This window comes from Mustela nigripes, chromosome 8 (genome assembly GCF_022355385.1).
Source record: "Mustela nigripes isolate SB6536 chromosome 8, MUSNIG.SB6536, whole genome shotgun sequence".
Lineage (NCBI taxonomy): Eukaryota > Metazoa > Chordata > Mammalia > Carnivora > Mustelidae > Mustela > Mustela nigripes.
In genome coordinates this window covers 76,324,254-76,393,026 of record NC_081564.1, presented here as the reverse complement: position 1 = coordinate 76,393,026, position 68,773 = coordinate 76,324,254, and the positions used below count along the sequence as shown (strand labels likewise).

The following is a 68,773-nucleotide window of genomic DNA, read 5'->3' as shown; positions in this document are numbered from 1 at the left end:
CGATGTCCCTCAGTGGAACAGACTTAAAAGTCCTGATTTTGTGCGCGGTTGCTCCGCCGCTGGCCGGGAGCCGGCCCCTCCCCCTGGGGTCTATCTTCCCGTTGCTTTGGATTCACTTCTCCGCTGGTCCTACCTTTCAGAAAGTGGTTGATTTTCTGTTTCCAGAATTGCTGTTCTTCTTCTCTTCAATCTGCCGATGGATTTGCAGGTGTTTGCAATCTTTAGATAAGCTATCTAGCTGATCTCCTCCTAGCTGATGTAGTCTCAGCCTGCTACTTCTCCAGCATCTTGACTCAGTTATCCATTGGTATCAGAAGAGGTTCATGCAGATCGATTTTATTTTATAGGCTAAAATTTAATACTATCATTATTTATTTTGTTGTTCAGATTCCCTCAGCTTTGGCCCTGGGGAGGCCCTTTAAGCAAGTTACTGTGTTTCTGTGCCCTTTCTACAGAATCCCTGCTTCCTTTTATTGGAGAATGATATTTAGACATCAAGATCTGGGTACTAGGTGTATCCAGTGCTACTGGGTTATTATTTTTCTAGACCTCAGCAGACAGAGCTAAGAATACAAGTATGTATCCTGCTGTCTCCCCACTGTCTGCTTGGTTTTTTAACCTGTTGTCTGGGGAGCAACTGCGCCGGGGAAAACCTCCAAGTGTCTTGGGCACATCTTTGTGCCTCCTTCTCTAGAAGCTTGACTCCTTTGATAGGGACATTAAGCCTTGACAATCCTGAACTCCAGCTTCTGCGTGTTAGCTCAGCATGATCACTCCAAACTCTGATGACTCCTTAGCTTCCCCGACCTGTTCCAAGTGTCATGGAATGCTGCTCGGACGGAAGTGGAATCCTAATTTTACTCTCACATCAGGGAGATTCCTCAAGCCTTGGTGGCTCTGGAATGCCTCCAAAGAAATGTTTGGTTGTATTTTACCCACAGATTTTAAATTTTTTTTTTTTTTGGCTAGGTGCACAGGAGTGTAAGTCTGGTATAAACTACCACATAGTAGCTTAAAGTGGTGGTATTTTTCTTTAACCTTTTAAAATAGAGGTTAAACAGTCATACAAAAAAATGCACACAGTGTAAGCATGTAGTTCAAGGAATTACTACAAATAGAACACAAGTTTCTATCTGTCCTCCATATCAAGAAATAGATCTTGTGACATTTTAACAGTTTGTTCTTGGATACTTTAAATGAAATGCCTAAGCAACATACAGCATTCGTGTAGGAAAAACAAAAATAAAAGATTAAAAAAGCAAATCGTAGGTGCGCCTGGGTGGCTCAGTCGGTTAAAACATTGGCCTCTGGGCTCAGGTCACGAGCCCAGGGTCCTGGGATGGAGCCCATGTCAGGCTCCTGCATCTACCTCTCCTTCTGCCGCTCCCCCTGCTTGTGTTCTCTCTCTCTCTCAAATAAATAAAATATTTAAAAGTAAATAATTAATTAATAACTAACAAGTCATAGCCCTTTGTGGGGAGAGGTCAACTGAGGCTGAGATGTCAAGTGTTGTCGCTTAAGGTCATTATCCTTGGCTGTACTAGAGACATCAGAGAAATTTAGGCAACATGACATACAGTGAACATGTTTAGTATGAATTAAACTGGATCCTTTGTTGAGTGGGTGTCCACCTCCATGCCACCAATGAATTTCACAAAGTTTCTCTAAACACCACAGCCATTGTGAGGATTCTCATCAATGATGACCTTTTAATTAATTGAGAGGCAGAAAAATACTCCGAGAACAGTTCAGTTTGTTTTCTTTGTGGGACCTAACCCTAACCCTAACCTATTTAACATACACAAAAGTTTGCAAAAACAAAACAAAACAAAAAAAACCCCAAAACAAACAAACAAACAAACAAACAAAAAACCCCAAACCAGTAATGGAGTCAGAGGTTGCCATTTTTCTCATTGAGAAACTTGGAAAACAAATTGTACCTCATTTAAAGCTTTGTCCTAGGGGCAAAGCCTGGGTGGCTCAGGTGGTTAAGGGTCTGTCTTTGGTTCAGGTCATGATCTCTGGGTCTTGGGATTAACTCTCCCCCCCCCCCCACCGTGCTTGCTCTCTTTTCCTCAAATAAATGAATAAAAATCTTTAAATAAATAAAGCAAGCTTTGCCCTATGTGTGTTCATATAAAAATGGAAGTGTTGATGTTGATGCTGGTGAATGCCAGAGAAGAAAATGTGTTTCAGATGGAAGAACGGAGAGAGCTTTGAGGGTCTGACCATCTAAAAATCCAAGAAACAAAATCGAAGGCTCCCCAAACTGATCAATGAAAATGAATGAGCAAATGAAGAATAACCAAAGAATAAAATAATATATGGGCTCTAAAAACAAACCAATGATACTAACAAAGGCAGAGTCCATGGTAGCCAGAAATCTCCAGATGCTGATTGGCTTTGATCAAAACTGGATGTTAGCATGTGTTAAAATATAAACTGAGGCACAGAAAAAAAATGTTAAGGGTTTATTTCAGCAAAATTCCAATAAAATTGGGCACAGTACCAAACCGGAAGTGGCTGGGGTGCTGCGCGCACAGGACCATGGCCTCTCCACCCTACACCCCAACACCCCTGCTCAAAGAAAGTTAGCTACAGGTGGAGTGGATAGATGTAGACAATGGACATATTTGACTCAGCCCTGACTTTGATGCTTAAATATTGGACTTTCCAATACAAAGTCCGTGCATCCCCGCCTTGCCTTTAGCCGGCATCTGCGAGCCCTTCCATAAAAATATACTGATTTTGGCTATGTTTTAAGGTCACCCCAGAAAATAGGCGGGCATCTATTGTCAGGCCTGACTGGGTAACTGGTACCGAGCTGGCCCTAAGGTCATATTTAACTATAAAACGGGACAGCGCCACTCGGGGCTGTTCCCTGACCCCCAAACGAGAAAGGCAGATCCGGCCCCGATCCCCCGGAGGAGAGAACCGGGAACCTTCCCGTGGCGAGCACGTGGCTGCTGCCGTGGCACAGGCGGAGGCCACAGGGTCTCGGTGACCTGCGGGGGACAGCTGAAGTTCTGGAGCTGCCCGGAGTCCTCGGGCAGGGTGTCAGGGAAGAAGCTGCCCTGCAGAAAGGTCTGGAAGGCTGCGTGTGGATTCGCCTGCGCTCTGGCCTGCTCCAGGCAGAGGGAAGGGCCTTGCTGAGGCCCTCGGGCGTGAGAAAGGCCCGAAGGGGTTAAAAACGGCCATACAGTTACCGTGATAAAGAGGAAAAGCCAAGCCTGAAGAGACCAAACAAACCCAACTCCAGTAACTCCAGAGTCGGCCCGAAAGAACGCTTTCAAGGACGACCTGATCCCACCCCCTCTCCCCTCCGAGGCTGGGAGGAGTTCGCGGTCAGGGATGCGCACCCACGCGGGAACGCAGCATGGGACTGCGGCCGAGGTCACCCTCTCCGTGAGAGCGCAGCATCTGCTCGCCGAGCCCCAGCCTGGGGACACAGGTCGCAGGTGCACCGGGAGCCAAGCTTGCGCGGGACCCTGCCTTCGTGGGGTGCGCGCACTCAAGGTAGAGTCCTCTGTGGGACAGACGCCGAGTGCTGGCGCGGGTGTGGACCTTGCACGGTGCGGAGGATGTTAGGGTGTGGGTCGGAAAGTGTGTCTGGAAAGATTATTCCGAGGTCCCAAGGCCTTTTCCCGAATGCCTTGGTGGGAAGGCTCTGGAAGAGAATGGTCACGCTGTCCTTTTCCTTTCCGTGGAGATCACGTCTGCATCTACTCGGTGTCCGGTTTTTGCGGGCCCTGCTAAGGGACGGATTTTTGGAACTGCCTGGAGAGGACGCAGAGGATCGCTACTGCGATTAAGAGAGTCACTGCGGGGGGTGCCTGGGTGACTCAGTGGGTTAAGCCTCTGCCTTCGGCTCAGGTCATGATCTCTGGTTCCTGGGATCGAGCCCCGCATGGGGCTCTCTGCTTCCTCCTCTCTCTCTCTGTCTGCTCCTCTGTCTACTTGTGATCTCTCTCTCTCTCTCTCTGTCAAATGGATAAATAAAATCTTAAAAAAAGAAAGAAAGAAAGAAAGAAAGAGAGAAAGAAAGAAAGAGAAAGTCACTGCGGGTCGAGTTTTGTTTCAGATCAAAGGCCCTCCTAGCCGTCCTGCCTTGGAGTAACTGGAGCGAACCCTCCGAAGGGGATTTCGGACCGCGATCCGGGACTGCGAATTCCGCACCCAGTAAGGAACCAGCGGTCCAGGCGGTGGGGCCGATCCGCAGGAGCCCCGTGCGGCCTGGGACACCTCACTCGGGTCTTTTCAGCTCAAAACTGGGGTGTGTCCAGCCCAGAAGGTGCCTTCTGTCGGATGGAAGCCTGGGCACACGGACTGCGCTCGCACAGCGGGTTTGAATTTACGGGCATTTACCGTGAGCGAGTGAGGTCGGACTGGAAAGGACAGACGTGAAGGGCCAGTTCGCACAGTACAGCGGGGGATACCGTCGTGACGCCTCTTCCGGGGGACGCAGAAGGGAATAGCCGTAGTGGCCCAGGTGACCAACACTGGCTGGCGGATAAATGCAGCCAACATGTAAAGCACATTGAAATTTCCTGGGAATTACCCGGGTTGGAGCACCAGGACCATTACCGTGGGGCCAGGGAAGGGCACGGGCTCGGGATCTGCAACCTCATATCTATATGGAGGCTTTAAAATTAGAAGCTTGATATTTAGACAGTGAACTGTTGGTAACAGAGACCATTAGAGGCTGAGGAGCTTCCTGAGTCAGGTTTTCTGTCAGCATAACGTTGTCAGCTACACCAAAGTGAATTTTTTTTTAAAAGATTTTATTTATTTATTTGACAGAAACAGAGAGAGATCACAAATAGGCAGAGACGCAGGCAGAGAGAGGGGGAAGCAGGCTCCCTGCTGAGCAGAGAGCCCGATGCGGGGCTCGATCCCAGGACCCTGAGATCAGGACCTGAGCCGCAGGTAAAGGCTTAACCCACTGAGCCACCCAGGCGCCCCCCAAAGTGAATTTTTAATTCATGAAATATTTCAGTTGTAGAGATGATTTAACAAATCCCCTTTCACAGATCATGGAGATAAACAAACTTAATATTTTGTCCTTATTTGGTTAAGAATACTTAAAGAAATGTAACTGTCCGTATCTTGTTGAACTGCTGTTTGAATTGTTTTCCCTCAAGAAGGAAATTATTGTGATATTGGTGCGCATGCTTCTTGCCCACATTTTTTCCTTTTTTTAAAATTACATTTTGTATGAACTCTCACTTTCAGTTCTAGTCCCCTAGTGATTTATTGATCTAGGCCTGTGCCAGACCTCCAGTGTCTCAATTCCTCCGGTTTTGCACCAAGTTTTGTAAGTTCTTCCTTGTACTTCAGACTGACTTCGATTATTCTTGGCTCTTTATTTCTGTAAGAAATTTGATATCAGGTTGTGATGCTTTGAGAAGTACACAAAAAACACCTGTTGAGAAGTCGATCAAAATGGCTTTGAACTTAAAGATTAAGAGCATTCTATTTTAAGATACGGAGTATTCTCTTAGATATACATACTCAGCTAAGTGTGATTTAATGGCATTTTGTTTGGGATACCCACGTCAGTGTTCACAAAGAAATTTGGTATAAAATGTTATTTTATTATACTGCTTCTTTCTGGTTTTATTATAATAATTAAAATATACGTGTAGATTAGATCGAGATCGCCCTCTTTCTTATTCTATGATAAAGTAGTCTTATAAAGTCAGAATTCTCTGTTCCTTGAAGGTGTATAACCCATTCATAAAACCAGCAGGGCCTGATGTATCTCTGTTCATAGTGCAGCACAATTATTAACTCAAATCCTTAATATTTTCATTTCTTCTATTCTATTTCTTCTTGAGAAAAATATGGTAATATATCTTTTGAAATTGCTAGCATAGGTTTTTTTTCTTTGAATTTTATTATTATTTTTTTAAATCTCTGAGGAGTCTATATTTGAGGCTCTGTTTCATGCCCAGTGTTAACTTGTTCTTCAATGTTTATATTGAACATTTGGCTAGAGATTTGTTTTACTTATTTTTGTCTGGAGGATACCTTTGACAAGAGAATTTCATTTTTAAAAATAAGTATTAAATGTGTCAGCAACATAGAAGTTGAATAGTTTTAGAGGTCAAAACTGTCACATAAATATTTCTTCTATCAAATTCTGATACTAGAGTTTTGACCTTTTGATAGAGACAGATGACACACATTTCAGGTTTCTTCAATTTAGACTCATTTTTTTATGCTTTGAAAATAGAAGGATGTTTTTCTAACAGGTTCCTGTAACTGTATTTAGTTGAAATCAAAGAGTGGATTAGAGTAGTTTCTGGTCAATTCTTTCAACTGGTCAAAATGGCTCAGGAGAAAGAGATTAAAGGGACAGCTCTACCATGGAACCGCATGGAACCCTGAACAGCTCTCAGGGACCCACAACTAAGCCAAAAGAGAGACAGAGACCCCTATCAGGGGGATGGGGAAAGAGGAGGTACTGAGGTGAGAACTTGGAGAAATATATCAATTCTAAGCTACAAGTCTGGAGAAGATCTGTGAATGAAGCTATTCACATAGTGGACTGTTGGAATCAAATATATAAGGAGCCAACTAAGTTTCCGAGAGAGAGATCCTAACAAAGGAAGAGCCAACTTGGAGTGTAGACAAAGTATGACTACCTGGCAATTAAATTAGCCTTGGATCCTCTAGCATCTATACGCGGGAGGTGGGCTGAGACAAGAGAATTTGTCTCCTCATCTGCAAGGAGGTCAGATTCTGCAATTTGCAGTTCAGCTGTGGCAAGGCAAAAAAATGAAAAAAATAAAAGCCTCCAAATGGCAGAGCCGGGGATTCTTGAGAAGAGTGGGTTGGGGGTCAGAGTGATGAATCGAATGGGGGCTACTCCAAGGCTATTCCCTGTTCTCGTGGTAGAAGGTGCTCCTGACATTCTCACAGTGATATTTTAGAATTGCTATGTACTAATAAAGCTCAGTGTCTCCTTGTCCTCTTTCTGAAAGAGAAGATCCCAGTGGTTAATTCTGTCTAGTCCGTCATTGTGCATTGGGTTTGTACAGGACACTTGTCCGGTCTTTCAATTTTATTGGTCTTTGAATTAAGACATGCCAGATGTGGTTCTTGGTTACAGACCATGGCTTACCTCTCCTTCGAGGAAATATTACCACACTTTACCCAACAATCCTGAACTTTGATCTTGATCTTGGAATGAAACTGGATTTTGTAGTGGTGGTGGTTGTTTGAGTTAACTTCTTGGAGATAGGCTGAGCATATCTTGTTCAAAGAAATGAGATAGAGTCCAATGGGCTGAGTGGTCAGTTGTGGTAATAATCAATGCCATTGATCAAATACTTCCATGTCTTTGCTTTCAGGACACATGTTAGTTTTGTATTTAGCTGTCTTTTTTGAGATGTGGCACAGCCTCATAACTTGTTATGGACCACACATATGATCAGAAGTGATGTAGGACTCCTCCAGGGAGCTTTAAGAACCCAAGCGTGATTTAGCTCTTTTCTGCTACCAATGACGTTAGAGACAATTGTTCTGTCAGCCTAGGGCCGAGAATAAGACACTGGAAATCAGGCACCCTGATAATCTGCAATGGACGTGGAGCAGGAACAAGAAATAAAGTTACACTGTTATTTTTCTAAATGTTTTTAAAAGCCACTAAGGTTTTAAGGTTGTTGCTACCTATCCCGATGAATGTAACGGAGAATTTGGCAAGATATAGAGCTCTAAGAATTGAAGATATTAAACTCCAAGGATCATCACTTTCTGAGAAGAAAGTTAAGAGAGGGACACACTGACATTCTTAATAACCATGTGAATATTAATAATAACCATGTTACATATTCTTTAATACACATCCAAAATTTGAGTTTACAGAAATTAAATTACTTGCTTATTAACATATTTATGGGGACACTGCGAAGCCTCCTGCCATGGAAGATAAAATGGAAGGACAGCTCTTTAGCCTCCATGAAGGAAACTTCCATATTAAGGGTAAAGGCAAGTACTTTGAAATGAGTAAGTTAGAAATATTTACATTAAGATATTAAGTATATTTTTATTCACTTAGACACATTAATTTATATGGGCAGAATGAAAAACCCACAAAAATTGTGTTTTTTTAAGTTACACTGTTATTTTTCTAAATGCAATGAAGCTCTTGATCCAAAAGTAATCCAGGCACTGCCCCCAGAGCCCCCCCACCCAGCATTCACTCCCACCAGGCCACAGGTAACCAGCGCCCTCTAATGGATAAGATGAGTTCATGGGTAACAAGCGGCTGCTGTTGTTTCTAAGAGGAGCAATGAATGGTTTTTAAACCATTTTTTAAATGTTTTCAGTTGCAGCCAGCACCAGGTGCTATGAGCAATGATGCCGTATTTTCAGCTGGATCCTCCCAAGAGACCCCACACCATTTCTTCAGCTCTCCCTAGCCTAGACAGTTCATCCCCTTTGTAGCTGTGCTGTAGACTAGCAGGAGTCATTAGCTCCTCCTCTGTGGCTTGCTCTCCTCGGAAGGGAGAGAGAAAACAACCCTGAGGCAACCTTACCCAGTGAGCAGAGTCACAGAGAGGACCAGGAGTGTTGTCACTTTCTCATTCTGTTCCTGCACTTAAATAAATCAATCTCTTTTTATTCCTTGTAAGTAACTGGCTTTAAGTCTTCTCTGTGTAGCTGATACACATGAGGAGGTTATGAAAGAAACAAAATAGATTCTTTGTAATCCCTCTTACAGACCTAGAAGTCATTAACATGAGACCTTTAAGTATCCTTAAAATAAGTCTTGCTTTAATTCTATAGTTTTACAAAAGACAAGCTTCTTTTTGACTTAGGGAGAGACATGATCGAAATAGATTCAGCTACTTCCATTCCAGAATAAATTACTGCTTCTCTCAGTATCATAAGACTTCCTTGACCAATCAGATATTTTTCTAGTTAGAACCTATATCCAAATGCCATAGATCATAGTATTAACATATTAAATGCTTAGATGAATAAGCTCATTTGGTTAATTGGATACTTTATTTAGGCTCAAAGTAAATATTTGATCTTTCATCAAATGTTGTAGTAGAGCAAAATACTGGGTACGAAAAATGTGTAAATTCGTTCTCTTAAACAACTAGTCAATTTCTTGGTGGCTATTCTGGGGAAAGAATCCACTGAGGTCACACTTTTCTATTGAACTTTATTAGCTTATAAACCAGTGATTCAACTTTAACTGCATTTTAGAATCACTAGGAATGCTTTAAAACAACAGCAGCAACCACCACCACTATTCTGATCACAACTTCAGAAATTCTGATTTATTTATCTGGAGTAATTCCATGCATTTTTATTATTTTAAAAAGCTCCCCTTTTTAATCACATGGATTAGACCAACATGCAGGGTTCATGACGTGGAGTAAAAGAACTATAAAAACAATACAATGTTCAAACACCCAAAACACTGAATTCCAGCCAAGTAATCCTTCTCTAATAGTGCACTGTAGAAATCTGCTTAAGGATTGGGAGAATGCCAGAACAATCATGGCATGATAATGTGTGCCAAATAATCAGATAAAATCATTATATTTACAAGTTCTGATTCTGCTTCCCTGTGATACACACACTGGAAGCCTTGGAATTCAAGATATTACATGACTTATTTAGTGCCACCTCCAGGTATTGAAAGAATTAACTCCTGATTTTATGTAGTTTTATATATCCATAGTTGATGTCATATATGCCCTATACATTAAATTATTCTACACACCTCTATCATTTCTCTACTGTGAATAGGGAACGAGAAATGATACATGTTGTAGAAAAATATATAGACAATAATTCCAAATTCCACCATCCTCTGGTATTATCAAAATCCTGAAACATTTCCTATGTTCATATGAGTGCATGACACCCATTGATACACTAGGCATCAGTGTATTCCCATTATTTCCCAGGACTAGAATAGGAAATCATCCCTGACCTAGAAGATGTTGCTGTCCAGTGAGAGAGCCGGTTTGCCAAGCATATCATTTCAATGTAACATATTCAGTGTTAGTAGTCAGTTACTATATATTAATTGTGTTCTTCCATTTATGTCATTAGCACTGGTTACAAAATGGGATTCAAGAGATAGTCCCTGTCCTTGTAGAGCTAATCATCTAACTGAATAGAAGACGAATCTATTATTAAATGAGATATTATTGGGGGAAAATTTCCTGTGAGTCACCAACACCTGCAGTGGGGAGATATCTGTAAAGCTGGAGTTAGAAGTCATACATAACTCTGTAGATTGTCTCCACAGGTCAGTTGAGCAATGACTTTCTCTTCTGCTGCCAATGAGCGAGCTTCAGGAAAATTATCAAGCTAGTAAACATTGTGCACTGGGCACAAGAGTACCTTCTTCAGCTGAGGAGACTGTGGGAATCGATGTGGTCTGATGGCACCACAGCCTATTGGGATCATTGGGTCAAGGGTAAATTCACCAGGCTTTGTGATCATAAAAATTGATGGGGTGGTTAGGAAGATAGCTTGCACCAGAAGAGAACCAGACTGAGCCTACGGAGTGGTATGTTGAGCTATCATTTTTTATGAGTTACATCATCTGATCAAGCATGTAGTTTCTGAAGAGCCATAGTTAGTGGCTCTTTTACCATAGCTCATTGTCATGGCAACAAATGTAAAAGACCCACTGAGGGTTCAGGGATCAGTCATTTGAACTTAAGGAGAGAAACTTGAGCAAACGTCTCTGTTTTCCTTTGGCCAAGCAGAATCACTCAGAAGCCCAGTATTCAGGATCCTGTTCAGCTCCGATCTCTCCCAAATTCTTGTGACTCATGGTTATTTTCATACTTCAGATCATCTGTCAAAGTAGATGTTCAGATCTTCCGCCAAAGTAGGAATTTGTCATGAGGATCTAGTTGTGAAATATAGGCTTTTTCAAAGTCTACTTTTTGTGGTACACAGTTCTTTGGGTTGTGATAAAGGCATGGAGTAATGTGTCCGCCGCCATCATCATGACACAGAAGAGTTTCATCGCCAAATTCCCCCATGCTGCCTCTTTAGAGACAACCCCTCCCACAGCTTTCAGCTTCTGGGAACCACTCATCTGATTTCTCATCTCCATAATTCTGCCTTTTTTTTTTTTTTAACAACTCATATACATCTTCTTTCACTTGGCAAAATGGATTTGAGAGTCATCTGTATTGTTAACAGAATCAAGAGTTTGTTCCTCTTTCTTGCTGAGAGAGTACAAATGGGCTATGTTCCACAGTTTGTCCATCTACTGGTTGAAGGGAATTTGGGTGGTTTCTAGCTTTTTTGGTGAAATGAAGAAATAAAGCTGTTATAAATAAACATTTGTAGGATTTATAAGAATGTAAGTTTGGTTTTTTTTAATCTTAATTTTATTTTTTTCAAGTGTTCCAAGATTCATTGTTTATGCACTACACTCAGTGCTCCCTGCAATACATGCCCTCCTTAATACCCACCACCAGGCTCACCCTTATCCTCACCCTACTCCCCTCCAAAACCCTGTTTGTTTCTCAGAGTCCACAGTCTCTCATCTCCCCCTTCAATTTCCCCCAATTCACTCTTCCTTCCCTTCTCCTAATGTCCTCCATGTTATTCTTTATGCTTCACAAGTAAGTGAAACCCTTTAATTGACCTTCTCTTCTTGACTTATTTCACTCAGCATAATCTCCTCCAGTCCCACTCATGTTGATACAAAAGTTGGGTATTCATCCTTTCTGATGGCTGCATAATGTTCCATTGTATATATGGACCACATCTTCTTTATCCATTTGTCTGTTGAAGGGCATCTCGGCTCTTTCCACAGTTTGGTGACTGTGGATATTGCCACTATGAACATTGAGGTACAGGTCGCCCTTCTTCTCACTACGTCTGTATCTTTGGGATAAATACCCAGGAGTACAATTGCAGGGTCATAGGGTAGCTCTATTTTTCATTTCTTAAGGAATCTCCACACAGTTTTCCAAAGTGGCTGCACCAACTTGCATTCCCACCAACAGTGTAAGAGAGTTCCCCTTTCTCCACATCCTCTCCAACATTTGTTGTTTCCCATCCTTTTGATTTTGGACATTCTAACTGGTTTAAGGTGGTATCTCAATGTGGTTTTGATTTGAATCTCTCTGATGGCTAGTGATGATGAACACTTTTTCATGTGTCTGTTAGCCACTTGTAGGTCTTCTTTGTATAAGTGTCTGTTCATGTCATGTCTTCTGCCCATTTTTTGACAGATTGCCTGCTTTTTGGGTGTTGAGTTTGAGGAGTTCTTTCTAGATCTTGGATATCAGACCTTTGACTATAGTGTCATTTGCGAATATCTTCTCCCATTCCGTGGGTTTCCTCTGTTTTATTGACTGTTTCCTTTGCTGTACAGAAGCTTTTATAAATGGTGTTGGGAAAATTGAACAGCTACATATAGAAGAATGAAACTTGACCATTTGCTCATACCATACACAAAAATAAACTTGAAATGGATGAAAGTCTTCAACATGAGGCAGGAATCTATCAAAACCCTAGGGGAGAACATGGACAGTAACCTCTTTGACGTTGGCCACAACAACTTCTTTCAAGACACATCTCTAAAGGAAAAGGAAACAGAAACAAAAATGAACTTTTGGAACATTATCAAGAATGTAAGTTTTTATGCCAGTAAGATAAATACTTAGAAGTGGAATTTGCTGGGTCTTTTGCTGAGTCTGTGTTTCACCTTATACAAAAAAAGTCCATGTTTTCCAACATGACTGCTCTATTTTGCATTCCCAGAAAAAACTCTGAGAGTTATAGTCTGTCTACATTCTTGTCTTGCACAAGTAGGATGGCAATGCAGAGAGCAGACATATCTTGTTATGTTTCAATTCTCCTAGAGAGTCCAACATCCCTAATGTGGTGTGGGAAAAGCAGTGGATTTTTCCAAGTCCCAAAAGGTCTGTGTGTGCTGAATGGATACAAGAGTACAGAATTCTGGAGCTACCAATAGCTGAAGTCATGTCATGGTGAGGGCATTAACCTTACTTGCCAATGCAAGACAGAGGAAGCTAGATGGAATGGAATGAGCAGTAGAGTACAGCATATCAATCATTCCCCAGAGCAGCATAATACAGTATTTCTACCCCTAACTAAGACTACCCCCAGAACAAATTAAAGCAGAAGGAAAATTTGTCCTAGCCTGAGCCCGGTCTCACAATACTCAACCAGGAAGTCTCCATCTTTCATGGTCTTGGAGTTAGGAGGCGAACGGTAAGCATAAAATGAAAAGAAGAATGATAAAAAATTATACTTCTCACCTAAGAGAAAAACAAAAACATAGAAATGTTCTTCACTTTGGAAATCAAGGAAGAAGTAGAGACCAAATTTGATGAAGCTACAAAATAACTCTATATAGTTGGCATTTTCACATTTTTGTCATCCTACTTCCCAGGGGCATTTAACTTTTCAATACAGTTATTGTAGAAAAGATCTGGAACTGTTGAATTATCATAATAAGTCATCTGTTCTAAGGAAATTTTAATTTATCACACAGCTACTGAATGCTTTTGCTATAATTATACAAAAATCAATCCATAGGATTTGCGAGGGCTGAGTAATGTTGATGTTCAAAATTAACCATAAATCACTGAAATCGAGTGCACATTCTAAAGTTAACGTGGTGAATGTGGTTGTTGCACTTTTAATTATGCCAATTATTTCCTGAGATATGTGGTCTGGGAAAAAGGAATTAACATAAACTATGAATCGTGTCATACCTCTAGCTCTTGACTAAGCCAAGGATAATTTGGGTATGGCTTCATTCCCATTTCTATTTACTTTTAAATGATTTGACGAATGGGAATAAGGGTGCTGAGACTTGAAAATACTGTGTTTACTATCTGTGAAAAATTAGCCATGGCACGAAATATTCCCAAGGGACTGCAGAGGTAAAATGATCCCAGACTGGACGTCAGGGTTGCCAAGAGAAAATCTGAAATCATGGGTCAGTTCCAAGTACAAGCTCCAAATACCTTTGAGGTCTCTGTAACCAAGATTATATGGTCTGCCTGGGAATACAAGACCAACCTCCACAAATGTAACATTGATTGTTTTGATCCTAGTGTGTTTCTTGCTGTCTCAAAAATCCCTGGGGCTCACATGAAAAGATGCTCAACATCACTCATCATTAGGGAAATACAAATCAAAACTATGATGAGATACCACCTGTCAGAATGGCTAAATTAACACAACAAACAACAGGTGTTGGCGAGGATTCAGAGAAAGGGGAACACTTGCACACTGTTGGTGGGAATGCAAACTGGTGCAGCCACTCTGGAAAACAGTATGGCATTTTCTCAGAAAGTTAAAAATAAAACAACCTTATGATCCAGCAATTACACCCTAGATATTTACCCAAAGAATACAAAATTTCATATTTGAAAGTGTATGCGCATGCCGATGTTTATAGCAGCAATGTCCACAATAGTCAAACTATGGAAAGAGCCCAAATATCATTTGACTGATAAATGGATAAAGAAGATGAGTTATATTTAAGAAACAAAACAGATGAACATATGGGAAGGGGAAAAAGAAAAGAGGGAAAGGGAAGCAAACCATAAGGGACTCTCAATGATAGAGAACAGCTGAGGGTTAATGGAGGGGGATAATGGGGGATGGGCTAGATGGGTGATTGGGATTAAGGAGGGCATCTGCTGTGATGAGCATTGGGTGTTGTATGTAAGTGATGAACCCTTGAGTTCTACTCCTGAAAGCAATATTGCACTGTATGTTAACTAATTAGAATTTAAATAGAAGTTTTTAAAAATAAATAAAATGTTTTAAGTTGGTAAGTAAGAAAAAAAAATCCCTGAGTCTCTCATAAATATCTCATATATCTCTTTATATTGGTAACCTTGGGAGTAGGAGTCTCAAAAATAGCCTTTATTCTTGCTGTTGTCTCAGACAGGTGGACACTAAGCTCACAGAGCAACCGAAAGTAATCGGGAAACCCACCATGGATCAAGAATATCTCGGGGAAAGAAATTTTACCAGAATTTTAGCCCTCATACTTATTCCTTCTGGAGGAAGTTAACATTTTCTGATAAAGCCTGGTCATTTTATCAGAAAGGTGGTATTCTTGGCACCTCGGAAATAAAATCGTAGAATCAGAGTACAGTTGAAAAGTGTTTCCGTTTTGGGGATATTGTTGAATTATTTGAGATACCTCTCACTTAACTAACAGATTCCTAATCTTTATGTCTTTCCATCTAACTTCTTTCAGATCATACCTTTCTTGACACTGTGATTTGCCACATTCCTACTGAGGCTTCCAGGCCCAAGTACAGACTGTTCTGTATCATGCCTTTCACACAAGATTTTGCACATGGAATGGCAGCACAGCAAACTAGAAAGAATTTGAGTTTTGAAAGAGAATAGTGAATTTGAAACCTACCTGAAAGAAAAAACAAACAAACGAGAACACTCATAAAGCTTGTGTTTCTCATATTAATATTAACATGTATTGAAGGCTAATTATATGCCAGGCTGTTTAAAGTATATAACATATGGAAAGTAACTCATGTAATTTTTATACAACCTGTGAGGAAGTACTACTATACTTAGCAGAGAGATGGGGAAAGTGAATACAGACAGAGCAGGGAACTAGCCTGATTTGCCTTGCTCCTAAGGGACAGAGCTAGGATTTGATCCCTGGAAGCCTGGTTCCAGCATCCATGCTCTTAGTCTCTTTGTTATACTCTTTATTTTCACAGAGTTTGTGACCATGCCTTCCTCAGAAAACACACTCAGCTAAAATAAAATATGTAATGCCAATGTGATTTTAAACTGGAAAATGGCTATCAAAGATTAGGTATTATTTTATCACCTATTATCACATTTTCAACAAATGTTCACATTTGTTGCTTTTTATTTGTATAGAGTTGAATCACAATGATACATTAGTGTCAGATGTACAGCTTAGTGATTCCGTACGTTCATGTTATGCTCTGTTCACAAGTGTAGCTACCATCTGTCCCCATATGTCCTATCTTGCTATTAAAATATCACTGACTGTATTCCTTATGCTGTGCTTTTTATTCCCATGACTTACTCATTCCCTAACTGGAAGCCTGTATCTCTGACTCCCCTTCATGAATTTTGCCCAACCCTTAGCCCCATTCTCTCTGACAACTACCAGTTTATCCTCTGTATTTACAGGTCTGATTCTGCTTTTTGTTTTATCTATTTAATGTTTTGTTCTGTTTAGATTCCACATATTAATGAAATCACATGGTATTCACCTTTCTGAATTTGACTTATTTCACTTAGCATAGTACCCTCTGGGTCCATCCATGTTGTCTCAAATGGCACAATTTCATCTTTTTTATGGCTACATACTATTCCACTGCGATTACAGACCACCTCTTCCTTATCCATTCACCCACTGGTGGACCTTACATTGCTTCCATATTGGCTATTGTAAATATGCTGCAGTAAATATAGGGGTGCATATATCTTTTCAAAATTCGTGTTTTCTTTGAGTTTCTTTGAGTAAATACCCAATAATGGAATTACTGGATCGTATGATATTTCTATTTTTACCTTTTTAAGGTAACCTCCATGCTGCTTGCCATAATGGCTGTACCAATTTACATCCCCACCCACAGTGAACAAGGAGGGTCCTTTTCTTCCACATCCTTGCCAACGCTTGTTGCTTATCTTTTGTATTTAAGCTATGAAGGTGATATTTCGTTATGGTTTTGATGTACATTTCTCTGACAATGCATGATGTTGAGCATCTTTTTTATTTGCTGGCCATCTGTACGTCTTCTTTGGGAAAATGTCCATTCAGGTCCTCTGTCCATTTTGTTCATTGGACTGTTTGGTTTTTTGGTGTTGAGTTGTGTAAGTTCTTAGTATGTTATGAATAGTACCTCCTTATCAGATATATCATTTGCAGACATATTCTCCCATTTAGTAGGCTTTTTGTTTCACTGATGGTTCTTTTTGTTGTACAAAAGCTTATTTATTTTGATATAGTCCTATTGGACTTTCATAACACAATTTACGAGTGATTTGAATTAGGCAGTTACAGAACCTGGTTAGATTATTTGTTTTTACTGAAGTAAGAATAGCAAATTAATCATGCCTTCCAAAGAACCATAGCCTACAGTTCTGTTAGAATATATTGACAAAAGCTAATTTAATTATTTTATAATTAAAAACATGGTAAGATTTGCAACTAGATGTACCAAAATTACTTTTTCAAGGAAATTAAAAGTTATTTTTAACAGGAAATTTCAGAATGCTGGGTGGAATTTGGGAGATGATAAGACTGAGATATGCAGTGCAGTGTAGAATTGAAGGCATATCTATGTTCCTTATAAATGGCTCATTAATTTGAGAGTATATAGATATGGCTTAATTAGGTATCTATTATTTCTATATAGAGTTTGAATAACATTGGCACATTTGCTATCACTGCTGTATCAAGAAAGCTTTTTGCAAAATTTTTTCCTAGGTAAGAGGACATTCCATGTGGGAGTGAAGAACAGAAAGATTTAATGTCCACCAACTAATGTATTTGTGAAAAAGGAAAACCATAATGGTGACCTAGAGCTAACACATCTCATGCGAGCCTGGAGGAATAGATTCCAATATTCTTGTAAAATACTTGTTGAATTTGTACTCACATTCCATCTTGGAGGGTCTGGACCAGGAAAAAGACTCAGGAGGAGATACCTTCGGCTGAACCTTGCAGGAGAGGTACAATTTTGATGGAAAGAACTAGGTCCCTTTACAATGAAAGTGGACGAGGACGGTGCCAAGTGAGGCACAGACACTGGTCGGGGTTGGTATTCCTGAGCCTTTGTGTGGGTGGAAGTTAAGGGTCTGATAAACAGCTCATGAAGAGAAACAGCCCATTCTGAGTGGTTGACCTAGACGAAGGATTAATGTCAAAGTCAGACATTTGAAGGGGGAAGGGGAAAAAAACCCCAAACCTGACCCTTCAGTCCAAGGGAGTTAAAAGACTGACTGAGCTGAAACAAAAGCCAGACAGAAAACTGAAGAATGCAAAGATATAGAGTAACATGATTCAGCAAGAGAGAGATTCTAGGACCTCAGTGGCTTTTCCCCTGTCCAGGCCCAACCCTTCGTGGCTACACTGGAAATGCTTAAGAGTTAACTAGACCACGATCTTCAAATATTCCTCCTCATTCTCCTGGGTCAGATAATCACTCAGATAATACAAGGGATCCAACTGTCAAATCAGACTCCAACGAGCCAGAGATCTTGTCCATATGAAACCTTACTAAGACGCTCTAGGACAGAGGTAATTATGAAGCACAAAGTAGGAAGAGGTACGGAATTATCCAGTGGTTTCCCAGATTCTTTCGTGCTGGTTCAGGATGTTCTGTGACCTGCATTAACATATAAAGACTTGAAGTAATGTATGATTCTACATTAATTACACAGAAGGGAGCTTACTCAATCTTGAAACATATTCATTTTATACTCAGAGTTACAAAGTTTATGTGGTATTTTCTAGAGAGCTAAACCCTCTAAATTTATAAATTCCAGTTTATTTTCTGTATGCAAGCCAAACAGATTGATGATGTTGTGCTGATAAGGCTCTCCTTTTTGGATTTCTGTGCTACTAAGATCTAAGCTTTCAACCTGGGAACTAAACTGCAGGCTCTTTGAATTTTTCTCTTCCCGACGTATTTTGGTAATTTTACTTCCTAAATGGCTCTCAATTCCCTATCGGCTGGCACTGCTAGACTCTTATCCTTCCTTGGCTTATTGCAATAGCCTCTAAAACTAGGGTACTGAGCTCAAGGCTTGTACCTCCTCTAATGCATCCTTGAAACTGCCATCAGAATAAATGCCTATATGTTGTACATGATCCTATAGCGGCACTTTGAATCGAATGTAATTTTAAGAAATACATTAACTACTTTATTCAGTCTACAACACTGTACCCTAAATTCCAAAGATACAGTCTCTCTGGTAGTCATCTCTGTTGATTAAATGAATGACATTCATTGTTTAAAAACATATTATATTATGTTTAGTAAAAGCTCAAAAAAATAAACTCGGTAATACTCTTCTAAGAATTTCATGTCAAACTAAATCTCTTAGCAGCAAGAAAGGGGCCTTTCTATAGCATTTCTGTAAGTTATGGAAGGTAATTTCATGTAATCCAAGGCTAATGCCAGATACTTGTTTGAGAGAACATTGCCATGGGAAAGTGCTTAAGTGTTCTCTGGCTAAGATAATTTTGATTGACCCGTAAATAAACAATAATCCAAGGTCAAGGTAAGGGGTGACATATGTTAATTAATATTATTCTTTAATTTAAATGTTACAAATTTTCAACACCGTATAAAAGAGGTATTCAGATAATTGAAAATGTTGCGTACCTCAAAATAACAGAACAATTCTTATTAGGTTCGTTGTTATTAACTACTAGTAGTTCAGTAGGGAACTACTGAAAAACTCAGATTGTAGATTTTTAGAAATGCTACAAAAATATTTACTTAATTCAAGTTGTTTATATAACCCACACGATATGCACATTCCATTGAAGTAATTTATTATTTACTATGTTCTTATTTCCAAATGTTAATTAAGAAATAATACCAGTATCTACAATTGTGAATATAGGGACAAAGAAACTTGAGGTACACTTTTGAAAAGGAAATGTTTAATCTCTCTTTGATAACCTTTATGTAATGATAGGCAATCATGCATAATGCATAGGGAAGAAACAGATTTATGTTTCTAAGCCTGACAAACCCGATCGCATTTGGAACAAACCCTCCTGTCTAGAGCAGTAATTCTTATCAAGGGCTACATTGCACTTAGATAATTAAACTGCCATTCCCTATATCTCACAAAGACACCGCCTATCAAAGTCTGTAGCATAATCAATTTTATGTTTCCTCTGAGGAAAACTTTGGATCTGAAATGTCTTATTTATTTGGTAGAAAAACAATTGGAAAAAAAATCTCTATCCCAATTCATGTGTTTTTCTTTCTAAAATATAGAAGTTCTTACACATTTAACTTGAATGAAGGCAACACAGCTTGGAAAACAGAAGGGTGCAACGTCCTCTGTAGTGAACAAACAGGACAGTATTTGATTATAAACCTGAAGGATTAATAAAGATAAAATTAATGTTGTGGAACTTTATTTTTATGGTAATTTTTTTTACTTAGTATATATTTTTAAGTCTCTGGTTCTATTTGACATACTAAAAAATGAAATATGCAATACTAACATTTATTATGCATCGAGCCCATACACAGCCAACACTGTAGGTCTCTTCCAGCTCCTTTGTCTATTGGGGGAAAGTAAATTGTCAACAAGCAACAAAGAAAAAGTTACATATACACTATGTTAAATTTTTTCCCTCTTTATATTTTCTCTAGATTTAACCCTATATTTCCATCCACTTTTCCCAGTACATGATATTGTTTTAAGTTTTCAGCTTCCTTTGAAGTTACAGAATCATTTGATGTTTTTCTATATCTTTTTTATTTTTCCAGCTCGATTGTGATATAATTGACAAAACTGTAAGATATTTAAAGTGTACATCATGATGTCTTGATATACATATGCATTGTAAAAGAAAAAAAAAACTGACACAGTTTTTAAAAAAATATTTAACATAACTACTTTATTCTAACAAAAACCTGTAGCTTGGGCATCATTATTATTCCTATCTCAGAGATGAGCAGAGATCTGCTTGAGTCAGGTGATTTGACAAACAGCTCAACTGCTGGGTAATGAATGTTAATTGCCGCAAGGTACTTGACAGATTCTTCGTCATGCACACTTGAGAAGAAACCTACCTTGCTTCAAATTTTGGTTTCATTACTTACCAGCAGCATGGTGTTAAACACATTATTTAAACTCTTTAAATCTTCATCTTCTCATTCATGAAATGGAGATAATAAATCACTTAAATCACAGCATTAAAGAGAACTGAATGAGACTGTGCAAGCTGAAATGCTTAGGATACCATCTGATATACAGTAAGCTCTCAATTAATGTTAGCTATTATTATCTCCAAAGTGGAGTTGGAAAACGCTAATGATATCATCAATATGGAGCTGCCTGATTCCATTGTAGAAAACATGGCTGATATGATTTGGAGAACTGTAAAAGATGTTACTGCCATTGATCATTAGAGACATTAAAAATGGTGTTGCAGACAGAAAATGAATTAAATTATTGCATAGAAACATGGTAGAATCACAGTCCCTTCTACGGCCATACCACCCTGAATGAGCCCGATCTCATCTGATCTCGGAAGCTAAGCAGGGTCTGGCCTGGTTAGTACTTGGATGGGGGACACAGTCCCTTCTAAATACAAAGGCAAGAATCGAAAGAAAGAGATGTCAGCTGCTGTCATTCCTGACTCTAGACTCCAAAATACAGAATACCTTATTCATCTGATCTGTTTGAAAAAGAGAAACGTGCTGTGTATGGTTTTATTTTTTTACGGAGACAGAATACTACCAAGTGATATTGAAAATGATTTCAATTCAAGAAATCTTTATTCAGTTAATTCCAACATGTAAATACATGCCAAGTTACTGAATGCCCACAATGGAACTTCCTTTACAAAAATCCTCTAATGGAGGGATTTTTGTCTTTCTCACCCACTGGTGTACTCTGAACACACCAAGAAAAGTAACTGACATTGAACAGATTTTCAATACTTCCAATCACATTAATGAAAATAACGAATACATGAATGAACTTGAGCTTATTTATTTTCAGTGAACCGGCTTCCCTTTCATCATCTTAGATAGCAAAGGATAAATGAGAATCTTGAGTTCTAAAAGAGGATATACCACTTACAGGATTCCTCTCTTGTTATCTTTAGCAGCAGATTTTTTTAAAGTTGCTGTTCACACTTGTATCCAAGCTCATATTGAAGTCTCATAAATCCTTTCCAAGTCTTTCAATTTCATCAATAAGATAGTCAACATCTGCTCGTCTCGTGGCAGGGTTAGAAAAAACCATTCGAAAAAAATTTACCTTGTCCCCACATGGCTGGTAGTTTATCATAGTTGTGCCGGCCTCTACCATCTGTGCTTTAATCTTCAGAGCAATCTGTGTGTAAATGTAAATATTATTAGAAGGTAATTTTACAAGTACATGCTCTCCCACATTCTAGATGGCTTACATAACTATAATTAGTTCAGAGTAAATAGCAGGCAATTTAAAACTATCAGGGATAATTTTTTTTAAAGATTTTATTTATTTATTTGACAGACAGAGATCAGAAGTAGGCAGAGAGGCAGGCAGAGAGAGAGTAAGGGAAGCAGGCTCTCAGCTGAGCAGAGAGCCCGATGCAGGGCTTGATCCTAGGACCCTGGGATCGTAACCTGAGCCGAAGGCAGAGGCTTTAACCCACTGAGCCACCCAGGTGCCCCAATCAGGAATAATTTTTAAGAAGAGGCTTAGTATAGGGAAAAAAAAAATACACCCAGCATGTTCTATATTCATACTGCTGCTCTCATTACTTCATGATTCACAATGACCAAACACTTAAAATAATATAAATGTGCTAGAATGCATTAAAGAAGGTTTTATGACATTTTGCTTGCATTTATATGGCAATTCAAATAGAAGGATCTGAGAAAGATGTGAGAAGAAACAGGAAATGGGAAAAAATAGTGTATTTTGGTATTGTCACTTTCATTATTTGAGTTATTGTATTACATGTTGAATTTTTCTACAAGGTCACTATTTTGCAGCAAAAACATAGTTACTTTGTAAATTTCACAGGAACAAATTCCGTCTGCATAACTGTCCTACACGGCTCTTCCAACAACAGCACACGTGTGAGACCCGATCGCATTAGTGATCTTGGGTTATTATTAGAGGGCAAAGTGGCACTAGGGCTTGGGAAAGCCAGAGGGGGGTATTCTAGAACTCTCCAACTTGCCCCTCTTCTCAAAACTTCAGCTTCGGCACACAGTTCACTTTTAAAATGCCGCAGATGCTATTCATGACTTAACTTCCCATAAGTCTGACATAATGGCTGTGTAGAAGCAAATATATATACTTATCACCGTTATAGTTGGACATTTATGTAGTCAGGACCAAATAATGTAGTCAAGACAAATGTAGTGTCCTTCCCTACGGAATATTATAGTTAACCAAGATGATCATAAAATAATAGATATCAGTATAGCTTGCAATATTGTATGGAATTGTGTCACGGTCTTCCCTTTGCCTTCCATCCAGGAACATGCCCCGAAGAGAGACAGCTCTCTGGCAAGTGAGCGGTGCGCACCTCGGGGACCAGCTTGCCAGTCTGCATACACAGGCTCTCAGCCAGTGGTCACTGCCCTCACGGAAGATCACGCGTACAGATTTAGAAAACTGTGAAGGGTTTCACTAAAAACTTTCCTCAAAGCATAAAATAATTAAACAAGTGGTATCAGGAGAAGCAAACAGCCAAAAAAACAATCTTTATTTTCACTTAGAACTTCCAAGCCCAGTACAATTTTGATGACAGAAGAAGCAGAAGGTCTTAAACACCCAAATCAATAGTTTGTGTTCGGTGTATGGGGGCCAACATATGACCCAACATAAGTGGTCATGACTTTGGCATAACTCAAAGTAAAATGTCTATCCATGGTGCATGTTTAAGTTTGGTTAAGAACTTACAATAAATATATGCGATAATTACATACACCGGTGGTGATCCTCTTTATTTTAACATATATAATTAAGGTAAAAATGAAATATCCCCCATTGTTATTCATTATTCTCTAATAAAATCTCACATTCTTGCTCAGATGGTCTTTTGATGAGTATTTCAAATTTTGTAACACTTCTCCAACTACCTCTTCTGTTGCTGTTCAGTATTATGATTATTTATATTCTTGTCTTCTCTCCTACTAAGCTTTCTTGGCCAACCGAGGATTCTGGGTTGTTCTGGCCAACTGGGATTCTGTCTAATTCATTTCATACCTCTAACTCCTACTGGAACATCTGATATATATTAATTGATGAATAGATTAAGCAAAGAGTAGGAAACACAGCATATTGAATATCAAGCACTCAGTAAATATTTTTCAATTATATAAGTTATGACTGGATTAATTTGCAAAATTAATGACATGTTGAGATCCAGCGCATCTCTATACAAGTATTAAATTAATGGCTTGGGACCACATGAATACCACATACTAGCCAATCAAACTAACATATAGACACGTTATTTAAAAGGCAATATTAAAATTAAAAATAACACACACACACACATACATTTACCTTTTGGAGTTCTTGATCTCTTTCAGAATCTTTTGGGATATGTTTAAGTCTTGGTGGAAAATACCAAAAGCAGACATTGGTGAGCTCAGGCTAAATCAAACATAAAAATTATATAAATATCCTTAAAACCATACCTAATTCCTTAAGTATTTCAGAGGTATTTTAATGAATTTCATTATTAATATATTTAAAAATAGTTTTTAAGGACCTAATATATGTCGGACTCTAGACACAGAGACAACAAAAATGGTCACTGTCCTCATAGAGTGCTCAGTTTGTCACAGGCTCTTTCTGTCTTTCTCAAAAACCTCTCCTACCACAATTGATTTTCCTCTCCAGCCAGGTCATCCTCGGTGTGCTCTGGTCTGTCAGTTCTCTCCGAGATCATCAACCACCCACTCCATGACCATATTTTACACAATAATGCTAGTTCCAGTTTCACATTTGAGAAAGGTTTTTTTGGATTGAAATATGGATAATGGATTAGAGAAGAGAACAAGCAAAGAGGGAAGAATATTAGATATTAGAATATTAGGCTCTGATTGTAAGTCAGGAAGGAATGGAGAAGACTTCACTAAAGCAGTGGCTGTGGGTAGAGATAGGAGGGTTTGCATTTTCAAAATCTTCGACAGAAATAATTAAGCTCTCTCTGTTAGCTTTTCAAGATGAATTCAAATTTTCTGGTTTCAGTGACTGGGTGTCTTTCACATAGATAAAAAATGTAAGAGAACTTTACCTAAATTTGAGCTCATTCCAGAGAGGAAAACAAACTAGTAGAGGATGTATAGTATTAAACAAAACAAAACAAAACAAACAACAGCGTTTTGGGAACCTGAGTGGCTCAAATGGTTGAGCATCTGATCCTTGACTTCAACTCAGGTCTTGATCTCAGGGTTGTGAGATCCAGCCCCATGTGGGGTCCTACTGGAGCCTGATTAAGATTCTTTCTCTCTTTTTTTCCTTCCTCTCTCTCTCTCTCTCTAGAAAAATTTAAAAATTAAATTAAATAAAAAAAACCCAGACTCCTTTACTTCTAGTTTCCACTTAAGACTGCAAGAGAGTCACAAAAATTAAGACAATAATATAGTCAGAGGAAGACAATTTCAAAGACAGACAAAGTCCTTTTTTTTTCCTAACAGTTGTTCTTATTAAAATGGTTTCATGCCATTGGATGGTTGAGTGGGCCTTGGAGAGGAAAATGGACATAATTCTGGCAAAAAATCTCAATTTTTTCCTTAATATCTACTTAATGGCTTAATAATGATCTACCAAAGATTATCATAATTTGAAGTCCACCTTATCCTATGACCTACTGTCCAGAAACCCAGCTGCATATTATAACACATGAGAAAAAAGCCAGAAACAATTAAATTACTCTTATTCTGTGCCAGAGAAATCAGAAAAGCAAATACAACCAAACGGTTTAAATTGTCTTAAAAATGAAAATATTGAGTATAATTATCAAATAAAAGTCTTTTGGACCCTTGACTTATAAGACATAAAACTTAAATGAAACAGGTTTTAAAACCTAAATGGTATGCATTTGGATAAGATAAAATATTTACGATAATTGCTAAGTATACTTTTAAAATTATCTCATGTAAGAATCAGGTAAAAATACTTAGAGAACAAAATATAAATCCAGTAAATTATTAAAGAAAAAAGACAACCTTACCTCTGCATCAAACACAAGCTTAAAGTTATCTTTTTTCTTCAAAACCTTATAGAAGTATTTTGCAAGTTCCATGTATCTGTTGATCTGTGCCTCGAAGCCACGGGTTCCCTATAAGGAAAACAAAATCAAGGTGTCCATTCAAAATTAAGTCCCTTTAAATTACATTGAAAAAGTTCCTGAAATTGATTACAGCTATTTAAATGTACATTTCAATAAATAAATAAATAAATGTACTTGATTCATAATGTGATTATTATCCTACTCCTGGTAGGTGTTCTCCATTATCACTTCATTTTTATCGCCAGCTCCTCATCCCACTTTGATCCCTACTGTCTGGGAACTTCAGGCCAGTTACTTAGCCTTCCATGCCCCAGTGTCTAGATCTACATGTTTGCTAAATATTTTGACATGTAATTTTCATCTGTCTAGTATGTAGAGGAAATTTTTAAAAATTACATATTCTGTTACAACAGTGGAGGAAATCCTACAAAGAAAGCCCTTTGCATACTTGCCAGCAGAATGTATTTCAAAATTAATGACTGTTGAGCTTCTGCTACCTCACAGGCATGTAGTTCAGCGCTTGATACACTTGGTTAAATTTACTTTTAGAAGAACCCTAGGAGGTGCACAGCTAAGGCACAGAATTGTCCAGTGTGTCTCCATCCACCTTCTTCCTTTTGATTTCTGCTTGTCTCATGGTACTAAGCACCACAAAAGGGTGACGTTCCCACTTATGTTTTCCTCTGAGAACTTCTCTCTGAATCTCAGACTTTAATATTCAACTGCTTATTCAAATCTCCACTGAAATGACTAATAAACACCTCAGAATGACATGTCCGAGAATCAACTCCTGATCTTTCTACACAAACTTGTTTCTCCCACAGTCTTTCCAATGTCAATAATGTATTAAGTTGATCCTCTAGTTGCTAAAGCCCAAAACTTTAAAGCTCTTGTATCCTTGATCTGCTTTTTCTCCTAGTCCACATATAACATTTTGGTAAATTTCATCAGGTTTACCTTCAAAATGTAATTAGAATCTAATATACCTTAACCTGCCGCTGCCGGCCCAGTCGGTCTCTCCCCCATTATTGAGATTGCTTCCCAACTGATTTCTTTGCATCTGTGCACACACCTACAGCCCAAGCTGAGGATTTGCATTCATGGTTATTCTGGCTTTACAATCATATGAAATGGTAGAACACATAAGCCTTGATCATCAGAGCTGGCTTCATGGGTATACAACCTGCACAGTCACACAGGCCCTATACTCAGAAGGGTTTTGTGCTTAATTTATTTCTCTGCCATTGCTGTTCTGAAATTCTTTAAAATTTTGTCTTGGGCTTGTGTTTGTAGGTAGAGTAAGGAAAATGTCCTTAATGAGACCATGGACCATGTATGTGAGCTGAGGAGATACACGCAATTTCCATGACCTGACACCCTAGTCGCACACAGCTTTTGCCATGTTCAATGAAAGATAATTCTACCAGCCCAGTGCTGTATGGAGCTCCGTGACTCTCAGTGAAAGTACAGGTGAACACAACTGAGCCATCAGGGATGCTAAGAGCCCTAAGAGACCACACTTCAGGGGCGCCTGGGTGGCTCAGTCAGTGGGGCAGCTAGCTGTCTTCGTCTCGGGTCATGGTCCCAGGGTCTTGGGATCAAGCCCCATGTGGGGCTCTCTGCTCAGTGGTGAGCCTGTTTCTCCCTCTCCCTCTGCCTGCCTCTCTGCCTACTTGTGTTCTCTCTGTCAAATAAATAAATAAAATCTAAAAAAAAAAAAAAAGAAAGAAAGAAAGAAGGAAAGAAACCACACTTCATGCTCAAACCAGACCTTGTTTCCAATAGACTTTGTTCCCTTCACTCCTTATCCTTTTCAATGCCTTCAGTGTCTTTCTCCACAGGAAATATACATGTATAGTTTGTGTAATATGTATAATAGGTATGTTTTACATATACAACGTATAATATATGTAAAAAATGTAATTATATGAATATGTAGTTAGAACCAACTCTCAAAATTTTGCAGAAACATTTGGAAAAGGCATTGTTAGATCTGAAATGCTTAAGAATAGGAATGATTCACTATCAATGGACTCATTTCTTGTGATAACCACGTTTCATCTGATATGCCAGAAATTCTTGAGGACAGTCTGGTTTTCTGGGGAAGCTATAAACAGTTAAGAAGGGAAGGAGAAAAGTTAACAGAAATTTATTGATGAAGAATGTTCCCACTTTTGATTCTGAGTAAATGAGGCCGAGGATCACCGAAGTGATCACTGTACGGTTGACTTCTCTCCAGGACTTGTGCATATAGAGCTTTCGGTGGCATTCATGCGTACTGAGCTGCCACTGAAAAATATCAAGGTGTGTGTCCATATTATGAATGCACCTTTAAGCTCTGTGAAAAAAAAAATCTATAAAAGCTGAATATTAAAGGCAATGGCACTTGTAATTTAAGTTTTATTGGTCCCTGTTAGCTCATGTTCTCCAAAAAGCAGACATCGTGACGAGATTAAAGCTACCAGGATTTTATTGGTGGCAGTACCTGAGAGGAAGAGTAGGAGGAGCTGGTTAGACTGTGCAGAAGTCGGGCCCTAAGTGAAGGGGAAAGGGATGCTAAGTGGGGGGAGCTCGCTAGACTACCATGAAGTCTGAGGAAAATTCAGAAAGGCCACTGGGGAGGCCTCACAGCAAGTCAGCCGTCAGCAGAGACTTATGCCCCTCGGGAAGGGGAATGCCTTAGCATCCCTGACAAGCTCAGTCACTGGCTGGGAGAAAAGTCCAGGAAACAGCTCCTGGGCAAACATAATTATGAATTTAAGAGAAGCAGATGGGGCTTTTGGACAATTAAACTCCCTATAGCATTCTCATGGCCAAAACAGATTCATTTTATGAATCCAAAACCAGTCCAACTCATGGAGAGAAATTGATGTAAAAGGAAGCTTTTGTGTTATATTTGCTTTTGCATATATAGTTAATGTTTGTAGCATCTTATATTATTATATGATTTTCTCCTTATTTTTATAACCTATCAGAGTATGTTATAGGAAATATGAATTTCATTAACCATGGCTCCTCTTTCTGCCACCAATGAAGAATTCATTGCATAATTAGAGCAAAGAAGGACAAAACAGAATTTTTCAAACTTGCAAGTCAACTCTCTTTCCAACCTGCCGTGGATATTTCCTGAAGTTGATTTCCAGAGTGAGAAGTGGTTTTTTCATGGGAAAAGCATTTCCATTCCAGTGTATACTGAGTTTTTATGTAATCATCTGCGCCCACTGAAAGGGTAATAAAATCTTTATCTCCCCAGGAGTCAAATACTTTTCATGCTGGGGTAGAATGGGATAGAGACTTCCTTTTCTCCACCAAAAGAAGATTCCTGAGCATTCAGGACGTTAACAGGAGCTCTCTCTCCTTCCTCCCTCTCTCTCAGCGTGGGTGTGCCAGCTCATGTACAAGATTCCAGTTTCCTAATTGCAGGTCTCTGCCTATGGTAGAAATCTCCTTTGCACACTTAGATGTGCCACGGCCTTGCCGTGTTGTCCAGAGGGGCACCGGGGTGTGGGAAATTGACACTGAGATATTCTCTAAATAAATAGTTGATCTTCCTCTGATTCAGAAAACTGTGTTTACAGGAATGATGAAGTACATAAATATAGAAACTAAGTATTCATTGGTCATATCTGCTTTGTAGAAGGCCAGACAAGGTGGCCCAAGTACACAATTCTCTGATGGTCTGGCTTAATCCAGGCCAACTGTGCTTATCTGTACCTTTTGAACCACAGGTGACAGGCCATTAGCAGGTAATAGAACCAGTTAAGTGGGTCATACCAGCTTTTCTTTCAAAGAGTAGGATAAAAAATATTAGAGAATTTCACATTATAAGGTATTTTCTTGAAACTTCTGTTTTAATTATGTGTGTATATACAATTATTGGGCCACAACATAAAATGTATTTCTTAATGTGGATTGCATTAACAAGGTTAAATGCCACTCCTTTGTTGTATAAAGGTACAGATGAACTATATGATCCTTTTCATAATCCCTTATATACATAATTTCCTTTTTAAATATTTTGGTACATATTGAGCAGTTGCGAGTTCAAAGATAAACCTGTTGGCCAGTATCTAGGGGTATATACTCGTTTAAGGTAAGTCAAGGTATATGCTGTGACTGACAGCTAAGCTTTGGCAGAACCAGCAACGTCTTATAGAATTCAGGAGGCCCAGGAGAATATTTACATAAATAAAATCTATACAGCGTCAGACTGAGGAGTATTTGGATTTTCCAGTGTCTGAGCGAGCTACACAAAATTTTGGGCTTCATGTTTTCAAAAATTTGAACTTAGAATAAAGGAAGTTCTAACAAAATTTCCGAAGTGTATCTTCAGAAAAAGAACTTAGAGAATGCCTATCTTCAAATATTGAAAATTATCAGTGAACCTCCAAGACGAACTAACGCCTGATTGTCTTCCCGAGTAACTAATGATCTTGTATGAGAGTGCAAACTATACATTAGGTCACTGCTGGGCGACTTCTGTGAAAAGAGGTGCCTCTGGTTTTGTGCTAATAGATTTCTAACAACAACAACAACAACAACTACAAAAAGACTTCAACTTAAACAGCAGCATTGGTAATACATTATATATGGCGTTAGCTCATTTCAGAACTTTCTGCACAGAACCCAGTGTCCATCTTTCTATGGAGGACTGGGAATGGAGTGATAGAAAGAGCTTCTCAAAGCATGCCAACTGTTTCAGTGAAAACTTACAAATAAGGCTCAGGCGAAGGGTACAGAACATGTCCTGCTATGGTCATAATCTTCGGAGAGACCATCTGCTGACCTTGACTCCAAGGCAGACTGCACACCTATGTAATAAGTAAGGGTTCACGTCTGAGAATCTATGTTGACTTCAAGTCTACCTGACTATTAACAATTCCAACGAGTAGGAGGGAAAAATCTTTTTTTTTTTAAAAAAGTTGCAGACAAGTTTATATTCTTAACAGATTTTTATTCCTCCAGTTCGGTAGAGTATATAGCGACAGTGGAACATGCCAATTTTTTTTCCACCTCAGTTAGAAATTAGACCTGAGAAGCCAACTTGTCATCTGTAATTAGAAATACAGAGGTTTCCTTGAGAGATGTTTAGGAAAATAAGGAGGCTAAAGCTTTGGAAAAGATGCCCAAACAGAACTCTAAAAAGAATGGAATAGTCTAAACTCTTTACCCAAATGAAGAGGACCTAACAAAAGCGACGACAAACTCCTACCTTTGCTATCCACATTAACCACAGCTTAAAGACATCAACATGTCAGCCGCACTGAATGGTTTTATCTCCAGCATCGAAGTCCACATTGTAGAGTTTATCTGGCTGGAAAAGATAGCCAGCTCGCATCTGGTTACATGCTTCCAGAAGACTCTAAAGAAGGAATAATATATCTATATGCAGGTTATATACATTTCAACAAGAAACCACCACTATTTATTTCAATTAACCTAGCATTTCTACTCTACCTGCACTTTTTTTTTGGGGGGGGGTTACCTTCATTTATTTTATTTTTTAAAAATTTAGGAACTTTTGTATTTTAATTCCAGTAAAGTTAACATACGGTGTTATATTTGTTTCAGGTGTGCAATGTAGTGATTGGACAATTCTGTATGTAACTCAGTACATGCACTTTTAAAGAGAATTTTGTTTATTTTATATAAAAAAATGGTACTTTTCTAGGATTTTAGTGCATCTAGTTGTTCTTTGGGTTTATCTGGAACAACAGATTGTGGAATTGGAGTAACACGATTTCTCTATTTCTCTCTAACTTTTCTCAGAGTTCTTGAGGTTTTGCTGCTTTTTTGAAACTACTTGCTACTGTGTATTGAAGTTAATGAGAACTGAGGGCCTCGTTCACTTGCACTAAACTATCCCATGAATCAGCAGTTTGGGTTCCTGTCAGCAAAGTGCTCTGAGAGTCACAGTCGGTGGAGAATAAAGTAATCCATTCATTTAATTTTGTGCTTCTCTCGTAAAAGAAGATGAAAGAATGGAGAAACATTTGCTTTGGATGGTTAAGAAGTAATCACTAGAGGGGCGCCTGGGTGACTCAGTGGGTTAAGCCTCTGCTTTCGGCTCAGGTCATGATCTCAGAGTCCTGGGATTGAGCCCCGCATCGGGCTCTGTTCAGTGGGGAGCCTGCTCCCCACTCTCTCTCTGCCTGCCTCTCTGCCTACTTGTGATCTCTGTCAAAGGAATAAATAAAATCTTTAAAAAAAAAAAAGAAGAAGTAATCACTAGAGAAAAGGTATGCTTCCCGTCCCCCAGTTAAAGAGAGGCTTTTCTCAAAGGCTGTGTTCAGAGAGAGCACAACCCAGGCAAACGCACATGCGCAGATGGGGTAGTGTTTAAGTAGACATGAAGCTCTACTTTCGTACAAGAAGCAAATAACAATATATTTATTATGTGTTTATTATAACTGACCTCTTCACAACTAGTACATCATTTGAGCCTCACAGCAAACTCACAGCTGAGGTACTATTGTGTATCATTTTTGCAGACTGAGGAAATGGATACATCAACATATTGAGCAATTTTCAAGGTCACATAACCTAACAGTGATCGATCTGGGATCTTTCTTGGAGTTTGTGGAAGGCTAACTTCAAAGGAAAAATCTCACACTCCTTTGTTTAGGATGGGCTTGTGGATCTAGGCAAAGGGGCACAATGTGGTGGCAAGAACTAAAGTAGTTAGGGGAAAAGGAACAGAAATGATACCTTGCAAAGAGTGCCTTAGTGTCTACATGTTGGGAATCCTCCTAACACGTGAAAATATTTTCTCTTTAGCCTATTTCAAACTCCTTTTTTTAATGTTATGTTAGCAAGAGCTGGAGACTATTTAAAATACTTTAAAACATATAATCAGTATAGGTTTTATCTACTCTCCTGACGTGATGAGTAAGCTACAGTTAGTCATAGTTGCCCCCAACTGTCTCGCACTGTGCAGGGCCATGGGGTTGCGGCGAGCAAGGGTGGCCATGCCCTGCCCCACTGACCTTACAAATATGGCATATGAACCAAATATGGCATACGTGGATGTGAAATTGTACCCAGGATAAATGTTAGGAAGGAATTTCACAGTATTGGGATATTCTGCTCTAAGGGTCAAGGATTTCAATTTGTCTGAAGGTCTAGGAAGGCTTCCAGCGAAAAGTCATTTTCGAGTTCAGTAGGAGCTAAATGAGGAAGATGCTGGGGGAAGGTGTGGGCGACAAAGTGGAGGTCATGATCAGGTCATGATCTCAGGGGCCTGCCATCACCCCTGGATAGGTAGGAGGAGAAACTCCTGCCAAGGTCACAGGGGCCGAGCTGCATGGCTCCCTCGTGGAAGTGAGAGCAGGTCAAGGGTTATCAAGGGCAGAAAGCAAAAGGAAGCACGAGATGAATGGGAGAGTGGAGAAGGGCACGGGGCTGTACCTCCCAGGCCTTGGAGGCTGCGTCGGGGATTTCAATCCCCATCCTAAAAGCAATGAGGAGCCACGGAATGGGTTTCAGTTTTGCATTATGAAAAGGCCCTTCTGGATGAAAGAGATTGACGTGATTAGCACTTCGTTTCAAAAACACATGGCACTTCCTTTTCCTTACACGATTACATAAAAGAAATTGAAAATTAGTTTTAATTGTATTTTATGTAGAGTTACAGCAAAATATATATACTTACAGTGCCTTTTGAGCATCAGAAAATACATTAATATTGAATATACGTGGTTTAAGTGGCTCATTAAGGCATGAGTCAAAATGGTCTAATGTGAAACCTTAGGCACTCAGATCGTTTAATAGATAAGAATCAAATGCTCCTCTTAATTTAAGGATACACCACAATAGGCTTATTTTCCAGAGATGACCTTAAAAATAGTGAAAGCTTTAATAGTTTGGGGATCCTGTTCTCCCTCCACTGACAATCTATCTGTCTTTAGGAAAAAATAAGAAGGAGTATAAAACAAGAAAACAGAAACTGAACTTATTTGAGGAACACATGATATGTGGTATGAGAATAAAATGTACTATTTCAATATACTCATTATGGGTGAAGAAATCAGGGAAGATGGCCCAACATTTGTTTTTGAGTCCTAAACATAAAGGTATCACAAATCTGAACGTTGAGGACAGACCTGTCAGCAACAGGAAGAGGGAGCAAACTCCGAAGCTTCTTCAAGAAAACAAATGTAGTCAAACTGTCATTTCTGGGTATGGGACACACAGGAACAGACAGGAAGGAGTCGCTTATTAACCTGCAGGCTTCAAACACAAGGCAGCCGCCCTTTTATTGATGGGATATGGAAAGACTATGGCTGCCATGTGGCCAACTTCACAGTCTGAAGCAGAACTCAAAGTGCCAGCCTGCACTTCTGAGAAAGAACAAAGAGGCAAAAGAAGAGGCAAAGTGGTTGGGGCGCCTGGGTGACTCAGGTGGTTAAGCTTTTGCCCTCGGCTCAGGTCATGATCTCAGGGTCCTGCGATCAAGTCCCGCGTGGGGCTCCTTATTTATCAGGGAGCCTGCTTCTCCCTCTGTCCACTCTGCCTGCTGCTCCCCCAGCTTGTGCTCTCTCTCTGAGAAATAAATAAAATCTTAAGAAAAAAAAAAAAAAAGAAGAGACAAAGTGGGCACTGAGTACTCAAGAGTGAGTTTCTTAAATTCTACACAGAAGTGAGATCATATGGTATTTATCTTTCTCTCACTGCCTTACTTTGCTGAAACAAGATGCCATCTAGCTCCATTCATGTTGTTGCAAAAGGCAAAATTTCATTCTTTTTTAAGGCTGAGAGAGAGAGGTAAATCAAGGGACACACTCAACTACAGAGGACAAACTGATGGTCCTCAGAGGGGAGCAGTGGGACAGATGGGCAACACAGGTGATGGGGATTAAGGAGGGCACTTGGGATGAGCACCGGGTGTTGCATAAACATATTGAAGCCCTATATTGTACACTGTATGTTAACTAACTGGAATTTAAATACTTTTTAAAAATAAATTAAAATAATTTTTTTAAAACAGACTGAGGACTGCCTTAAAGTTAATGCAGTTTCTTTTAAAAGAACACAGACACTTTATTTTTACATCCAAAGTCTTTGGATTGCTGGTGAGTAGGAAAGAAAACAAAGCTATAAATGATACTACACAAGACGAATTTACATTTCTGACAATGACATGGAGATAAGAATTCCTAAGCTGCATTTTATCACTGCATCCCTCCTTGGAGGAGATCATGGGCTTATCTCTTTGTGTAACATTGGGTTTAGTACTGATGGAGATAAAACACAAAAACGTATAAGGAGATAATAATTTCATACAACCCATAAATTTGTGCTATGCTAAATATATTGCAGTTACTCCTACTTATCTGCATTTAAAATGAGCGACATTTTTGGCCCTACACTCTGAAATAACAAGTGGCTCCAGTGGGCCAAACGTGATCTCTAAGAGACATTTCGTTTGTTTGTGATGTTTTTAATAAGTGGGGCATGAGCGATCAGGTTTTCTGTAGACCCTATCACCACCCATTGTGTGATCCCAGATCTTATCCACACATGGAGTTAACACCTGTCCTTACACTCATTTGGTCTTGTGGCACCTAAATGGCCCAGTGACTGCTACTTAACGATCAAGGGGGAAGGATCAGTTTAGGAGGGCAAATTGTGCTGCACTGTGCTAATTCACCGAGGCCATAATTATTTTGGTTTTAAACATTCACAATGAAGCTAGACAAGACATCCATCACCGCACTAATTAAAAATAGAAATCACTGGGCGCTTGGGTGGCTTAATTGTTAAGCGTTTGCCTTCGGTCATGATCCCAGGATCCTGGGATTGAGCCCCACATCAGGCTCCCTGCTCTGTGGGAAGCCTGCTTCTCCCTCTCTTACTCCCCCTGCTTGTATTCCCTCTTTCACTGTCTCTCTCTCTCAAAAAAAAAAAAAAAAATAAGTGGGGTGCCTGGATGGTTCAGTGAGTTAGGGCCTCTGCCTTCGGTTCGGGTCATGATCCCGGGGTCATGGGATCATGGGATCGAGCCCCGCATCGGGCTCTCTGCTTGGCGGGGAGCCTGCTTCCCCCTTTCTCTGCCTGCCTCTCTGCCTACTTGTGATCGATCTCTCTCTCTCTCTCTCTCTCTCTCTGTCAAATAAATAAATAAAATATATAAAAAAAAGAAAGAAATAAATCATTTACTTTTTCCTGGATCAGGATAGCAGAGCACTGAAGGGGGACACCCATGAGTTTATGTGGATTCCAGCTCACAGAGTTGGCCCTAGGTGATAAAATAGCTTCAATCAGCGCTCAAGGTCTAATGAAAGAGAATAGAAGTCTAAACAGGTTAATTTGTTTTCACAAGTAATGGCGCAGGTCTTACCTTTCAATGCCACTGAGTTTATGGGCGTGGTTTCTGGACAGCAACAGTCCACCTCCCCAGGCTGCCTACAGGTACCGAAGATATTCCTTGTTCTATTAATTCCTTCTTTTTAAATAGCATTGGTGACTTTTTCCCATGTTAAACTGATTTCAAAAGTTGATGAAGCTTTAATTGCTATGCTAGATAATTATAAACTTGGCTATCGTTACACTCCTTATAAGAACAATGCATTTTAAAATTTCCTCCTATGAATTCTCATTGCCTATTCGTGTCATGATAAAGCTTTATAAAGGTTTCTAATTAATTCAAACACCTTCTGTATAATTTCCAGAGACATATAAAAAGGTTGGCACTAAATTTGGCAATACCACAGAAAAATTAACATCTCTACCAGATTGTATAACTTTAAATTTGTCTAACTCTTACCAAAGCTGAAGAGTTTTGCCCAAAGTCATTGTACTAAATTAATAGCATCAAAAATTGTTATTTCTTTAATAGGTATTAATTTTGAAATGTTTATTAGAGTAATGGACTAAATTTTCTTTTGATTTATTAAAGTCAGGTTTAAAGGGCAGCAGGGTGGCTCAGTTGGTTAAGCACCTGACTCTTGATTTTGGCTCAGGTCATGATCTCAGGGTCCTGAGGTTGAGCCCCACATTGGGTTCTACGCTCAGTGTGGAGTCAGCTTGAAATTCTCTTCCACTCCCTCTGCTCCTTCCCCTACTCGCACACATTGAGGAGAGGTTTGGGCTCTTTAAAAACATTGATACATTTGTAGCTCTTTCTGGGCTAATACATTAAGTCTATTTTGTTCATTATAAAAATGAGTTTCCAGAGAAAACTTCATTGGGCCTGCAATGCCAATGAAGTGATTCTAAGGACTGCTCATAGGACACATTTTTTAAAGCAGTAGTTTTGAGTCAGACTAAAGGAGGGGACTCACATCCACGTGCATCCAGAGTCCGTGCACCTCACAAATATCGGCGATGTCGTGGAGAGGGTCGAAGGCCCCAAACACTGTGGTGCCGGCTGTGGCTGTGACACAGAAAGGAGTCTGGCCCTGGTGATGACACAAACTAAGTTGTAGGCATGGCCTCGGGAGGCACAGGAATAGTCCTGTCACTTTACCACTACACTCCTGGCATCAGGAAGCTGGAAGACTTGGACACAAACCCTAAGTACCTAACAATTTCAAATATTCTGAGGTATCTCCAGGATTAGACGAAGTAGTGTAACCATAAAAGGAACTCATATCACTGCCTCTAAGTTTTAGTTATTATATTTCTCTCCAAATTTATTTTTGCAAAGTAATACAATGAAAATGGAGATGTCCAAATTCCTTTATGTAGTCCATGTCCTGATAACTTTTCATCGGATATCTGACAGAAAATTATGGAGAGAAATAGCGCAATCTTAATTATTTCATTTTAATATTATAAGGAATTTCCTACATTTAGGGATTATCTTATTTCTCCTGGTAATTACCTTACCAGTTGTTTTCCACCAATGAAGATAGGTAAAGAAAATAAAAATGAATTTACATGTTAAGTATGGAGCTATAGAACATACCTTTGTTTTAGCTTGTAATATATTTTTCTCTAACTCAGCTGGAATCATCTTTCCCCTTAAAAATACAAATACACACTGATTTATTATGAGTATTTAAATACGCATAGCAGTTCTACCAATGAGAAGAATAAATGATACACAAGACTAAAAACTATTAGTTTTTAGTGTCTCCCTAAGGCATTTATATGTCCATAAACAGATACTGGGTAAATGTTCAGTTCCCAAAAACTAATAGTAAATATCCTGTTGAATTAAAGAATGTTTAGTGTGCTATTCAGTCATCTTAAAATTTACATTACTTAAGCTTTCTAAGAAAGATGTAGAATGATAATCTTTCAAGTGATTAAATTTCAACTTATTATATTTTATGTCTAAAGACTTATTTATTTATTTATTTTTCAGAGAGAGAGAGAGAGAGAAAACATATAAGCAGGGGGAGGGGAAGAGGGAGAGAGAGAAGCAGGCTCCCTACTGAGCAGTTTAAAGTAAAAACCTCTTCTCTGGCACATACCCTCACCCTTACCCTGGCTGTAATCCTAACCTAACCCAAGATCTGAGGGGGGGGGGGAATAAAAAGATATGGTATATATACACAATGGACTATTACGCAGCCATAAAAAAGAAAGAAATTCTGCCATTTGCAACGACGTCGATGGAGCTAGAGGGTATTATGCTAAGCAAAGTAAGTCAGTCAGAGAAAGACAAATACCATACGATTTCACTCATATGCAGAATTTAGGAAAAAAAACAAATGAGCAAATGGGGAGAGAGGCAAACAATGAAACAGACTTTCAGCTCCAGAGAACAAACTGATGGTCACCAGACAGGAGGTGTGTGGGGGATGGGTGAAACAGGTGATGGGGATGAAGGAAAGCTCTAGTTGTGAAGAGCGCTGGTGTTGCACGGTAGTGTGGAATCACTATATTGTACACCACTACCTAATATTACACTGTATGTTAAGTAACTGGAATTTAAATAAAAACTTAAAAAAAAAAGTAAAAGCCTCTTGACATCAAGGTATAAAAATCAGGTATCCAATTGGGAAGGGAGGAAAAAGGGTGGCAAATTTCAGATGGCCTTCACGCTTCTTCACAGCAAAAACCTGAGGGAAACAAGTCAAGACTCATCTACTCGATCCGGGTATCAGACTGAAACCCAGCATGCCTACTGGTGATTCACTAGAAGCATTCCCACTAACGTCAGGACGCTCACTACCATCAGTATTATAGCATTTTTCTCTGAAGAAATTATGAATTATTTAAATGTATGATAGAAAGAAAAAGAAAGAAAGGAAGGAAGGAAGGAGAAGAGAAGAACAAAGAAAAGAGAAGAAAAAAGGAAAGAGGAAAAAAACCCCTAATGGGAGTACATATGGCAGTATACCAGGAATATCTAAAATTATGTATTAAAAAGCCTATGAAAATAATAAGAATGTTGAGCAACTGGGTGCTTACAGGAGTAAATCATATTCCTATTTATATAAACAAATTGTTGTGAATAAATAATAGAATATCCCATTCATAATAATAAAAAAAAATGTAAAGTATCTTGGGCAGGGGTGAGTCTCAGGAAATGTACCTAGAATACATAAAGAAAATCAAACAACTTATGACAAAGTACTGAATAATAAACTTATAAAACACATCTGCAAGAAACTTTATATTCATTTATTTTATGTTTCAGATTTTCTAAATACATAAAGTCTCCTTATAAGCCAATAACAAATAATAAACAACCAATGAAAAATGGGCAAAGCACATGAATAGACAAATCACGGTTATACACAATTTCTGGTCAGAATTTTCAATAATAAAAGTATTGTTAATATTCAGGGTTGGCACTGTAGATAAGAGCATCAATTAACTTAAAAATGTTTGAAGGGTTAAAAAAAATCTTTATGAAATTTTAAATCCAGACATCCTTTGAATCAATAATTCAGTTTCTAGGAATTCATGTGAGACATTCAAACACAGACTCTCAAATAATTTTATATAATGATATTCATTTAATCATTGTTCTTAAACACTAACATCTAGGGGGAAACACTGAAGTGTCTTTTAAAATAAGATTTCTGAATTCTGTAGCATTTATAAAGTGCAAAACTCTGAAGTAATTAAAAAAGAATAAGGTCTGCATGAATTAATGGGATAAGATTTATAACACATATCCTAAAACCAAAAAAAATCTACGAAAGCAAGTTATAAAATACACACAGAATTGATGTATGAGTATGTCTGATATGCATAAAAATGATCCTCAGAATATATATTATAGTTGTCATATTATTTATTTCTGAAACATGGCATTCAAGGAAAACAGAAATACACTTTTACTTTGTAGATTGCTGAAGCAGTTGAATTTTTATCTACAAATATTATATTTTTATGTGTATTTATATTACATATAATTCAATACACTTAAAATGGGAAGACAGTTCCACTTATATAAGACTATATTTAGTAAAGAAATGTTAAGAATAGGATAGGATGACTTTGATGCTTCTTTCACACTAATGGCAGTTAAAATTTATTGAAACTGGGAGAGTATTCTTGCTAAAAACTGGAATAGGAAATAGGATTTTAATTTACAAAGCATAACGATAACGATTTTTGAGACTGTGTTAGAAACATACCTTTCATCGCATTTTACTTCAATTACATTGTCAGTTCCAATACCAAGGATTGCTGCAGCTTTTTTAACTGAATAATGACCCTTGGGCAAAAATGAAAATAGAAAAGGCATTCATTTCTCTGCATTCCATGATGATTCACATGAGTGCATTGGGGAGCGTGAACATGTAGCTTTGAATGGGTTTGCGCACGCACACTTCTATATACACATGTATGGGTCTCAAGGCATATTTCCAGACCTCATCATGACATTTGTTCAGATGAAGGAGGTTGCGACGCCCCTTTTAGAAGGCACCATCACACAACTCTTCACAAGCAGTGGGAGTTTCAGTATTCTAGTTCTCCATACACATAGAATGTTGTGTCACTCATAAATCTAGTAATAATATTCTCTAGAGATAAAATCCTCACATTTTCCAGACAGTGAAACTCTTGCATTACAAACATATATACCATATATATATACTATCCCATATATATATATATATATATATATATATATATATATATATATATGGTATATGTGTGTGTGTGTAGTATATAAAATATGCATTAGGCTTGGAGAAATCCATTGATTCCTCTGATACCTGTAATTCTTAATCTTGACTTTGACACCAACTTTGACTTCTTGCCTTCTAAATAACTATTTCTTTGTATCATTCTGCCTGGTGTAAATAATATCAGTAAGATGGAGGTATTAGCAGCTCAAGATCTAAACTTGGACCCGGTTATTTTTAGTTGCCAGGAAAAGACCAGATATATGAAAGAAAAAAAAATAAAGAAATTTAAAACCCTAACTATGCTTCATTTCCATGTAGAATGCACCAATTAAATAGGAAAACGACTTTTTAAATCTACATTATGGGAATTCAGCATATTTACTCCTTCTATGCAAAAACAAAACAAAACAAAAACCCATAAAAAAAAAACCCAAAACATGTCAAATGACGAAAATGACATTTGTAAGCCAGCATCTTATGTTTTACAGTAAATGACACTAATCATGCAGCAGTGGTCTCCAACTTGATATATATGCCAGTTTGAGTTTGGTCATAGACGCATATTGCAAACACAGAGACATTTCAAAGAAAACCGTGTGTTTCCAGGCACTTTTACGTGGAATTCTCAAACTGGGACAACTATTACATTTTAATGTCACAAATGTTGCTGAGGTGGAAAAGAAAATGTGACCAGATTTATTAAAGGGATGAATTGATTTTTTAAAAAAGAAGCGTTGATGCTGTGCACAAGATTGGAACACAAACACAAGGAGACATCAGTGGATACATTGTCAATATCAGAAACATTTGGCTGAGGACCTAGCCTATAAATATAAGCCTTTCTCTTTAACTGATTCCTTTGATCCTCACTGGAAAAATAAAACATCAATCACATTTTTCTCTACATTCAATGATAAAGAGAATCATTAAGTCTTTAAACTTTTTATAGCTTGATTTTTTTGTAAAGAGAACAATGCTTTATATTTATAATCCCATTTTTGTCAGTTTCTCATATTTTGAAATTAAATTTTAATCCTGAATTATCTGTATTGCTAATCTCTAGAGTCCATGTTGAATGGAGAGTGTTTTTTTTTCTAATATCAATATGCAGACCCAGACACAGAGATTACTGAATCTTTATATTGTTAGAGTGAAGCTAATATTCTCTGACTTCCAATTACTTTACAGTTCATCCCAGAAGACTCTTAAAAGTTGGAAAAACCTAGACTTGATACTTACTTGTTCAGAAACCAATAACACGATACATGGGAGTGCGGTCATGCCTTGTCTTTTGATCTCTGGATATTGCTTATATTGCTAGTAATATACCGTAGAGGTTGGCTATACTTCCACCTATGCAAGAGAAATAGTAATGTTAACCTAATTTCAAATATCAGAAATGTTTATTAAAATCATAATTTGAGAGCTTTCTGAAACGAAAATGGTGCCAAATCACCAACATTATTGTATCTTATTTTTTATTTAAAGACTTTATTTATTTACTGGAGAGAGAGCATGCACAAGTAGGGGGAATGGCAGACAAAAGGAGAAGCAGACTCCACACTGAGCAAGGAGCCCTTGCTCGATCCCAGAACCATGGGATCATGACCTGAGGAGAAGGCAGACCCTTAACAGACGAAGCCACCTAGGCATCCTGCACCAACATTATTTTAAAAATGTCTTTCCTTGGAAGTGTAGAGAAAAATGTCAAATACCACAATTCATAACTTTTGTTCATAATTTTAACTAACACAATGATGCATGAACATTTATCTCTCAAAAATAATAGTATTTGTTGAAATATATTGTGAGTGTCTCCTAGTAGATATTTTATTTAGTTTAGAGAAATGATTTCTTGCTTTTTCTTACCAGGTGCAAATACTCCGTCTGCTTCTGTTTCTTGCCAGCCAATAATTTCGTACATTTTCTTAAGAAGAATCATTTCCATGACAGTAAATACTGGAGCTATTTCATAGGTAAACCTATATTACATACATAGATTTCTACTGTGAATCATATAAAAGGGAAAAGGATAGATAAAAATCATGTGTTAGATAAGGTTATAAACATTTTTTTTGGTATTCTATAGAAGACTGTAAAAGAAATAGTTAAAACTTATATGCTCTCAACGCCCCTTCCAGATTAAGAGTATATTAGTTCTACAAAGTTCTACAAAGACAGTATCGTGGACTCCATTGTTTTGTGCAGTCACTGGGAATTTTGATAGTAACCCCTACATACACAATACTGTTACATCCAGAAAATGCCCAGTTTTATATGTATGTGGCCAGTTAAGAAAGAGATCTAGAGCTACAGACAATACTGTGCAGAAAATGAAATAGGTGGAAAAGCCTTTTCTCAAAATTGATTGATAATGATTTTCTACCTAAAGATTGTACTTTGGATGAGCACACCAAAAAAGGGTGAAATGCTATTATGTTTTCAGTAATAGCTCGAAGCAAGCAGAGGGTACAAGGCAAGAACAGTATGCGATTCATGAACAAGAATTCAGAAAACATGGCAACAGGGACTCTCCTTGGAGTCACACCATGAGATTAGAGTCCCTTCCACAAAAAGAAGGAGCTAAGATAAAAAAGAAGGCTATAAGCTTTTGTCTTTACACACCATATACAGTCAGCAATGAAGTACTTACCATGCATTCAGAAATCAAAGAGTTGGTTCAGTTATTTTCAAGGAATTCTTCTGTTTGTCCTCAAAACCCTTTTAAAGACCACTGTAACTGTTCTTGTATAGAGATACCAGTATTGGACACCATTTACGTGCGACTTGAGTTGCTCTCAGCTCGCTCTGTTTCTAAAGCTTCCCAACATTATTCAGGCCCAGCCACTGCTGTGACCACTTCCACTGAGACACACTCGAACCCAACAGAGACTTGCCTCCCACCTATAAGACAGGCACTGACCTCCAGCCCAGGGATTGCCATTCGTATCCAGGCATGGCAAGTCATGGAATCTTCTGGGAGTCCCAGGAATGTCCAACCATGGGGGAGTTAACATCCCACAGTGAAGTCCTTTGGCCATAAGAGACCTGGCTGAAAGTCAGTTCCTTCCCCTTGTTCCCTACAGATGGGCTGCTCTTTGAAGCAGCTGCTGACAGGAGGGCACGTATCCCAGACAATGGAACATTCGCTACTGCTTATACTAATGGTATAAGCAGGTCTATCATTGCCCTCAAGGAGCTCTTCTGCCCCGTCCCGACTTCCTTCGTCTTTCCTCAACCCTGTTCTTCAGGATGGCGTGGCCTGATAAAGTAGTTGGGCAAACACTTTTGCCCAGGGGCCCTGCACAGAGACCCAGCAGGGAAACCCACTGCCCCCGAGAATTAAGACTCTTGTTCCATGAGCCACCATGTAAGCAGCAAGCTTTATATACTGGTATTTCAACCGGCTCGTTTTCTGCCAGCACATGCCAAGCCAGCTTCAGCATCTACACACACCACCCTTCTGCTCCTATTGCCATGCCATTATTTTCAGAGACTCACTAAACTTCCCAGCACTGGAGAGGCTGGTAAAACTGGAATTTGGTTCTTCCCTGTTCCCACTGTCTCAGAGTATCCTAAGAGATCTCCATTCATTAAAAAGGAGCTCTTCCTCTGTATTTTCCTCAGTAGAGAATGATTAAGTCTCCTAACAATGGAGTAAGATTTATAAATTGAGTTTTATGGAATCATTTATAGAGCAAAGAAACATATTCTCTCTGAAGATAAAGTTATTTTAGGTAACATAGAACTCTGTGCATGTTTCAAAGGCCATAATCAAGCAATGAAAATTAAAAATAGCAGTAGCTTGTGTAAGCCATTTAGGTTTGCATTTCATACCTACAAAATGCTGATTACTACCGTGAGCCATGCATCATTAAAACCCCAATGATAACAAACAGTTAAAATAAACCTTACTTTTTCCACATCACAAAGCAGTCTCTCCTCATAAACATTTAGTTCCTGATTTTAAAGTTTAAATTCCTACCAGCTCTCTCTTTTGATTGCTGGTTAAATTATATTAACATTTGACACAGTCTGTTCCTTTCAATTTCATACCCAATCATTTCCCTGTCCTTATAACCTTGAAAAATATTGCCCTAAAATCAACTTTGCTTCAAAACACTACGGCAGTAGATCTAATTTTTATAGGACCAACAGGTTTGTTGTGGCAAAGGTCAAATTTTTAAAGAATCACACTGGAGTTGGATTTTGATTTCCTTTAGAAGTTTACTTTCTTCACCTTCGATCAGATTCAGGTTCTAATTTATATTCAGGTGACTTTCCATACACGTGTGTGTGTCTTTTAGACTATTGTACACTGTGGGTTCTTTGCGGAGAGTGCTTAAATGATTCCAACCCTAGAACCAGATTCAGAGTTGGCACACCACTAACCCAGACTCATCAAGTAACCTTTACTCCTTACAAAGGTATTAAGATCTTGGAAGTTTCTAGAGCCTGTCCTGAGGACTGGATAAACCTTGAACAGTTTACCCAGGGAACATGGAGCAGCTGTTTTGCATTTCTCTCAGGGTATGGACTATTTGGTTCTGACATGGCAAGCATCATGTCCAGCAAAAATATACAATCTACATCTTCGCTCTTATTTATGCGTGTTCTGAGCCCAGAAGGATACTCACATGTTGGTATTGGCAGTGGCAGTCAGCCATTCCCCGGCAAGTCCAACCGCATGTAGCCCACTGAAGAGCTGGTTAAAATAGCGAGGATGTCCTAGACAACAGACAAAACTACAAATGAGCCACAACAAAAACACGGGACTAAAAAGCATTTCAATTTCTAGCAGTTTCTCAGTGAACAGGTATTCAGGGATCAAACACACATAAACGAATTATTTCATTCAATAAACACTCTGGAGAGCCATCATAGGCAGCGACAGCGCTCAGCACGGGGAACATGGTAGCAAACAGGTGGACAGAGGCGCAGATCCTACTGACCAGTGGAAGAAAACACCCATGTGTTTCACTGCAATTGTGAAAAGTACCACAAAGGAAAAGATTGGGTCGTTGTAAGACCATAACACCATGCCTCAGAGGCTTAAGGCGGTCAGGGGAGCAAGGAGAGACAATCGTTAGAGAGGGCTTCATGGAGGAAGTGACCTTTCTGGTAAGAGCTAAAGTTAGCTTCCAGACAGAGAGTGGAGGAGATGCATCATGGGTAGGAGAAGCAGCTTCGAGAAGTCATTGGGTTGAGGAAGATCTCCTAAGCCTGAGAAGGAGGAAGCCATCCTGGATCTAAAATAGAAAGACCCAGGCTGGGGTGTGTGAAACCGCACATGGGGAAGGTAGGGAAGGAATCACCTAAATCAAATTAAATAATTTTTTTTTTTCTCTCAAAAGCTGCTTCCACATTTTTTGGACAGATATTAGAATGATATTTTGAGGATTTATATTAATAAAGAATCACCAAGCCTTGTTGCCACACTGAATATTCCATAGTCAACTCCGTTTAAATTAATTTCCTCCTTAGCGTCTTTGCACTTCTTTGATGAACTCCCCGGAGGATGAAGTCCATCCCGGCTCTCCGCAAACCTCTTTTCCCTCGCTTCCCCTCACCTGCAGCGCCCCCCTCCAAAGCACCTGCATCGTTTGTAACCTGTAGGTGCTCAGTACATGTTCATTACAGTGGAAGGAATGGAATGTCTGGCTTAGTTACCAACTGTTTCTTTCTCTTATTTACTCTTCGCTTTCTCAGCATCTTTGACTTTTCCCTCAGTGCTTGATACAGGGCAATGCAAAGGCAGGGAATGGGCCCCTAGAGACTCTTCCGCATTTGCAATGCCAAAGGAGGGAAGGGAATACAACTTGATTTACATCTGTCAGAGTGCTTTCCCATTGCCCTGCTGCTTTTCAGAACTTCTTTTGCTATTTTTATTTCTAATGAAAACTTATTTCCACTTCACATTTTCTTTATATGGTTGAACTTAGTCTTAAGAATCCTATGAGGCTTTCTTTTCGCCTTATTCAGTCATTTTTTTTTTTAGTTGTAAATACACTACATGTTATAGAAATGCATAGAATAGAAAATAATACATACAGAATAGTAATTTTTATGCATAGATGTAGAGAAATTATCTACATAGTTTTGGATATTATAATTTGGATATTATAAATATCCAAATATTTATAATAAATACATTTGGAAGGTACAACTTAAAAATGTGTTTTCATAAATAGGTAGTTTTATGTGTGTATATATACATATATACACTTTCAAAGAGTTTACAATATAAACATGATTGAAATCATATTGAGCATATTACTTTGTGGTATTTTTCTTATAATAATTAAAATTCTGTGAGAAATTCCCCATGACTTTCCTAGGACTTCAAATGGTAACATTGTATAGTATCCTCTCAAAGGATATCCAGTTTATATAAAATAAATGTCAAAATGAGTATACTTTTTTGGGGTTTTGTTATTGAAATTAATGTAGAAATGAGCATTTTTAATAGAAGTCATTTTCCCTTGGTGGCATGGTTGATCAGTTTGCTCTGAAGATTAAATATTTGTGATGGGTAAAGTTTCTGGGATGTCAAAAATACATTATTTTAAGTGTCTATTTTATGTCTATCAAATACAAAGCCAGTCATCATACACAAATGATTTCCAGTTATTAAAATATCCATGAAATATTTTACAGATCACATATTAAGAAATGGATAATAAACCCAGGGATATAGGTTGTATTTGGACCCTTTTTGTGTGTGTCTCTTTCCAAAGACTATGTTGTTTCCAATACATTATTTAGTATACAGTTAAGACTTTTAGAAAAAGAGGGCCATACAGCCTATTCGAACAGTGTTAGCTCCTGGAAGTACCATTGCTTTAATTGGCTAAGAATAAAGTTACAATAAAGTTAATCAGAAAACAATTTCTAAAATATAGGATGTATATATACATAATTATACATACATAATATTATCTCTCTATATTTTATTGATGTAAAAGGATAACCAATTGAGCATCAATAATGAATTTGACCAAATGAAATAGATAAATGAAAAGAAGTTAAGATGGTACATTTAGTTGCCCTTGCGATGAAACTCCCCAAACCAAAACTATTTCTACTTTTCTTTCTTAATTAATAAACAATTCAATGGGATAACACCGATTTGAAAGTAAACTATAAAAATGTTTTAAATAAAAACAAACAAAACTGGACCATCGTCAACATACACATAACTTAAGACTATTCAACCCTTCTCCAGCTCAAGCTCATCTATCTGAAAATCACCTGTTTTAACACTGTACTTTAAGGTATCTGTACAGTCAACAAGTAACTGCTCCAAAGATTCAGGGTGGTCAGACAGTTCCAAGTTAAACCCATCCAAACCTTCAAGAAGTTGATGAGGATGATGGAAGTCCAGTATTTTACTCTTAACATCAAAACTTTTTTTGATGTAATGCAGAAGAATGTTTACCACTTGTAGCAAAAAACATTTTATTAAATCTTTACCGTCCTTGGATGGCAACAAATCTAGAGAGAAAAAAAGAGAGAAACAGCCAGGTCAGTGACTAGAGTACCAAAGAAAATCACCATGGGAATAGAGTTTTGATAATTGGCAATTAAAGATACTAAAAGTCCATGTCAAATAACAAGTAACATTTGTCCAAATCTTACTTATAATCTTCATTCAAAGTCCCACTGGATAACAATTTTCACACACACACATACACACACACACACACACACACACACACAGCCATTTTAGATTAATGCCATTAGAGTAACTGAACCTTCTAGATCCCCCAGGTGGAACCTTATTATATTGTGTTGTCAAAAAATGAGCTGGTCATTGTACGTTTAGAAGTAAATTAAAGCATAGAGGGGTGCCTGGGTGGCTCAGTGGGTTAAGCAGCCGATTCTTGATTTCAGCTCTTGTCATGATCTCAGGGTTGTGAGATCGAGCCTGGTGTCGGGCTCTGTGCTGGCTGTGGAGCCTGCTTGAGATTTCTCTCTCTCTCTCTCCTTCCATCTGTCCCTCCCTGCACCTGCTCTTTCTCTCTCTCTCTCTCAAAAAAAAAAAAAAAAAGTTATAGCATCAAAACTTAAGGAAATAACAGTTGCTTCAATAAATATGTAGATGACAAAAAAGAATGAAACAAATAGCATTTGTTATGGACACCCATACCTGAAGCATAAGCATTTGATAAATTAGCCATTACATTCTCAGTCTGAGCATCTTCTGTCACATTTTTCTCAGTTGATTGAAAAGTAGGACCAGACTTTTTTCTCATCTGTTCCTTATCTAAGTTAGAGAAGGAAGTGTTTTGTGATGATTAAAGCATGCTCATAATATGTATTTAGTGCTTTTATCTATAAATAGATGCTTTCAAGAAACTTATAATCACTGAATTTTTATTTATATCCACATGTGATCTCTGGTGGGTAGGTATAAACTGGAGAGAAGCATTAATACTACCAAAATTATGTAAGTCTCTTTTATAACCATATAGAGAACAGATGATACAATTTGTGGTTGTTAGTTTCATATCAGTCTTGTGTACAAGATTAGAAATTTAGTAATTAAGACCTATCATGTTTAATTATACATAAAAATGACTACTTCATGATAAGATCCTGCTGTTAACATTTAACTATATGTGATAATGTCTACCATATATTAAGAGCTCTAAGTGCTTTGCACACATTTTAATCCTCATAATAATCCTACAACATAATCCCATTTTTCCCAGTATGCAGATAAAGAAACAAATTTAAAGAAGATAAGTAATAGTAATAATCCTAAATCTAAATAATTCTAAATAATTCTAAAATCTCACATGTATTGTACTACTTAATCCTCATAACACAGGGTTATGATATAGATGCTATTATTAACAAAAATAGCTTATATGATACAATTAGGATTTATCAACAGATGTTTGAATCCAAAGACCATCTTTTAAAAATCAGTATTTAAAAACAGTAAGTCCTGTGGTCCTCTTCAATAAAAATATTAAACCAAACATTCAATTCAACAAGTAAGTCATTCTTAAGTATCTTTTAATGTTCTGGGCATTGTGGGAGAGGTTGGAATTCATAACATCAAGGTGTTTGCCTACAGCTAGGCAGAAAGAACATATGAAGTAATCAGAAAATAGTTTCTAGCCAAATTTTGTAGTTTTGGCTTTATAATAAGCTTAGTGGTATTAAATGCTTCCAGTTCTAACAGATTTTTCTTAAAATAAAATAAGCCATTCCCTACATATTTCAGATCGCATTTTTAGACTATAGCAAAATCACTTTTAAATTGTTTTGATTAATGCTTAAGCATTTTAAAGTGTTTATGTATGACAGATAAAAATGTTCTTTTAGAGCTTTTTCTCATAAAGACCAAAAACCTGATACATGAAAAAACTGTGCGAGACAAATTACAGAAACGTGGGACGATTTATAAAGCATACAGCGTACTGAAAAACAAATTTCTGTATTACACGTTGACCCTGTAGACAGAAATATATTAGGTTAATTCTTTGTAAAATTTTTTTCTAGAGGAAAAATGCTTTTTAAAGTTCCCCTGCCATACCAAGTGAATAATAGTTATAACATAAGTTCTAAAGTAACTAAAGTTTTAGAAGCATACCTCCTTTTAAATGATTAGTGGAAACAACAATTACAAGAAAAAGTAAAAATTTAAAAAATATACACATGGAATGATATTACAAATGTTTATAGAGAAATTATGTAAAAACCAAAAGATCTGATATATTTGCCTAAGAATTATCCTCCATTATTAGTTCAACTACACATTGAATCTACAACCTAAAACTATGTTAAATTTATATTTAATAACAAAATGACCATTTTAAATACGTAAGACAAAAATTGCTAATAAGTTTTTGTCAAAATAAGTGATAGATGATTGTGATTAATAACCATATAAAATAAGTAAGACTTTTTTTGACAGTCTGCACTTTTTGACAAGTAACACTCAAAATCCTACTCTTTCGGTTAATAATTGCCATTGAATTCCCACTTTGCACAAAATTTCAACTTACTTGTCAGGCTACATCCACACTTCTTGACATCCATGTTCTGTGAGAAAATCGTACCTGCTTTCAAAGACTCCCTGGAGCCAGAGTGTGCTTTTTATGTGATAGGAAAGAAGCTGACCATGAAAGGTGTGTTGACTGCTCTAATTTATAACATAGACTCTCTTAGAGTCCTTTTTATTAACGGCACAGAAATCTGAAGCAATTTCATTATTTGTAAAAAGTTCAGGGATACAATGCTTTTATTTGTTTAGTGAATTAAACAAAAGATGATTGCAGTGTATTTGTGTTTAAGCATAACTTTTTAAGACTATGATTTCATGTCAAAAAAGGAATGGGTTTCAACTTCCCTTTTTTTTATTTTATTTTTTCTTCCAGTGTTCCAAGATTCATTGTTTATGCACCACACCCAGTGCTCCATGAAATATGTGCCCTCCTTAATACCCACAACCAAGCTAACCCTTCTCCCCACCCACCTCCCCTCCAAAACCCTCAGTTTGTTCTTCAGAGTCCACAGTCTCTCATATTTCATCTCCCCCTCTGATTTCCCCCAAATCACTTCTCCTAAAGACATGTGAAAAAATGTTCATCATCGTTAGTCATCAGGAAGAGTCAAATCAAAACCACATTGAGGTGGGCACCTGGGTGGCTCACTGGGTTAAGCCTCGGCCTTCGGTTCAGGTCATGATCCCAGGGTCAAGGGATCTCTGCTCAGCGGAGAGTCTGTTCCCCCCTCTTCTCCCTCTGCCTGCCTCTCTGCTACTTGTGATCTCTGTCTATCAAATAAATAAATAAAATCTTAAAACACACACACACACACACACACATTGAGATGCCACCTTAGAATGGTTAGTTAGAATGGCCAAATTAACAAGACAGTAAATACCAAGTGTTGGAGAGGATGTGGAGAAAGGGGAACCCTCTTACACTGTTGGTGGGAATGCAAGTTGGTGCATCCACTTTGGAAAACATGCTGAAAATTCCTTCAGAAATCAACTTCCCTTATGGACATTGGGGAAGGTATGTGCTATGGTGAGTACTGTGAAGTGTGCAAACCTGGTGATTCACAGGTTTACACACTGGGGCTAATAATACATTATATGTTAATTAAAAAATTTTAAAAAAAGAAAGCAACTTCCCTTTTGACAATTACTTTTATCTGCAGAGTGAAGCATTAGGTACCTAACATTCTAGGGTAGAAATGAAAAAAATGGATGGGTATGTTAACGATACAATTCACACCCTTGTAACACGGGTATTACATTTTGCCTTTGGTTTGAAAAACTTTTTTATTTCATTTAATTAATTAAAATTTTAAAAATGTTTTATTTGTTTATTTGAGAGATAGAGAGAAAGAGTGCACAAGCAGAGGAGAGAGGCAGAGGAAGAGGGAGCAGCAGACACCCTGCTGAGCAGGGAGCCCAATGTGGGACTTGATCCAGGACCCTGAGATCATGACTTGAGCTGAAGGCAGCTGCTTAACCTTGACTGAGCCACCCAGGTGCCGGACAACCTTAAGATTTTAAATAATCCAAAAATGCATAATAGACATCACTTCTGAGCCTCATTTCCAAGTATATATTTTCTCCAGAATTAATCAACTGTCCACTTATCCTTTGGGATTTAAAACTATCCAATAACGTGCTGGTCAACATTATTTTTCTTTATTAAACAAGTTTAAGCATGTTAATGAAAGAAAGCAGGAAAACACTGATGATTCACATAAGAAAATCACCTGGAATACATTATTCTCTATCCTAGGCATTTGGGTGCAATTTATAAAATGATGAAGTAACTCTTAATTTATTCTAATAATAATGGAAAAAAACATTGTGGTTTGTCAAAAGCCATTTACAACTTCCAAAGCAATTTGAGATAGTTACTGCAACTTTTTCCTCATTACGGAGTGCATTTAGAGCTTGTAACAAACAAATATATATATATTTGATGATTTGAAAACCATTTCCCCCCTTTCATTGCTTTCCAGTGGAACTGACGGTGGCAGAAGTGGCATCAATGTGGGAAAATTGAAAAAATAAACTCCAGGGAGTTCATAGCTGTCTTTCCACTTCTTTCAATGATCTGCAGAGCTTCTTTGCTCTAATAGTGTGGTGACATCCATTAAGGAAGATTGTCCCATTATCTTCATTCTACAAAGATGAGCCCTTCTCAGCACTCCTTGACTTGCCCCCCTCTCTGGCAAGAAGGCCACCCACGATCGCCCACTCCTGTGAAGTGAGTTATCCCTCACATCCCAAGTTCATCCCCAAAGCTCCTCACCTGCCCCTTCCTTTCTCACACATAAAAACTACCAGCAATCTATGATCAAGACTCAAACAATCCCAATTCTGAGGAAATGGGTTTTGAGCCATAAATTACTCTCTCGCTACCACTCATTTCTTCCTTTTCCTGTCCTCACTGTTGACAAATAGACTTGTCTGTAGACGTGCTGAAACAGAACCTTCCCCAGCCCAAGGGGAAAGGAATGCTGTTTGTTTCCTTTTACCCGAATTTTAAATTTGTAAACATAGATAAATGAAATTAAAACCCACAATTTGTCTCTACAAAGCAAGTGAAATCTTTCTTATATTACATGACCTTATATAGGATTACAGAGGGGGAAAAAGAGAACAGACAATACTCCCCCTTCTGAATTGACAGTAATATCAATATTAACGCCTATAGATTTCTTTCACTGGATCCCTGGTGTATTTTGTACAGTGCTAAATACTTTTCATATGTTGAATCTTCAAAGGAGTTCTATGATTTTGGTATTATAATTATCTTGTTCTGTTTCACATGTCCCCTTACCTCAGTTGCATCATCAAAGTGGGCATGATACTAATATCCGCTCATGACTTTGTGGTATCAAAAGATAATGCCTCTTAAGGTCTTCTAACATTAACTCCTCATGTCACTCTTTTCTCTGGCAATCCTGACAGACAAAAACAAACAAAAAGTAATTTTGAGAATGCCACTTGCTCTGACCAGAAGTGTGTACTGACTTCCCAACCATTACATGGTAGAGACCTTTATGGACATTTTCCTTTTGCTACCACTTACTACTCATTTACAGAAAGTTTCTGCATCTCAAAAGTAAGTTCATTCACTCTTTTTCTTACTTCCCCTCATTACAGTTTGTGAAGTTTCTTCTGTTTTAAATGCCTTCCTTCTTCCTTTCTTCTAATCCAAAGGTCACATTTAACACATATTTATCAAGCATTACTTATATGCCATTCTTCTAAGCTACATTTGTATTAACTCATTTAATTCTCCCTGAAACCTTATAAGAAACCCTGCTGTTTACTTTCTCCATTTTACAGATGAAGAAACTAAAGCACTGAGAATTCATGTTATTTGCTAAGAATCACATTGCTAATACCAGGTATTCCGGTTCTAGAATCCACTCTCTTAACCCTATCCTGAATTCTATCTTAGAAGGTCCAACTCACATCTTAGTAGCACCACAAATATTTTCTTATCTCCATCACTGAGCTGAAGTGACCTTTATTTTTCTCTGTATTATCACACCAAATATTGGTCAGTTTTTATATAGTTTATTTGGCAGTTTAATGCATTTATTAGAAGTTGTGTCTCGGGGCACCCAGCTGCCTCAGCCAGTAGAGCATGAGACTCTTAAACTCAGGGTTATGAGTTCAAGCCCCACGTTGGGTATAGAGCTTACATTAAAGAAAAACAAAAGAAGTTCTGTCTTGATGTGGGAGGGGAAGTACAAGATGTACCTTAAATATTGCCCTTATGGAAGCTACAACTTAACAGAAAAGTGAGTAAAGGACAGGAAAGTGTCGTATCTTACTAATGGGAATGTATTATTAAAAATATATTACAAATACACTTATAATAAGAATGATAATCATAGATTCTAGAAGAGATGGGACAGAGTGGTACAGGAAGGTTCCATCAAGGTGCTCTGTGAAAATTTAGCAGGAGATGAACATGGAAGACCTCTCTTCAGAGGACAACATGTGCCTTTAAACATGAAGGTTAAGCATCATCTAACTATGTGTTGAGGGACGAGAACATATTCAAGGAAGAATCGAACAAATGCACAAGAATTTAAAATGTCATGGGGGCACCTGGGTGGCTCAGTGGGTTAAACCTCTGCCTTTGGCTCAGGTCATGATCTCAGGGTCCTGGGATCGAGCCCCACATCAGGCTCTCTGCTTGGCGGGGAGCCTGCTTTTCCCTCTCTCTCTGCCTGATTCTCTGCCTACTTGTGATTTCTCCCTCTGTCAAATAAATAAATAAAATCTTTAAAAAAAAAGAGTTTGATATGTCAATTGAAGAAATAAGAGAAAATCAGAGTAGGGGACACCCCAGAAAACCAACAGGGAAAATTAATCCTGGGCAGTTGGGAAAAACATGTGAATATGTTTGGTGCTTATCCTTAGAGCAACAGAAAACCAGAGGAAGTTTGAGAAGTGCAGTGACATGACTGTAGTTTCCTTATGGTTGTAGAAACAGTGGTGAGTGGATGGTGACTGAACATAATAAATATATTAGTAAAACTCTGAGCAAGAGCTGTTTATCATCTTTGAAATAAACAGATAATAGAACAGGAACTTCTGAGAAATTTTCCAAAGCGAATTCTAATTTAAATACATGAAATTGAGGGGCACCTGGGTGGCTTAGTTGGTTAAGGTCTGCCTTCCGCTCAGGCTATGATCCTGGAGTCCTGGGTTCGAGCCCATATTGGGCTCCCTGCTCAGTGGGAGTCTGCTTCTCCCTCTTTCTGCCTCTCCCTCCGCTCCTCCTCTCTCTCACTTACTCTCTCTCAAATAAGTACATAAAATCTTTTAAAAAATGCATGAAATTGATAGTGATGATGGTACTATATAATACAAATACATAAAATGATATAGAATTATAAGGGGGTAGAAAATTTCATTGAAACTGAGAGATAGAATAATGATGATAATAATTTATAGGCATTGAGCTTTTAGTCTGAGGCACAATCTGTTCTAACATTAATGAGCATTAACTCATTTAGTTCTTCCCAAACTCTATGAAGTAGTTTATTAGTTGAAACAGTATATGGCTGCTTTAACAGAAATGAAAATAGTGATGTAAGATAATTACAAGATCTATTGCTCTACAACATAGAAGTATAAACTGGTAAATGGTCCAGGGCTGCTGTATTAGTCTGTCCATGAGATCATCCAAAGACCAGGGTTCCTTCTGTCTTGTGACTCTCCCTAAACCTACCCCCTAGACCAGTGCTCTCTGAAAAATATATGTAAAGCACATGTGCAATTTTTAATTTTTTATTACTCACATTAAAAAAAATAAAAAGAAACAGGTAAAATTCACTTTAAAAATTCACTCAGCTTAACCTACTATATCCAAAATATTATAATTCAAACATGCATTGTATCTCAATTAGATGTTAAGTGCATGTTTAATTACATGTTAACTGAGAAATACTTGGTCCACATTTAGGGTTCATAAAAGCTACAGTTAAAAAAATAGAGTAAGGGGTGCTTGGGTGGCTCAGTGGGTTAAAGCTTCTGCCTTCGGCTGGGGTCATGATCTCAGGGTCCTGGGATCGAGCCCCACAACAGGCTCTCTGCTTAGCGGGGAGCCTGCATCCCCCCCTCTCTGCCTGCCTCTCTGCCTACGTTTGATCTCTGTCAAATAAATAAATAAAATCTTTTAAAAAATAGATTAAAAAAGATTAATTTATGGGTGTTTCAAAATACTTTAAAAAGTTCTTCCAGGGGCTCCTGGATGGCTCAGTCATTTAAGCAGCTGCTTTTGGCTCAGGTTGTGATCTCAGGGTCCTGGAATCAAGCCCCAGGTTGGGCTGCCTCCTCAGTGGGGAGTCGGCTTCCCCCTCTCCTTTTTGCTCCTGCCCCAGCTTGTTCTCTCTCCCTCTTTCAAGTAAATAAATAAATAATTAATTTTTAAAAAGTTCTTTGATAACTAGAGTTATCAATTTTTAAAATTCATTAAAGCCAATAAAATAAAAAATGCATTTCTTCAGTCACACTAACCACATTTTAAATGCTGAACAGCAGCATGAGGCTGAAAACCACTGAACTGGCCAGCGCAGATCAAATCTGTTGTTTTCAAACACTTTTCAACCACAAAACTAGCTCGTTAGCACTGTATCTGAATTCTAAACCAAGGAATGGGGGAACGGGAGGTAGGAGAAATCAGATCATCACCTGAGGTGTGATCTAGAACGTAGGCACGTCTTATTGGCTAGAACCTAGTCACATGACCAGAGAGCTGACAGCAACACAGAGTTGCTAGGAGGTTAGGATACAAATTAGTCTCCTGCTAGATGGACATCTTCCCTGCTAACACTTTGTATATAAGGGAGGAAAGAAGTGAGCTGAAAAGAGATTTGCCGTTACTAATACAAAGATGAGATGGATATTGGTAGGCATTAACAATCTACGCCATGTGCAGACACTGGGGCACTATCTTTCAGATAAGGAAAGGGAAGCACAAAAAGATTATGTGCCTTGCCCACATTTGTGCAATTATTAGCTACTAAAGTTGAAAAAGTTACATTTGGACCATGATATAAAAAATGTTTGGAATTTCAACATGTTTAACATGTAAGATTGTAACCATTGTTACCTAAAATTTTCTTATTTCTTAACTTACCTATGTTGATACTCCAGATACTTCAGTTTATATAAACTTTGAAGATGAGAAAAAGTATAATTGAATTCCTTCTACACTTTCACAGTGCTTAATACCATGTAATGTTTTAAACGTTTCTATGATGTGTAGTCACAGTGTAATATCCAAAGGAGAGTTACACCATTCCTTTCACCTAGGTCGTATTCATTAGCCTTTTTTTCCACATAACTTCTGATTATATGGGTTCAAAGAGAAAGATAAATTTGAAGATAGAGTAAACAGCTAAAGCTGTGGGACGGAAAGACATAATAACTCGATAAACACCCAGAGACATATTGATTCATGTTTACTTTGTAAGGTTTGACTTCATCTGGTTTTGTAAGTCACTGATGTCTTCTGGGAGAATTTCTTTTCATCATGAAGCATGATATTCTAAATATACAAAGCACAGAGCAAATCACTCGAGCTTTTATCTGGTCTTTTACATTCATGTGACTCATTCACCTTTCCTTTCACCTTCATTTTCCCATGAGCACTTGCAAATTTATTGTTTACACCCATTGAAAGGAGAAAAGATCACACTTATATAATATACTTGAAACCATATATTGTTCTTTGTAGTTACTGTGGATAATTACAGGATATTTTTGTTTTATTAGCTTGATCTTTAAAGTTGTAAAAGAGTTTTGTTTTGTTTTTGTATATCATTTGCATTATACAGATATATAATTCTAACAAAATACCTACCATGGAGAAATCTACCAAAAACTAAGACAGTTTGCCCAACAAAGAACAAGTAGCAGTTGTCAGGGCAGAGTTTTGACCCCAGACCAAAAACTAGATCTTCCAACTTTAATCTCTTTGTTTTGCTAAAACAATATAACATACTAACTATTCCTGTCCACCTAGTGATTTAGTAAATAGACCCTGTGATGTTACCAAAATTTGAAATTGTTTTCAGGTAATGCATATTTTTACTTGAAAATAAAACATAATATGTAAAACAATACTGATTTTTTGCTTTCAACATTAATTTTTTCAATTATCTGAATTCGTTGAGGCCCTTCTAAATGGCTCTCTACATTGAGGGATTGAATTGCCATTTTATCTCCACATTCTATTTGTTGACACATGTAATTTATATATCTTCTCAAAAGTGCCCACATTTTCTCAAAGCCTGCAATATGAAGAATGATTTTTTTTTTTAAGATTTGCTTATTTATTTTAGAGAGAGAGCATGGGAGCAGGGGAGGGACAAAGGGAGAGAGAGAGAAGCAGACTCCTTGCTGAGTGCAGAGCCCAACATGGAGCTCAACCCCATGAAGCTGAGTTCGTGACCTGAGCTGAAACCCAGATTCAGGTTCAGACACTTAGTGCCAACTGAACCAACCACAGGCCCTAGAGAATGATTTTAGCATATGGACTAATAGGGACAAATAATTCCAAGTTGAAATTCACAGGTTTTTAGTATAACTTGGCCTGAGCCAGATCTATAACATCTATGTTGACTCACAGCAGCCTTAGAAAATCAAGGCAAACCTCAACTTATCCCAGTTATGTAACCATAAAACAGCTACACAGTGTCATCTTCCTTATGGATAGTTGTTATTCAGAGACAAATAAATCCATTAACTGAATGAAATGTATATGGAACAAATGGCAACTAAACCAACAAACTTTCTGGTATTTTTAAGAACTAAGGGTATTAGTATTTACTAGGTTATATAGCCTGGAATCAATCGGTCCCTTCCAGACTGGAACAAAAAATTCACAATGTCCAGAATCCAATAAAAATTACAAAATATACAAAGAAGTAGAGAAAAAAAATGTGACTTGCAACTACGAAAAAATATCATTAATAGAAACAGAACCAGAAACAACAGAGATGATGAAATTAGCAGGTAAGGACTTTAAAGAACATCTGCTACAAATATATTCAAGGATTTAACAAAGGCATGCATATAATGAAAAGATAAATGGAAACAGTAAAACTAAAATAGAATTTCTAGGACTGAAATAAAGGAACTGAAATGAAAAATTCACTAGCTCAGCCTAACAGAAGAAAAAAGATAAGACTAATGAATTTCAGGAAAGGACAATAAAAACTATCCAAACTGAAGCACAGGCATAAAAAATGCTGAAAAAATATGACAAGAATCTAGTGATACGTGCAGCATCTCAATCTAACATATCCTCAACTGAAGTTCCAGAAAGAGAATAGATGCAGAAAAATATTTGAAGAAATAATGGCTAAAAATTTTTCCAAATTTGATCAACCTAATAAACACACGGATCCCAGAATGCTCTACAAATCCGAAGGTGAATAAACAGAAAAAAAAAATCATATCAGAATACATACATCAAATTGCTGAAAGTAGTTGATTAAAAAAATTTACAACAGCCAAATAAAGATTCCTTATGTACAGGGAACTAATGTTAACAATGACCAGACTTCTCATCAGAAATAATGTAAGTCAGAAAGCAAGGGGTGCCTGGGTGGCTCAGTCAGTACTCTTGGTTTCAGCTTAGGTCATGATCTCAGGTTCTTGAGATCGAGCCCTGTGTTAGGCTCTGCACTCAGAGAGGAGTCTGCTTGAGATTTTCTCACTCTCCCTCTGCCCCTCCCTTCACTTAAGCTATAGCTAAATAAATTAATTAATTAAGTTTCAAAAACTTTCTAAAAAATTTAATATTTTTTCAGTGTTCCAAAATTCATTGTTTGTGCACCATATCCAATGCTCCATGTAATACGTGCCCTCCATAATACCCACCACCAGGCTTACGCCATCCCACCCTCCAAAACCCTCAGTTTGTTTCTCAGAGCCCACAGTCTCTCATGGTTTGTCTCCCCCTCCGATCTCCCCCAACTCACTTCTCTTCTCCATCTCCCAGTGTCTTCCATGTTATTCCTTATGGTCCACAAGTAAGTGAAACCATATGATAATTGACTCTCTCTACTTGACTTATTTCACTGAGCATAATCTCTGCCAGTCCCACCCATGTTGATACATACAAAAGTTGGGTATTCATCCTTTCTGATGGAGGCATAATACTCCATTGTATATATGGACCATATCTTCTTTATCCATTTGTCCGTTGAAGGGCATCTTGGTTCCTTCCACAGTTTGGCAACTTGGCCACTGCTGCTATGAACATTGGGGTACAGATGACCCTTCTTTTCACTACATCTGTATCTTTGGGGTAAATACCCAGTCGTGCAATGGCAGGGTCATAGGGTAACCCTATTTTTAATTTCTTAAGAAATCTCCACACTGTTTTCCAAAGTGTCTGCACAAACTTGCATTCCCACTGACAGTATATGAGGGTTCCCCTTTCTCCACATCCTCTCTAACACTTGTTGTTTACTGTCTTGTTAATTTTGGCCATTCTAACTGGTGTAAGGTGGTATCTCAATGTGGTTTTGATTTGAATCTCCCTGATGGCTAATAATGATGAACATTTTTCATGTGTCTGTTAGTCATTTGTATGTCTTCTTTGGAGAAGTGTCTGTTCATGTCTTCTGCCCATTTTTTGACGTGATTATTTGTTTTAAGTGTGTTGAGTTTGAGGAGTTCTTTATAGATCTTGGATATCAGACCTTTGTCTGTAGTGTCATTTGGGAATATTTTCTCCCATTTCGTGGGTTGCCTCTTTGTTTTGTTGATTATTTCCTTTGCTGTGCAGAAGATTTTTATCTTGATGAAGTCCCAAAAGTTCATTTTCACTTTTGTTTCCTTTGCCTTTGGCAACATATCTTGAAAGAAGTTGCTGTGGCTGATGTCAAAAAGGTTACTCCCTATGTTCTCCTCTAGGATTTTGATAGATTCCTGCCTCACATTGAGATCTTTTATCTGTACTCAAAGAACTACAGAACACTCATGAAAGAAAGTAAAGACACAAAAAGATGGAAGAGCATTCCATGATCATGGATTGGAAGAATAAACATTGTTAAAATATTTATACTGCCTAAAGCCATCTATACTTTCAATGCCATCCCAATCAAAATTCCACTGGCATTTTTCAAGGAGCTGGAACAAACAATAATAAAATTTGTATGGAACCAGAAGAGACCCCGCATTGCTAAGGAAATGTTGAAAAAGAAAAAACAAAACTGGGGGCATCACGTTGCCTGATTTCAAGCTTTACTACAAAGCTGTGATCACCAAGGCAGCATAGTACTGGCACAAAAGCAGACACATAGACCAGTGTAACAGAGTAGAGAGCCCAGATATGGACCCTCAACTTTATGGTCAAATAATCTTTGACATAGCAGGAAAAAATACACAGTGGAAAAAGATAGTCTCTTCAATAAATGGTGCTGGGAAAATTGGACAGTTATGGGTAGAAGAATGAAACTTGACTATTCTCTCAACACCATACACAAAGATAAACTCAAAATAAGACTTTTTTTAAAGTACTGAAAGAAAGCAAGCAGTCACTAACTAGAATTTCGTGTCACATTGTCCATCACAAAGGGGACTTTGATGACAGTACTACAAGATAAATTAAGGATGTTCTTCAGGCTAAAGAAAAAGATGATAAAAATATTTTTTAAAAACTTGGCTCTAAAGAAAAAAAACAAACTTGGCTCTATACAGAGGAATGATAACCATGTGAGGTATACACACACACACACACACACACACACAACTGTTTTCCTCAGATGCAACAGAGAAAGCCAGTAATAGAAGAATGAAAGGGTGAGGAAAACTTGCTGGATTTGCAAGTATAGAGAATATCGGTTGTCATTGCCAAAACAAGTCAAAGTGAAATATTAACAATGGAAGCCAGTCTGGTGGATGGACAAGTGGATGGTGGTACAATTTTTATTTTGGTTTTGGAACATAAGATTAATTTTATAAAACAATGTTATTAATGTTAATATATATGATTGTTAATATATGACCTATTTTAAAATAAATTGATAGTTTTTTTAAGTTTACCAATTTTAATTTATAATATTTCTAATACAAAGTTACTAGTTATCTCCCAGATAAAACAAATTCTTTGGATTTTCAATAATTCTTAAACATATAAAGGGATTCTGAGACCCGAAGTTTTAAAACCACCATCTTATAAAATGCTGCCTTGATAAGCATTGATGTTGTAGATATAAAACTATTCAGATGTAGAAAATATGACCTATGACCAATGGTATTGTCTTATTGAAAAGAAAGCAGTAAGTAAAATGCTTTTTCTTATGGTGTCTTATTATTCATTTTTAATGATATATAGGTCTGACAACTATGCCTAGAGTTTGCATTTGAATCTCAAGTGATCATTACTGAATACAAAGAGGGAAAAAAAACAACATCTGGATATCACAAAATAAACCAATAACACAAACTGGCTCATGAATATTTAATTTGTACATTAATTCACCTACCAAGAAAGACAGCTTGCAAAACAAATGAATAAATTCATAAATATTCTTTGAATTATTTATCTATCTGATCTTTTGTAGGTGTATTATGCAAAACTTTTGCTTCTTAAATAAATGACATCCGAATAGTTGAAAAAATGCTCTCTCATTATAATCACTGGGCACTGCTATGCTAATAAAAACAAAGATAAAAGATAAAGATTTACATAATTGAACACCATTTAAAAATGAAATATTAGTTTGAGTCTACTTTTATATATTACAAAACTTGAAAACTTATAGAGATGGTGATGATTAACTAGGAAAGAGCAGAGCATAGTACATTTATCTCTCCTCTCTCTGGTTTTTTGGGGGTGAAGTAGAGTTCCTTCTACCCATTTACACTCATTCACGTACCCTCCTGTGTGATCTATATATACCAGATGATAGAGTCTGGTGTATATGTCCAAAATATATTTATGCCTGGTAAAAGTTTACTTGCATGAATTAAAGGTTAAGCTCTCCTAAAACTGCTAACTCAGTTTTATATGCCTTTCCCAAATTTCCTTTATTATTTGAGTCCCATTTATTGCTACAGAACTCCTTGATGTCCTTAATACCTTAAGATGAAACAATTTTGTTTCCTCAGTATTAACATTGAGTATTTTAAGTTTTATTCTGTTTTAAAGTGCTTATCAAATATCTTGGGCTATAATTATTTCTATGCATTTTACATCATTGACTACATTATCAGTTCCTTGAAGTAAATTAGCATTGTGTCTTACTCATCTTTGTGTCTTATTCAGCTCTGTCTATTTTGATCTGGTGCACTGCAAAGAACTTAGTACATGGCTGTTTTGTGTTAAGTAAAGTGAATTAAATAACCTCAGCAAGTTCTATCAGCTCAGCTCAAATCTCCTGCCGTGAGGACCAAAAAATAAACTTGACCCAGGGAAAGTCAAGTGCCAAGAGTACCATCTTTTGTATTAATCCCAAATAAGACTGAAAGAATACCTTATTTCCTATTGCAAAAGAAAAAAAAAAACATATAAGCTATGTTCTTAAATCTTGGGATAAATACTAAATATAGTCTTTTACTTTTTGCCTCTAAATTATGTCAAAGTCCTAACTATTAAATACTAGGTTACATGGAGAGATGAAGTGTTAAAGATGTGACCTAGAGTTGAGATACCTACAGCATGTGCCACATCAAGGTTCACTTTGAGGAGTCAACTTTTAATCACATCTTTGTTTCATTCATCTTCTAAGTGGCCAACAATATCTCATAGCTTCCTAACTGAATCTCTTCTCTATGCTCTTGTTTTTTTCTAATCCTATAAACTATAGCCAAATGAGTGTTACTTACATTCCTTCAGTGATTTCGTCAAAGGACCTGCACTGATTTCGTCAAAGGACCTGCACTGATGTGTCGGTCAGGGAGGAAAAATAATAATTTTCCCTCCACCCTTCTAGGTTTGTGGCTGAGACCCCTATAATAAAAGACAGAGTAACAGGAAAACAATGAAAAGAAGTTTAATGACATGCATACCTCCTGTATACGGTGGGAGATATCCAGGAGAGTCTGAGTAATTTCCCCAAATGGCCAAGCCCCTACTTCAAATACCATCTCTAGCTAAAATCAGAAGACAATGTTGGGGGGAACAGGGAGTAGAGACAATGTGTGGGGGTTGCCAGTGAAGCTCAATAAACAAAGGTATGGCTGTTATGCAGATTAAATCACTGCCTTCTTTATTGATAAGAGTTTCTAAAGATTTAATCACCTGCCTTTTCTGGCACAGAGATGGATACAACTTTATAAATGGAGATAACCTTTATACGTGTAAGTGTCTCTTACAAAAGAGTAACTTCTACCTGGTTTTCAGAGCTTCTCCTAGATCTGCTCTTTCTTAAAAATAATCAACCTCAAAACGTCAGTATACCAAAGAGGCATATTTGGGGGTAGGATATTTTGTTCCACTTTGTGTCGAACACATAGGTCCTGAAGGGCCAATCATACACCCAAAAACCTGATCAATCTCACAACCTATGACCATTGTCATTCATCTGGGGTTGAGCATATAACCCAAGCTAGAACAATCGGAGCCCTTTCCCAAGAATTTTTTAATTGAACCAGATGCTAAAGACCTCTTTACCTCACTAACATATTTGTGTCTGACCCTAGACTGCTGGTAACTGTGTTCTCTGCCACATGAATCGGCCAGAGTGAATGAAGCTGATTATCAGAGAACATAAAAAACAGAGGCAGAGGGGCGCCTGGGTGGCTCAGTGGGTTAAGCCGCTGCCTTCGGCTCAGGTCATGATCTCAGGGTCCTGGGATCGAGTCCCGCATCGGGCTTTCTGCTCGGCAGGGAGCCTGCTTCCTTCTCTCTCTCTCTCCCTGTCTCTCTGCCTACTTGTGATCTCTCTCTGTCAAACAACTAAATAAAATCTTAAAAAAATAAATAAATAAAACAGAGGCAGAAAAAGAAAATTCTGGATCTAACCAGCTTCTGGTTCAGTTTCTTGAGGGACTCTAGAGTTGTTAGAGGAAGCAATTACGTTCTAACAGGAGACTCTGAGGTCAGAAATGAGGAAGTCACGGCCAGCTACTGGAAAATCCGAAAGCTATCCTGGCAGCATTCCACATGAAACCAGATCAAACCAGAAAAGCCCAGGATGGTGGGCCTTATGACAGGAAACGCCTGACCAAATTCGTTAGAAAAAGCCAGAAACTATTTCCCTACCCCATGTAATCAATATCCCACTCCCTACTAACTGCTGTCAATAAAACATAGAAACCCAGCTTCCAGGTCACGTGGCTTCCTGGCTCTCTTGAGCTCACCTGCTGTCATATTTCAAAAGTGCAATTTTCACTTTAATAAACATTTCCGCTTCTGTTATTCATCCACTATACTGCATGTCTGTCCTTTTATTCCCTCTCACGGCAAGACCAAGAACCTTTGGTGACTCCTTTGGGTCTGGTTGGGTCCAGGCTCCAGGGCCCCAGTGTCTCCCTGCTTCGCCCAGCAACAAAGTGGCTCTATTTTCTAAAATGCTTCCTCTGTGAACTATTCCAATATTCTTAATATTCTTCTAATACCCCCCTCCTTCCTTTTATTTTTATTACTAAGCTAGTTCAAATAACACTACTAGGATAAAGAATTTTAAATTATCTTGAAGGTCTTTATTCAAAAGGCTGCAAAGCTAAGAGGATAAAATAAAATCTTGGTATTTGAAAGGAGCATTTTGTCACACATATCTTCCTTTATCATGAATGTTACTCAACTTGGGTCATAAAGATTAATACAATATTGCAATATAAAATCTAAGAATCAAAGTTAAACTGAAATGAAAATAGTGGGTCAACTTCCAATTCAATTTTCTAAAACTAATGGGCAAGATTTGCCAACATTGTACCCATGAATCAATGAGATGATGGTTAAGTTTTCTCCTTATACTATATAATTATAAATAAAATATTATTTTAAAGTATGCATATTATGTCTAGAGTGTAAATTTGTTGGTATATTTATATCAAAATAGAAGATTTAAGTACGTTCACAGTCTTCAACGATCCTTCAAACCTTGGCTATCATGTCCTTCATTGTATGCTTTACTCACTGAAGGACTTTGGTGGAAAAGCTTGAGAAGAGTGTTCTCGGATACAAGAAGCCATTGGGGAGCGCATCGTTGAAATGTCCCGTTATCAGATTTGTGTTTCAGAATTCTCAGAGTTGCAAATGTGTATGGTAATAAGCACTTAATAATTGCTATTATTAGAGAGGGTACTTACTAGATTCCATTGCAGTTTCCCTTAAGAGTGATAAGTCCTTACGCCTGCAGTAATGTTGTGCAAAACTTGAGAATTGATCTAAATTTCTATTATGTTGCAGAGCTGTAACTTGCTCTTCTTTGTTACTGCTGCAGAGTATTGTACCTAAAATGTTAAATGTTTTAATTGTGTATTATCTCTCCCCCTCAAAGAAGTAGAAGTTCTTTGAAATCTGAGCCTTCCTTTATTTGTTGCTGTAGTCTTATCACTCAAAATCTCTGCTGGACATATTCCAGATTATATGTATATATGAATATACAATGCATAGAAGAGATAATGAATCAATGAGCACCAGAAAAAAATTCCTGATAAATTATTAAAAAAATAATTTTGAGTATGTATAAAGTGAGCTCAAAGCACACTTAACATCTTACTTAAATTAATCAATTGTGGGAAAGTTTTATTTAAAAACCTGACTTAGAAAACAATTCAATATTATTTTCTTTTATTTTTCTGGATGAAAGGTAATCAAGTTAATTATAACTTCCCCTCAGGGAAAATGCCACTGCCCCAAGGAGAGAGAGCCTTGAGCATGTTGCAGTAATGTTAAAGCTTAGTCATGCATAGAAAATTAAAATGAACTTAACTGCATAGACTATACATGAGAACAGAAGATATAAAAGAAAACCAAAGAGTGGAAGAGTGGCCAAATGCAGTCTTTTACCAATCTTACATCCCAGCGTGCTACTTTGATGTGAAAAAATAAACTTCAACTTTCTATTTAAAGAGAAAAGAAAAAGAAAGGGTGGGGGAGGGGGGGAGGCCGGCAGGCAGGAAGGAAGGCAGAAAGGAGAAGGAGGAAGAGAAGAGGAAAGGAAGGAAGGAAGGACAGACGGACAGACAGACAGATGGACGGGAGCGGGGAGGAAGGGGAGTTAGAACACTACACCACTGACCAAAGGTTCTGAAACACGTTACTTCAATCTTTTGAGGTCTCTGAGGTCTGTGTAATGGGGTGATTCCCTCCTCCACTGGGTGATTGTGAGTCTCAGGCAAGACTGGAAGTTTAGGAAAAATGTTGCCACTCATTCCACCTTCTTATTTTTAAATTCACAGTGCCAGGTATAAAAATCAGTTTCTTGGGAAGATAAAAGAAGTCTTATTATTCTTTTGGAGGAGGTCGACTAACTAAACAAATAGCTATCTCAAGTCACAAGTGAACTTTCTACCTGCTTTGCCGTATAAATTGTGTAGAATTTTATCCTGGTTCTATAGTCTTTATGGCCGACCTACATTCATGTTCTCTATTATGCTTATTCAACAAGAAATCAGTTTTATTTCCATATTTATGTGGAGGGATCTCTCTGTTAGTAGAATTTTTAATTCCAACAAGATAAGCAACTGAAGAAAAACATTTGTTTCATACAGGAAAAGAACAGATCAAAATATGCTTGTTGCTTTCAGTGAAACTTTAATTTTTAAATTCCCTGTTATTAAGTGTGCCCAATGAATCAAATATCAGCAGTGGTGGCCTATGAAGGCAAGAGACTGCTGGGGCACCAAAGGAGCTATTCCGGTTACAAGGACCCTCTCCCCCAACAGGAAAAAAAAAAGGAAACAGGTATAATTGAGACAAATTCTGCTAACAGAAGTTGAATAAAATGGATGAAATAAGATGGCAAACATTTCTGTATGCAATCCAGCCAGTGGCCTAAAGGATAAGAAAACAGGATCTAGGAACCTTAGAGAGAAGATCAGACACACAATAAAAAGTGCAGATTCAGGGGTGACTGGCTGGCTCTGTCAGTAGAGCATGCAACTCCTGATCTCAGGATTGTGAGTTCGAGCCCCATATTGGGTGTAGAGATTACTTAAAAATAAAATCTTTTAAAAAAATCATGCAGGTTCAGAAAAAGGTTGTAGCCCACTGGGATTATAGTAAATCCAATGAACTGTGGTCACTCCCAT

At 37.8% G+C, this 68,773-nt stretch overlaps 1 protein-coding gene across 1 annotated transcript; it reads right to left on the bottom strand.

Annotated features, from left to right (window-relative positions):
• Positions 1 to 21,921: 21,921 nt before the first annotated feature.
• LOC132023968 (glutamate decarboxylase 1-like) lies at positions 21,922 to 48,541 on the bottom strand (the record flags this gene model as incomplete). Its single annotated transcript, XM_059410073.1, is given in 14 exon segments — positions 21,922 to 22,095; positions 24,271 to 24,360; positions 25,946 to 26,053; positions 31,218 to 31,367; positions 36,164 to 36,242; positions 36,345 to 36,409; positions 37,288 to 37,404; positions 37,914 to 37,968; positions 40,546 to 40,625; positions 42,283 to 42,358; positions 42,360 to 42,396; positions 42,913 to 43,025; positions 45,681 to 45,771; positions 48,295 to 48,541. Coding segments are annotated over 14 exon segments (1,482 nt in total), but the record flags the coding sequence as incomplete, so codon positions are not given.
• Positions 48,542 to 68,773: the final 20,232 nt, after the last annotated feature.